Here is a 72089-nt window from a genome sequence, read left to right on the forward strand (position 1 = left end):
TATATATATGATCCAATTACAGATTTGGGAAATGACACTAAGACATTAAATTGTATTTCATCCATGGTAAAGTAATATTGTTATTTTAATTCAAATCTTAATTTCCATAATATTTTGTCATTAAATTGTATGTAACTATTAAGGCAGTGAAGAGCACTCCCATCACCACTGTGCAGTTTTTAAATGAACAGTGCATAAAAGTCTGAAAGAATACTTAGATTTGTGGATACAGCAATCTCTCCTTTACCAACAGTTCTAGTCTAACCAATTAATCTTTCTTCTACTTAATCAGTAAGCTGCATCAGCATATTCCTTGCAATTGTGAAGTTTTAGTGTTTGTAAGTTTAAATTTGTAAGAACAACCACCATTCATTTATTTCAAGTCTTTGGGCCAGCCATACTCTATACTAACTAATTTATGGCATAAGATAAAGATGATGAAAAGAATGTTCATACCAGAAAATTTCCCATGTAGCACTGGATGACATTCAAAAAGTCAAAAGGCAATATCCTATAGGAATATGTGAATTTAATATTTTGATTCACTGAAAAATCAAGTTGTATGTTATACATATTTTTTTCTGGCATGCCTTAATAAAGCTAGACTAACAGGTTCTTACTTTTTAAGTTTTTCTATAGAATATATAGATAGTTGATATTTTACATTTTATTCTACATTTCAATATATGAAGGATCACAGACCATATGATCTGTCATTAAATTATAGAGACATACTTCAGAAGGCCCAAAATCTTATAGAAGAGAGGCCATAACACAAAAAGTTTTATTCTTCTCCATATGAGAGTTTGCTTTTGAGCAGAGTTACTAAGAAGAAGGATATCCTGAGAGCTTTCAGTTCAAATGACACATACATTTCCATTGGAAAGTGTTGATCAGTAATGATTGAGAGCTCTGGAGAGGCTGTTATGACAGTATGAACTGATGAATAAAGAAGAAATGTGGGTATTTTCACTGTAGGGTTATTCCCTGTGTATCTTGCTAAAAGAATGAAAGTTGAATAAGTTTTATGTGAGAAAATAATAATGATACAAAATGATTTAGGAAACAATGAATTCCATCTTTTGTCTGAATCAACATCATTTTGATTCAACATTAAAATCATTAAATTGAATACATTTTAAAAACATGATAATGTTCTTGCCCTTATTTGGAGAAGAAAAAAGTTGATGCATTTTAAGTCACAACAATCATATGATGAAAACTGTTCCAGCTCCTCTTGAGTAAAAGTTGTGTTTGGATTGTCAAAGACAAGAGGCAGTGCCACAGTGACGGGCCCTGAAGGCTGGTGATAGAGTTGTTTCTTAAAGGACAAGCCATGCCCATAATTACTTCATTCTCCTTATATTTCAGTCGGTCCTGTACATGGCAAACAGTGCCACACAATTCATCACAGTTCAGCTGACAGATACGAAAAGAAAACCTGGATGACTGCTGTGTAAATTGGTTGATAATACCTAATCTTCAGTGGTTATCACATGTTTTTATCATTTATTTAAATTAATGATATTAATCAGTAGTTTGGGACTATTTTATACATTATATCCTAGAAAAATACTACAAAAAATTAAATTAGTCTAGAACTTGGTATTTTGTGTGAAAGGGGATCTACTCTATTCTGAGTGGGGTAGATTCTGTTTCCAATAGTTCATATTGTGTGAACTGTATTCAAGCAGTTTATAAGTTTTCTAACCACTTTATAAAATTGTTAAAGAGTTCAAAAGCCCCATTATATTAGATGGTTGTGGGGACGTATGCACTTAAGAGTAAACTGCAACACTGAGCACACCTCACAGCAGGGGTGACTCTAAGAACAAGACAAGTACTATATCATGTAAACTGAAAGTCCATCACAAATCAGGGAGGGGCTAAAGTACTATATCATAGAAACCAAAAGTCCATCATAGATGGAGGAGGGGCCCAAGAAGGTCCACCTCTAGTCTTGGATAGGAGCTTCTAACAACTGATTTAGTTTTCATCAGGAATATGGCCTGTAACTGCTTTGAAGGGATCCATGTTGATGAGCCTGCACTCTTGGAATTATAGGGAACATGAAATAGACTCTGAGTTTTACAGAAGGGGCAGCATATGAAGTTAGAAGTAAAATTATTGCGCAAATAGGGCATGAATTAGAGGAAGGAAAGGGTGGTGGGTTTGGTCAAAACACACATTATATGAAATTCTCAAACAATATAAAAGAAAGAATAAAATATTAAAAAAACGTATTTTTTTCATTATGGATTTACTATTTCCTTGAAAAATAAAAAAAATAATTTCTTTTGAAATATTAACACATAAAATTAAATTTGAGGGTTAAATGAATGGTAGCTCAGTTGGCAAAATACCTATGTGTTAGTATCAAGGACCAAGTTCACATCCTTAGTACACTTGACTCAAGAAGTTACTATCTGTAATTCCTGCTTGTGAAAGGGAGTAGAAGAGAAGCACCTCATTGATTTGCTCAATAGACAATCTTGTTGAATGGGGAATTCCATGTTCGTTAAGGGAGCCTTTCTCAAACAAAACAAAACAAAATTGGAAGAAACGATGTAGACACACAGCATTCATATGCACACATATACACATACACACATACAAACTGCTACAAAAACATAAAACCACATGTGAATACACACAAGCATACATGCATATATGACATATACCAATTTTAATTTGATTAATATATTGATACATTTATTTAATGTAGAAACACTGGTAAAAATGAAAACTGCTTTAAAACATAGGTCATTTACTTCCCAGATGTATGGTATCATCCTGCCTTCTGCATGAGAGTAAGCCAAGCCATCCACTGTGATAAACATACTTTAATGTGATCATTTCATGTTTTCAAAAAAAAATCTTTGCATTCTTTCAAATGAACTGGCTTATGTTTTTAAAATATTAACCAATAAGTAACACATAGGTTTTTTTTTTTTTTATAGCTTACTTGGCTCATTGTTTTTATAGCTGATGAGATCATATCATAGCATAGATTGCAACAAAGCACTCTCTGTTTATTATTCCATTGCAGACAGCAATGGAAATCTCATATGTGAGAAAAAAAATCACATCCACAAAGCAGGAAGCTAGAGTGACTGTTTTAAGTAAATTTGTTGCAACTCTGTAGGTTTGGTCCCAGGTTTTGGCACCAAAATGTGAGTTTTGCAACTCTGGGGAAAGGTGTCCTGACTACCTGGGAAGTCAGGCAACACCTTGAGCTGCTTAGGACAGCTGTGGCAACTGGAGCTGCTAAGAGGCAGCCCAACCCTGGAGGGCAAGGTATCCTGGATACCTTGAGTTGCTCAGGACAGCTCTGCCCTGGAGGTGTCCCAGACACCTGGCGCTGCTTAGGGATAGCTCTGATGGCTGGAGCTGCAAAGAAGCAGCCCAACCCTGGGAAATTTCCTGACTGCTTAGGAGAGTAAGAAAGGGTATCCTGACAGTTCCTGAAAGTCAGGCCTGGAGCTGCCAGGACAGTTAGGGAGAGTCAGGCTACACTTAGTGTGATGGGTGATGGTCTCCCCACAGGTTATAGCAATCTTGCTCCTCTCCTGGAGAGCCACTACAGCTGAGCTTTGCTCAGCCCCTACTTAAGGGGGCTTCCTAGCAGAGCTCTGCTTCTCTGGCCTAAGAAATTGCAGAAATATAGCCATCTCCTCCAGCTCAGGAGGAAAGTGTTACTCTTTCAGCTCCTCCTTGCTCTGTCCACTGAGCAAGGATCTTCTCCATGCCAGTGAATGAAGATCTTCATACCTAAAACTCTTTTGAGAAAGAGATTTATTTGGGAAGGAGTCCAGGAGAGTAGCTGCCTCTACCAGGGTAGAGGGAACAGTTCACAACTGACCAGGCAGGGTGGTTTATATAGAATGTCTTGAGGGTAGAGTCAACCAGTGATTGGTTAGTTTTTTGTTTTGTTTTATTTTGTTTGTTTGTTTGTTTGTTTATTTGTTTTTTCTTCTGCCCAGGGATTGGCCAGTTTTGTGAGCTAGAGACAGAGATGGCCCTGATTTCAGGGACAAACTGTGTTTCTTTCACTGGCCTTTCTTGGCTTTTTGACACCGCCTCTAAGGCCAGGGCACATTTCTTCCACTGACTCTGATTCTAGGGACAAAGAGTGTGAGTTTGGCACTAGTTTCAGAGTCAGGGCATATTTCCTTGGTTCTGGGTTTGGTGATAAAGTGTGCATTTCTCTGGCTCAGGTCCCAAACCCAGGCTGTGTTTCTTTCCCTGGTCCTGGGCCCCAGGGTCAGGATTATACTGTCCTGCTCTGTGATTGGTTGGTTTCATAAGTCACTTGGTCAGGGGCAGAGATGGCTCTGATCTTACTGATCCCAGGGCCAGGGTGCTGCTCTGTGATTGGTTAGTTTTCCAAGTCAGTTGGCCAGGGGCAAAGATGGCTCTGATTTGAGCCAAACTATGTTTCTTTCACTGACCTTATCTGAGCCATCTTTCCCTAGTTCTGGGCTTCAGGGTCAGGGTAGGTTTCTTTAGCCAGCCCCCTTTCCATACAGCTGTGTCTCTAATGATCTGCAGAAGATATGTCTCTCTATTAGCTGTTTTATTTCCATGATAAAAATAACATGACCAAACACTACATGTGGATGAAAAATCTCATTTGTCTCAAGGTTTCAGAGGGGTATCAATGTGATGAATCAAGCTTGAATGTAGGTGGCTTGAGAATGAACTTGGTTGATCATATTTCCTTACAGAGGAAGCAGAAAGAATAGAAAGTGGGATGAGGTTATGAACTCTCAAAATCTGCACTCAGTGGTATACTTCCTCCAATGAGACAGTTCCTCCTAATAATCTGTTCAAATAGTGTCACCAACTAGGGACCAAGTGTTCAAATCACTGACCCTGTGGGGAGCATTTCCATTCAAACCACAATAGCCCCCAATAACATTTCAACCTTCCTCTAGGCTCTACCTCTTAAAAGGTTGAACACCACTTCTCCATCTCCAAACACTTATCACATGGCCCTGAGTGACAAATAACACAAAGTCATTGCAATAAAAAATATTCCTTAGAGAACTGAAAATGCATGAATCAGGAATATTAATTACTGATTCATGAATTTCCAAATACATACACAATTAAGTCAATAAATAACAAAAACATGAATACATGACAAATGAGCCTGTTTAAAATGCAAATATTGGAGATGATATTTAGATTTAATTATATTTTTTCATAGTAACAAACTAATTGAAATTCAATCTTATTCCATATCTATAACATATTATGACATGACACAGGCCAGGAACTGCAATATAACACAAAATAAACTGGAAAGTTTATACAATGGTACAGATATTTTACTATAAACAAATACAACATGATAATCTTGATTTTTCATAAATTTAGAACTAGATAATTGAGGTAAAACAATATAACATTTTTTAAATGAATTCCAAGTGTGAAATACTTTAGTAATCTAAATTAACTTTTGTGAGTGTTGTACCTATGCTGATAAGGCACATATTTTTATTATAAAGGAAAAGAACATTATTCCAATAAATATTTAATATAAACTAGCATATAGGTAGTTATTTTTTTCCTGCATTCCAGACAAAGAAAAAAAAAGAAAATGAACAAATGTACCTCTGCCTCAGGGTTTAAAAACAAGTTAAGAATATTCACAATCCTATACGCTATACTAGAATAATCCATACTTGTTTGCATAATGGCTTTTAAATAAGCACATATGTCCAGTGTCTTACATAGCGATGAACATCAAATTGAAAAAAAAAAAAGCAGAACAAAAAAACAAAAAAAAGCAAAACAAAAAGACATGATTGCTTGCCAAAGCCCTTGTTAATAATTTCTCTTCATTCCGTTGGGACTCGTCTGCTATACTTTTCCTGTTGGTGATATTTGAAACCATGTGCAAGAGACTACATTAAAATGAAATATTTATTAATCCCTTTAGTTGCGATTACAGCATATGAATATAAAATAATGTTTATATTTATTTAAATAAAAATATGTTTATTATATTTATAACAATAACTTTCATGATTTGCTTTATTGGCATTATTCCTTAGGAGCAAATGAATTACCTGATCTTACTTGTGCATTTTAAGATCTAGCATTCTATCATGTCTCTCTGCTTAGTAAGATGTTCATTTTCAGTATTTCCTAATTATGCCTGCTGAATTTTAACTAAAATAAATTCCTGCAGCTTAGTAACTCATGACCATTAAATTATCTGAAGCTAAATTATGGAGCTACCTGGATGATATAGTTATATATTAAATGGTGGAATTCCTTTCATTATACAACTCCAGAATTGATTGTTAAAGCCTGACAAGGATAATAAACACCCCTAATTACCAAGAAGCTCCGTCTCCACAAGCTACTATTCTCTTCTTAAAGGAATTTATGTGCTTTTCCAGGCAGATAGATTTGCTCTGCCTCTTAGCCTGACATAAATTATTTTTATATCAATCTTTCAGAAAAGAGAGTGTCCTCTGAGTGATAGCTACGGGGAGTACAGTACCTCTGGGAGAAGGAAATTAATTTGTCTCATTATTTTCTATATCTCACTACTCCCTAAGCCTCAGCACAGCTCAGAAACTTATAGTGAAAGTCTAAGCCCCAACAGTTAAGATTTGTGAGCAGATATCATTAAAGAGCAAAGCTCCTTAAAATAAGGCTAGCTGTTGGGAATTGAAAGTAAAGAAAAAGAATAAAGAAATCCAACTAGGAGAGATATTTAATCCAGCTTCATTATTTTTACTGTGACACAATTATATCATCGTGTTAGTTGGCTAGAAACTGCAAAATATTAGACACCTCATTAGGGAACTAGGATGTATTATTGCTTCACAGACAGGAGGGAGTATGTTTTTCAAAGAAAGAAGAAAAAGAATCCTACATCTCACACTAATATATAAACAAATTCTGTATTATAAATTGAATTGAATTACATGCTTTCTGTAATGCATGCATGGATTTCTTAATGATGTTAGATGTTGGATGATTTAATTTTACCGTCATAACTATCAAAAATAATGCCTAAATATTATATGTCTTATAACTTTTCAAATCTGGAAAAGGGCCTTTGTAATATTAATGCTAAATTATCATTATTTTTACTTTAGTTATATAAATTACTTAAACATATAATGACTAAATCAGAATTTAAATATAAATGTTGACTAGATGAAGAATTTACTGAAAATTATGTATAATGTGAACTGCTAAAATAATATGTTATACTACTATAAATCTAGTTAATATAGGAAGAAATTCTATAAGGAAAAACAAAAAGGAAAACATATTTTATAAATAATAATTTTAATATACAGGTATGTATAGAGTTATAGAAAACCTAGTAATTGTTGTAGGAAAATGCAGTAAGTCTTTAGGATTAATAAATGACGGGATTTTCTGATGCATATTCCATGAGTAAATATGTGAAGATTATGAAAAATTTAACTCATATTAAAACTTTTCAAAGAAGCACAGGTAGCCTAATAATACTAAAGAGGGATGACATATGAGTTCAAACCATGAATTGATTTTTATAATTTTAAATATGGAAATACCTATAAAGAGTGTCCAGAAAGGAACAAAAAGATGTAAACACTGGAGCTAGTGAACAAACTGTATCCTTCAAACAATGAATATAAGCTCCTTCCAGGTATTTATTGATAGCAGAATGTCCTTGTCACATTGCAGAATCGAAACACACTGTGTGTCAGTCCCTTCAGTAGCATAATTGTGCTTGCAAAAGTTTTGTTGTTACATGTTTAGAGGATAATTTCTATGATGTCCTATTATGCACATATTTTCCCTCTTCTAGTCTTAATTCTTTTTTGGCCTTTCTTTGTACATTTTATGTACATAATTGTAGATGAATTTCTAAATGGTCTTCTTAAATAAAAAACACAGAGCCAAATGTAGAGGTGAAAGCCTTAGAGAGATCAGGGAAACAGGGAAAGCCACAGCTAACCTTACCTCACCAACTCTGCAGCTTCCAAATGCGAGCTACTTCCTGTCTTACCCACACCTTTATTGCCTCACTATTCTGCCCTCTCATTGGCTTTCTTGGTCCAGCTACCTCAATCCCTTGTCACTGTCTGTATAGACCTCCAGGTCTCTATGGTTGGTACTGGGATTGAATGTGTGTCATCACTCTTGGCTCTGTTCCCTAGTATGCCTGATAAGTGAAGCACAAAACTTAAAAGAGTCTTATTAATAAAAACAAACCTGGAGCCAGGTACTGGGTCAATGCTGGAAGATCAGAGAAGCAGAACAAGCCACAGCTTCCTTACCTTGCCAATTCCTCAGCTGATTCTGTTTCCTCAAACTGGAAGTCTCTGTGTCCTCATCCTAATGGATCTCAGCTGAACTGTGCTGCTCAAAAGCCTGAAAGCTTAACCAGCCTAGTTCCTGGTCCTCACATCTTATATACCTTTCTGCTTTCTGCCATCACTTCCTGGGATTAAAGGCGTGAGTCACCATGCCTAAATGTTTCCAGTGTGGCTTTAAACTCACAGAGATCTGGATGGCTCTCTGCTTCCCAAGTGATAGGATTAAAGGTGTGTGTGCCACCATTTTCTGACCTCTATATTTAGTGGCTGTTCTGTTCTCTGACCCCAGATAAGTTTATTAGGGTGCACAATATTTTGGGGAACACAATATCACCACAAGTAAGTGATCAGATTAAGAGCATGTGCTGCCTGACTTTTTGTTTACTTAAAATTGCTGCCCTTTTCCCCCTGATGTCTAGGCAAGCTTTACTAAAGCACAAGTAAAATATCACCACACATAATCATTCTAAATTTATTAACTAGACAAACAAATACAATGGGAAATGATAAATTCAAACAAATATTTACTATTTAATCTAAATATTATGACTCTAAATAATTCTTTTTGACAAAGAAGTGAGAAGCATATCAAATTTTCCTAAATTTCTTTTTTTAATTACCAACCCTTCCTGAAGAATTTTTCATGAATATATTTGACCAAGCATCTACTCACAGCAGATAAGATACCAGTGGCAACCCAAGGGAATGGTTCTACCTAAGTCAAATCTTATTAGCAACAGTTGATTGGAATTACTCACAGCAGCACTGAAAAGGAATTAGAGTAACATGGGGACTCATCACTAACAGCCCACCTTAGCACCAGGGATGATTCAATGTACTACTACTAGCTGGTACTACAAAGTTTCATCCTCCTCCAGCAGTACTGCTTACATAACATCAGGGAAGCCTCCTGAGTCTTGAGAATTCTTTAGTCTTCCTGAGTCTTCTGAGTCTTTCTTCTCCTTGCAGCAGGAATACTCAATACAGACAAACACAAACACAACACACCCTCTTTTTATCAAACACTCTTTCTCTCTTTACTCCTCCTTTTAAAATGTTTCCTGAGCCTGTGGGAAGTTATATAAATGCCTGATTATTTCATCTACTCTAGCTGAGCCCATTATGCCACAAAAACAAGCATTTATTTCCACCAGTTAGACCAATAATAAAAATCCTTGCAGTGACAACCTCTTGCTACAGAAAGTTAGCTTCTTGCTCCAACTTAGTATGATGACACAAGAAACCTACGAGCATAAACAGACAATTTTAAAAGACAGTTTGATGAGCCCAACAACTCCTCTTAGCAGAATAGCATTAAAAGTTACTTCCCCCTCACTGATGCCTATGACCTCTTCAACTAAAGGGTTTTGCCATAGGTTACAGTGCTGAAATATGACCTCTCCTTTGGAGCAGGCCTTGTGATCAGAGAGTAGTTAGGTAGTGAGATCTCAAGAGAAGGTTTTGCTAAAGTGATTGTTTATGTTAAGAGAGCCAGACCAAAAGGACTTAGAGTAAACAAAAATCTCTCTCTCTCTCTCTCTCTCTCTCTCTCTCTCTCTCTCTCTCTCTCTCTCTCTCTCCTTCTCTATCCATATCTGTTATACATATTTTAAAATTCAGTTAAATCATTTGTTTCAAAATTGATAAGAACAATGTAAAAACCATTGGTTCTTGCGATAATCTGAATTTTAATGGGAGAAATTTCTTCCAAATACGGGAAGTATTTACCAAATCAAAATGGCAAAGGAGAAACAGACATTGAAGGAAATAACAATTTTGGCTGGCTGGAAAACAAGTTGTACAACAGGATATGGTCAGAGTTTACATCTACCAAATCTTATGCTTGTGTTGACATTATAGCCCTGGGAATATGAGAAAATTCTTATTGAATGCACCCCAAATAATTCCCATAAAAGACCATAATATTATTGAGAATAGACAAGCTGCTGAGTAATGTAATTGTGATAGTATTTGAGTCAATGTTTTGCCTAATACACAGATAAGTCTTTGAAAACTCTATTGTGATGTTGTCTATCTCTTCTTTTGAGTTTATATTGAGAGTTCTTCAAAATCTGCCTCTTATAAAAAGAAAAGGCTCTAACTAATAATCTTTTCATCAGTAGGTAATTTAAACATCAGACCAATATATTGTCTTCTACAAACATCACTAAGTTGAATAAATGACCTTTTCTCCAAATGCTCTAAAGGAGGAAGTCTGTGATACTTAAAGAAATTTTAGATTTGTGAACAATTTTATCAAAATGGGGAAAGGGGGTAAACAATAATATTTTGATCACATTTAGCAAAAACTCTATCTTTTTTGTTTTTGTTTCAAAATTTTCATGCACACAAGCAGCTGGTGTATTACTGAATAGGTCCTTATATATTTCATGAAATTCAATATGCAAGAGCAATATGATATACATATAGTTATTATATTTTTCATTAAGAAGTATGTATGAGAGTCAGAAGATAACTCATTGGTCCTAGTTTTTGCCCTCTTAAATCTTCAAAAATTGAATTCTATGATACATGAAAATTGTTCCTCTGGTAACTGCCATCTATCATTCCTTGTCATGATTATGGAGCTGCCACCATCCACTGAGATATTTCATAAGAGTGTGGTTCATTGTTCTTGAAGCACCTTATGTAAAAAAAGGTGTAAAAACTGTGAAAAACACCCACACAGTCTAAAAAAGTTTCCTATTATTCTGTGTTTGGTAATGATACTTGTCCATCTAAATTCATCAACTGTGAATAAACAGTAAATAACCATCTTTAGAGTAGCTACCCACCTTACTATTCTGACCTTCATCAACACTTGCTTTTGTTTCTTTGTTTATTTCTAAACAGCTTTCTTTCAAGATAGTATACTTCCAATTCAATTTAATATAAGTGGGTATTTGCAAATACATACATAGCAGATAATTCTATTAGTATTGCTTTTATTCTAATACTACTTTTGATTTGTGAAAAAAAATTACTGCACAATATTAAATATAAAAGAGAATGTTAGGCCCCAGGTTCCAAACAGCCAGCTCATGCACTAAGGACAGGTCCAGGTCCCACTGCCTGGGGACCTCCCAAACAGTTCAAGTTAATCAACTGTCTCACTTATCCAGAGGGCCTGATCCAGTTGGGGGCTCCTCAACTATTGGTTCATAATTCATGTATTTCCACTAGTTTGGCTATATCCCCAGGGAAGTCCTTGCCCTGGAGGAGATGGGAATGGGGGGCAGGGCTGGAGGGAGGGCAGTGGGGGGAGGGGGGGCTGGAGGAGGGAGGACAGGGGAATCCATGGCTGATATGTAATATTAAATTAAATTATAAAATTAAAAAAAGAAAATGTTAGAAGACAAAAATCAACTGCATATTTCCCAGTCCATTTTAGAGAAGAACGAATCAAAACGATACCTAACTTGAATTAAAAAGTGAAACCCATGTCATATGTAGTTGAAATATTATGATTCAGTAAAGACTGACAGGGGGTTGATGTAATTACAAATCTATTTTTTACCAATTGGAGTGCAAGTCTCATATGGGGAGAACCTTCGGCTCCAGGCTTCCTTGAAGTTATGAAAATGGTTAGAACAGAATAATAAACATTAGATGATTCTTCTTTATAGTTCAGTACATTTCTTCCAGAAGGAAGAGAGCCTTTAGTTAATATTCAGTTTAATTTTTTTAAGCTACATCAATGGCAAATTTATTCTTATGAAATTACTAAATTTAGTCTATAAGAGAATATCAGTCCACAAAATAAGAAACAAACTTAATATTCAATAACACAACTAGTTATTTATATTGTTCCTTCAGATATAATTTTAAAGAAATTGAGAAAGTGTAAAAAATCAACTAAGATAACATTATCAAAGAATTTGTATTTTTTTTAGAATAGAGAAATAGAGATGAGTACTTCATTTTCAAACAGTTTGAGTTACAAATTCAAAAATGTATTTTTTAAAAATTGTATTATTGTACAGATTTTTGCACAAATACTGACTTGCTTTGTATTTTTCCTTCTGTGTGAAGGTAAATTGACTAAGCAGTTTGAATTTGAGGGTTTGTAAATTAAAACAATAAGGTAGGCAGTGTTATGGATTATTCTCTTGAGAATATTGCAGAAGCTTCATGAACACTTCTCATGATATCTAAGATTTTTCACTTAATCATCATGTTTTATAATTCATCAATAGATGTTCAGGCACATAAGAAAGTACATCTTCTTATGAGGTTTTAAAGAGAATTATGTGCTGAGTTGGTATAAATTATGCCACATGTGGAGAGATATTCATACAGTTCTGTGGAGAATTATTCTGGTTATGCTTGGTGAAAAAGTAATGCAGAAAAAAATCATACAATGTCCTCCTCTAGGGTATAACTAAGGAAACAATTAGAGTGATGTTTCCTCATATTTATGAGCTAGTGTGTAACTGTTACTGCTTAATCTTAAGGCAAATGAACAAAGAAGCAAAATCTTTTTTTAAAACCAGGAACATTTTACCTAGCAAAATATGTGATTTGTATTTATAAACCTTGGACTTCAAAATATTCTAAAGGCAAAGTACCTACAAATTATGGTCACAATGGCATAATGTAATGATATTTATCTCTTTGCCTTAAATGAAGACAACTGATTGCAAATATCATTAATGCTTGGCAAAAGTGCACACTGTACCAAACTTGCATAGATATCAATATTTTTATCATAAAATATGACAATCAACATAATTTACCTAATACTGTTAGCAGGAAAACAAGAAATAAAATAAGTTAACAGCTAGCACTAATTTGTTCACTGAATATATTCATTGAAAACAACTACAGTATAAAAAATCCGTTCAGTAATCAATTGTCAAGAACATAAAGAAGAAATTGATCAAGTGACTAAAATTAGTCTCAGCCTCTTTTATGTTAAGGAAAATGCCAAAATAGCATTGGAGTTAAGTTGACGATTGACAATGAGGAGAAAGGTTTTGGGGGAAGTAGTGGGAATACTCCTACAGAAGAAACTGGTAAGTTATATGTTCTGTGAGTCACTCTTGAGGTTTGATTGGCAGTACCAATAATTTGATGTGGATAGATGACAATTATGGCCCCAGTTTGGGAAATTACATGCTTCAAGACAGTTAACTAGCTATAAAGGTCTACTCTATTAAAAGTCTTCCTGTGTTTTTAAATCTTTGATATGAAGTGAGATGTTTTTAAAGAATATTTTAATATTACCTATGCACATACTTCATAATATCAGTTCTAGTAAAAATATATACTTTTAAAATGAAGGTTAAGGTCTTTTTTGTTATCAGTAAATTTTAGGTTTTTGTCTTTAAACTTTAGTGGAAAGGAAGATGTTTGTGAGATACTATCTGTAATAAATCACATCTCTAAATTAAGCTAAAGGATAAAGCAATGGGAAGCATACTTTCCAATACTATGTATAACACTTATTGTTCTATAAAAATAAAAATAAAAAGTGACTAATTAATTAATTGTAGAAATTTATTACTAAATTCCAGGCAGCATAATACACTCTATTTGTTGTGCTCATTATTAATTTTTGTTTTAGAATACAAATCCAACTACTTCCTCACATCAGGGATTTGGACATCTTTTTTTTTTTTTTTTTTTTTTTGCTTCTTCTCACTATTTATTTTTTTTTTTTAATTTTTATTTTGCAATACAATTCAGGGACATCTTAAACTACATCTTTCTCATGATTTCTAGTTTCATGAGCAATAAAACTACCTCACACAATTTAAAAGTAATCTCTCATATAATATCAACCTATTTAAAGAACATATTATGAAGGATATTGATGAACTGAAATAAGGAAATGACATGGGGATTTAAATTTGATAATTTCCTAAAGTTATAAGCTAATGGGTATAGCAAAATTCAGACGGAGTTAAGATGTGAGGCAGCTTACTTGTCATCATGTGTAGTACATTTTAAGACAGTGATACACAGGAATTTTGTTTAGAAAAAAAAAACAGAACTCAGTGTTATGATTTTGATACCAGGATTTTAACACTAACAATTCCAAACTGTATTGGAGTAGAAGAGGAAGAGTGTGCTGTTACTGGCCATTTTTGATATAATATCTAAATGTCTTCAGAAACATGTTTTGAAGACATAAAAATGGGTGTAGTATTCAGGAGAGAAGAATACTTTTTAAATAACAGCTATGCTTATTAGCAATAAATAGTGAAAACATCAACAAAAGAAGTAGAGTGAAGAGCAGTGCAGTCTGCAACAAATTGCCTTTGGAGTTCAGACTCTGCCGCTTTCAGGCACTATCACTTAATGCAAAGTGAGACACTTCATCTTTGTATGTCTCTATTCTATCATCTTCAGATGGAGGTAAGTGGTATTTGTCACATAAGATTGAACCCTGACACATAAATAAGCTTAAAAGGAAGATTATACAGATGACAGAATTTTCAGTTGTATTAATGCTTTCCAAATCAGGAAAAAAGATAGAAAATGTATTGATTAAATGGTACAGCAGGTTAAATGGTTAAAAAACAGAAATAAAAAATACATCTGCAAGGAAAAGTCCTCAAAGTTATGATATAATAAACTTCTGATTCCATGTGTTAGCAAAGATATATTCCTAAAATTATTTTGGTAGAAGTTTGAGGTTTGGGGAAAAAAAAAAAACCTACAAATTAAGCTAAATCAAGATAATCTAGTTCAAATAACATAATAAGATTTTAGTCTACATTATTTTATACTTCATGTTATAAAAATTGGAGTGTTGTATCAGTGAGATGGAAGGATAAACCAAGTTTATTTACTACTAATAAACAAGCTTTTGAATATGCACACCCTGTTACGACTGTGGTGCATTATACTCATTACGGTGATTAGGTTCACTTTTCAAATGGTATCTGTAATGTTAAGAAGTCACAGATAAAAATTATATTTTCTTAAGGTCATAGTAATAAATAAACACCAGAAACCAGTAAAGGACAAAACTCTGATGTGGTCTACATTTTGAAATTTATGTTAAAATGAAACAATTACTGTGATAAGTGGAAATATGGGCAATAGAAGAAACAAAGAAATTAACAAGGAAAAGGACTAAGGACACAGATGAGAAAGTGAAATCAAACAATCAAGGAAAAACAGAAAAAGACAGAATGTCTGCAGTATCAAGTATCCATGGGGAAAGATTAGGATTTGATCTAACTTTGTCCCGAGTTCCAGAATCCAGAAGAGACAGGAAGATATCTTAATGAGCACAACATGATGAATGGAAATTGCAACCACTGTGTGAAAGTAACAATAGATTCAGGAAAAAGGATGAAGACTGTAAGAATGAATATGAACAGTTTAGCAACATTGTGAGATTTAACTGAGGGCAAAACTGCATGTCATAAAGGGTGACAGAGTTCAAATGGCCGTCACCCATCATGAGCAAGGGATATTGGGATGGACTGAATTAATGTTTTCAAAATGCTGAGGTTCATACAGTGTAGGAAAGGCTACAATACAAAATTTTGTGCTTTAAAGTTACTCTAGCTCTCTAAGTTATCAAATACTTTAAATCTCCAAAACCGTTTTAACAATCCTTTGACCAATAAGAAATATAAAGCATAGGTAGATTTTAATTTTAAGTCAGTTATTTTTGATTAAATCATTTGTGCAAGATAATGGTAGTAGGCATGGGCATAACTTTTTAAAATTTTTCTTAAAATACTTTATTTTCATATTATAATATAGTTACACATTTTCCTTTTCCCGTTCCTCTATCCATACCCTCTCATGGAACCCTCTTCTTTTTTCAAATTCATAATCTCCCTTTTCTTTAATTGTGGCTATCTACAGCTAATTAAATATATATTATTAAATATATATATTCACACCTACATTACATATGTGTGTGTGTGTGTGTGTGTGTGTGTATGAGAAGTTTGCATAAATACAGCATGTTCAGGCAACATATTATTACTTATATGTATGTTTCATATGTTTCAGGGCTGACCATTTTGCTGTAGGATGGAATGTATGTCAAATGTGTTGCTGATTGGTCAATAAATAAATCACTGATTGGCCAGTGGCCAGGCAGGAAGTATAGGCAGGACTAACAGAGAGGAGAATTGAGAGAACAAAAAGCTGGGTGAGGGAGACACTGCCAGCCACCACCATGACAAGCCGCATGTGAAGATGCCGGTAAGCCACGAGCCATGTGGCAAGGTATAGATTAATAGAAATGGAATAATTTAAGCTGTAAGAACAGTTAGCAAGAAGCCTGCCACGGCCATACAGTTTGTAAGCAATATAAGTCTCTGTGTTTACTTGGTTGGGTCTGAGTGGCTGTGGGACTGGCGGGTGAGAGAGATTTGTCCTGACTGTGGGCAAGGCAGGAAAACTCTAGCTACACCATTTGGTATTAGATAACCAGTTCCTGTTCCTTTTCCATGGGGAAGATTATGTCTCCCACCCTCAGCTTTTGTGTCTATATTTCTTTGTTCAGGGTTGATACCTGATGAGCTTTCCCCTTTGTATTAGCATGACTACTTGTGTCATACTCTTTTAAGATCATATTTAGGTAGATAGATACCTACATTAGAATTTTTTGGGTGTAGCTTCTGATATTTCTAGGAGGAGACCCCATCTTTTTATAGTGTTTGATACAGTTTGCTGTACTTTAATATGTCCCTCGTAATGGAGTTTTATCTATAGTACCAACATTCCAATCAAGGAAAACATTTTTAAAGAAATCAAGTATCTATTTGTTGTGAAAGACTGACCTGAAATAGAAGATTACTTTCATGGAAATTTCCTTATCATTTTTAAGAAACTTATTTTCACAAAAATAAAAACTTGAAACAGAAGGACTGGGAAATGGCCCAGTCAGTAAAGTGATTCCCTCACAAGCATGAGGATATGAGTTTGGGTTCTGAGCACCCACAAACAAAGCCAGGCACAGTGGTTCATGCCTGTTATCTTAATAATTGGTGAAACAGAGACAGAAGTAACCTTCAGGCTTTTTGGCTTCAAGGTGCAGTGTGAGAACTGAACTCTTTTCTCTAAAAATAAATTTGAGAGACACTCAGGGAGGCACATGAGAATGATCTTTAGCCTCCATGTACACGCATTTTATATATATATATATATATATATATATATATATATATATAGGCACATGCAAATAGGCACACAACCTTGCTTGTGCACCTGTACATCATGCACCTACACCTACATCTACACACACACACACACACACACACACACACACACATACACACACACACACATACACACGAATGAATGTACATATATAAATAAATTTAAGCAGAAAAAAGTTATAACATGAGCTATAGTGATAAAATATTGCTACCAAAAGCCAACATGATTTACAAAATCAAGTTTAAGTATAATTTCAAATGGTCAAAGCCTCATATTTTTTCATGAAAATGCCTTGCCTTTGTTCTATTGTGTGAGGTGTAATTAAAAATACCTGGTTACAATTAAGCTGAAATTAGCTATTGTAATAACTGGAGTTGTGTCATACTTAATTTAATAAACATGGTTCATAACCTTCTCTTCATATTAGGTACACAACACCATTATGTGCTACCATGCAGAATACATTATTTCAAAATATTCAATTACTTATTTTTTTATTGTGTACCTGTTGCTTAACAGAAAAAATGAATTTTAATATCAGAATATATATGTCAGAGAGACATCCCATAAAAGCACCACGAGAACTTAGAGAAATGGAAAGAAACTTTGAAAACTTTCCTCAAGTTTACAGTTAGATTTCACTCTGTATTGTATAAATAGCAGCCTTCTCCTTGCTCTACAAAGCTGTCACATCTCATAAACTTGGCTGAGTGAACTGAGTGGATGGGAAATCTCCAAGGGAACACCACTGACTGCTGTAAGCGGGATCAGTGATTCAGGGAAGTTCACTCATAAATACTTTTCCAAAGTTCCAGCTTGGTGTTGGGAGATTTTAGGATACGAAAAATGCTATTAAGTTAGTTCCTGTCTCTATTTTAGTACTCACAGCTGTTCTGAGCTATTTCTCAGCATACTCATAAAAAATAATAGTTTTCTGGCCAAAGTCCAGTCCAAAGAAAAATCGTGACCACTCTAAATCCTCCCTGCATTCAAACATGGATAGAAAGTTTTTTAGTCTCCTTCTACTAATACTTGCCAGTAAGTCAACTACTTCTCTGACACTGGAGCAGACATGCAGGAGTGTTTAACCACGCAGAAATAGTGCACTCACAAAATCCCTGAAGGATTTGGACTAAATACAACATCTGATTCTGAGTGAAAATGGAAAAGGGGAAAAGAAAAGATTATAGAATGTATGTCGGTGCTTCTCTTCTATACCTGTGCAGGTGCAAAGCTCTAGGAAGCCAAGAGGAGCAGCAGCATTTAGATGGTGGGTGTTAATTCAAGAAAATACGTGGTAATGAGAGCATTTGCAGTCTGAGTTCACAAACTCCACTGAGATCAGGGTAGGCAGCTCACTCAGAACTGGAAATAATGCCAGGTGTAAGCAAATATCTGTTTGTGGAACCAAACAGCTTACCCAATTTAACATAGTTAGCTGTAGTCATATTCGTGACATTTTTTTAAACATTTTCAGACCTAACAGAACATGCCTGCAGCTGATTCTGGCTCATAAGCCACCCATTTAGAACTTGCATCCATTTTCTCTTTTTTCATTTCTTCACTAGGCTCTATTTTTTATGCCACTATTCTTCTTTATGAGTTCTTTAAAAGATCACAATGTTTCATGTTTTAAACTCCATGTGTCTCATTTGAGGTTCATTCTTGTCTTCACAAAGAGCCTGGGCAGTTTTATGCAACCTAGTGACATTCTGTGCTATTTTGTTACCTGCTCGGCTTCAAAGCTACAGTGACAAAGTATTACAGTCTCTCAGTGGAAATTCATTTTGCATGTAGCAAGCTTAACCATAGGTTTTTGACACTGGCTCCAGCCTCTTTGTTCAAGGAGAGCAGTTCATATTAGCACTGTTAAATTTGCTAGTTACTCATAATATCCTCTTATATGTAAGGAAATGTACCCAAATGAACTCTGAGATTCCTCTTAACATCTACCTAAAGAACACACAGTCACCCTTTCACTAGTTAGCGTGGACATTTTTTATACAATAGAAAAGCTTCTACACCTGAATTCCTCAAGGGCTCATTGCTAGTCTTCAGAAGTAAAGTAATACAAATTTTTGGATTGAAGAGCTTCAGGAAGAGATAATATGTGTATTATCTGGACCACTGAAAGATATTTGCAGACCTTTAGACTAGAGACTTATTTCTTTGTATATAAATGGAAAAAGCTCACAGAATATATGTTTTCTATTATTAAAATCACAACAAAGAATTATCTATACACACACACACACCCACACACACACATACACACACACACACCTGAGAATTATTTCCATATTCTGAGTAAGGGAACAAGACAAAATTGAAATTTTTAAATTTTGAAGAATGATGATATCATAAAAGGTACAATTTAAATTTCAGTTTGTAGGTGATTCCAGTTTTATACATCTAATATATAGCAGGTCTAAAAATTGAATATCAAAGTGGTGAAATTATAAACTATGTAAATTCATCTATTCATGTCAAGTAATAGATTCTCATTATTTAAATAGTTAACTAATGAGGAGGCAGATATAATTCAGTAGGTAAAGTTCTTTCCTTGAAAGCATGAACAGTTTAGTTCAATTATCAGAACCCATTAAAAATGTATGAGGTTGTGGTGCATGCTTTAATCTAATCACTGGGGACCTATCTGCTATACTTTTGGATTCCATATCAATGATTACAAATCTCTCTCTCTCTCTCTCTCTCTCTCTCTCTCTCTCTGTGTGTGTGTGTGTGTGTGTGTGTGTGTGTGTCTGACCCTCTTCTCTCTCTGTCTCTGTCTCTCTGTTTCTCTGTCTCTATCTCTGTGTTTCTCTCTTTCTCTATCTCTGTCTTTCTCTGTCTCTGTCTCTGTCTCTGTCTCTGTCTCTCTCTCTCTCTCTCTCTCTTTCTCACACACACAAACACACACATACACACACACACACACAAACACCCTCTCAATGGAGAGAGATGAGAGAGACACATACAGTGATGGAGAGAGACAGTGAAAGAAAGAGAAGCCATGTGAGACAGAGTCAGAGGATTATAATATATTTAATACATTCATAAATTTTCAGTAGAAATATACACCTAATTCATGTTTTGAGTTTTAAGTTTTCTTGAGTAGACAAAAACATGAAAATGAAAAGTAAAACACTATCTTAATAAATATCATTTTTGAAAAATGTATCTATGATAAAAATGAATGAACATCCCATGTCTGCATGTCTATAGTAATGTAAGATGTTTGGGAGAAATATCCATTTAATTGATTTGGATTACCAACACTATTTGTTTCATATGAATATAAGCCTTACAGAAGGTTTCACTTACTTTTTGCTTATTTTTAACTTTAAGAATACTTCCACACTTATCACTGTTCGTTTCTGAGGCCCGAATTTACTTGTGAGTTAATTTTTTAAACTTTTGTGTAATAAGTAGTATGTATTAATCTTCAGAATTTTAAGTTTCATGTAAGGGGAGCCGACTCTTGTTGACAAAGGATAAAAAGCCACTGTGGGAAGACAGTGCTGAGAATATTGCTTAGAAGAATGGAGAACCAGCTTTAGTGATCAAAGTCAGATCAGCCCCAAACAAGACTGTGAGTGGTACAGAGAAAATGACTTCGTGCTGTCCCTCAGCACCAGCTGTTACAGCATCAGCAGTGACCTTTGACCTTGTCTTGCCGCAACACCAGCACACCTGTCATGCAGGCGAATCAGATGTCACAATGCAGCTGCTGTCACCTGCTGTGGAGTGATTTTGCAGGGCTCCAGATTTTATGCTAATCCTTTCTTTATTAAGTTGGTAAAAAGAAAAGTTGGAAATCCTTACTTTTATGTTTTAAAGGGAACTGCGAACACAGAGTGCCAAGAATTTCATCTTAGAATTGTTTCCGTCGTTCCCCACCCAGTACAATTTAATGCAGGCTATTTTGCTTCTTTTTAACCTTAAGACTATTTCCACATTCATCACTGTTTGGTTTCTGAGGCCCAAGTCCTTCGCAAGTATATGATCTAGTTTTCAAATGTATAAGATTCTATAGCTATCTATCATTGTGTTGTTGCCTTTTAGATGAAATCACTTTGCTTGATGGGACTATACTTCATAACTTTTTACTTGAAATATTACATTTTTCAGAATAAATATTTTTATTGTAATTATTAGAGCAGGAAAAGCTGTTGTGAGAAGGGAAACTGGGACACAATCTACTAATCTACTAGATAAAATGGTAGCTCTTGAAATATACACGTGTAGACAGTTCTAAAATTATTAAAAATACTGCAAAGCAAATAAACAAAGCCAACAACAATATGGTGCATAAAAAAAGAATTCTGTTTTCTTATGATGGTTTGAATGAGATGGCCCCCATAGACTCATATATTTAAAGGCTTGGTCCCTAGACAGTGGAAGTGTTTGGAAAAGATTAGGAATTTAAGGTGCATGATATTGTTGGAGGAATTATGCCAGGGGAGGTAGGCTTTGAGGTTTCAAATATCCAAGTAAACCTCAGTTACCTTTTTCTCTTTCTTGATTCTTGATTGTTGATGAAATGTAAACTGTCAGCTACGATTATAAAGCCATTTCTGCCTGCCAAAGGCTTCCGGCCTTGATGGTCATGGACTGACCCCCAGAAACTATAAAAACCCACTAAATGCTCTCTTCTGTAAATTTTCTTGATCACAGTGCTTTGCCACAGCAGTTGTAAAGTAACCAAGACACATGCCAGTGTTGAATATATGTTGAAACCCTCACCTCTTACATGACTACATAAAAATGGAACCAATGGGCAGATATGTAAGGTTTAAATAGAAATTGTGAGTGATGGAAATTAAGTATTTTGTAAAAAATGAAAAAAAAACGTGCTGTGAGATCATGATTGTTCATTTCATAATTCAAATAATTAGTTATAGGCAAGCTACCCTTAAGAACTCCTCATTCTCTATCAAAGAAGCAAAGTAAAATATTCCTCCACCATCAAGAAACTAGCCCGTTTCCTCTGGGGGCATCTCACATATTTTGAACCTAATTTAAATGATGTACTCAAAGTTTACTTACTTTGAATCATTCATTCATGACAATAGAAATTTCTGTCATAATATCCTAATAAGAATCCAGTGTTAAAATCTCCACAAATACTATTTGTATATGTATAGCTATTTTAAAAGGAACTTCAGTTATGGATGTGTTGACTTCTATTCAAAATGCATCCTTATTATGTGCTTTATGAAAGTGAACATTTGCCTGTTCTTATTATTTTGTGCTATGTAAAGCTTAGTTGGTCAGGAACTCCAACAAGATATTTGTAGGAAGAAACTTTCCTTCACTTGGCAGACTTCCATATCACCTGTGTGCTTTTCCCCAGCCCATGCCTCATGGAGTGAGCATGGCATCTGTAGTATCTAGATTCAGTTGTGTCCATTGTTCCAGAATCCCCCTTTGGGTAATTAAGAATGAGAATTATGTCAGCCTTTCTCAGTACTCTAGAAATAGATTTTTATGTTTTTTTTCTTCAGATTATCACTACAGCACCAGAGAGATTAGCTTCTCTGCCATCTATTTGGCTACAGTTTTGATCTCCCTTTTATTATCTAAATACCAGGTATCAGCAATGAGATCCTCTACAGAGTAATTATTTCAATTCTATTAAGGATGATATTCTTTATATCTGCAGCGTTACATTCTTTGGCTCTTCATTAGCCTAAACTTTCCAATTTCTCATTAACCCAGCATTTTATTACACTCAATACTACTGAGTGTAACCATTTTCTTTTCTAAACTAAATAAATAATTTTCTTTCCTAAAACTGATTTTTTTTCCTTGTTAAACTTAGTAGGTGTCTCACCCCTGTCAGTCATCGTGAGAGAATATGACAAAATACCCTAGCTTGGAGCAGTCAAATGATAGAACTTTCTCACTCTCCTGAGGGCTAGACCAGTCTAGAGATGAAATGGAACTGAGGGTTGAGTTCACTAAGCTAGCATGATTCTTTCTGCCCTCAGTATCCTCACACAGTGTAGACGTGAGTCCAGTGACATTTCCTCCCCTTCCAGAGGTGAGACTTCCACACTTATGACTCTTTAAATCTTTGTCATCTCCTCAGTGGCCCCATCTTGTGAACTATAATATAGAAGATTATATTATGACCATCATGGCTGGAAGCCTTTGGCAGGCAGGCAGGCAGAGGGCTTCAGATTTTGAATAATTGGGCCTAGGAAGACAATTTCTTTTAGCACCAATTGCCTTTACCCCTTATTTCCCTTGAGTAGTATTTGAGGTAAATTTTTTTAGAAGTTTTTACATTTGCATATTTCAGGAACTATAATTTTATCTGGTCAATCAATGGATTATGTCATACCTTTAAGTATTTTAGAGAAATTCAATGTTCCTAGGTGTTTTCCCATAGGAATATTTTTCAAACTAATTTTAAAATAAAATTTCCCAAAATTAATCTTGATGGCTTTTACCTACTATTAAGCCACACACCAAGTTGAATGTTCCTTTAACTACATCACAGAGCTGTAGCCTCAGACTACCAAAGTAGTTTCAATCTCCTGCTGGAGTGTGTAGTTTTATTTAGGAATCCCCAGGAGAAGATCATTAGGAGTTAACATGACTCATTCTTTGGGAGAATTTATTTCAGTTCAAGCAATCAGCCTGCCCTTTTCAGTTCCCATTTATGGGTCTAGACTTAAATCTGGGACTCTGATCTTGGCAAAAACCTTTCTGTTGTCTCCTGTGCTTTGTGCAAATAGCTCATTAAAGTCTCCACTCCAGAACATCAGGGAGAAGCAAGTATTCTCAAAGGGTCAAGTAGTGGTACTGCTTTCTAATTCTTCCAGATTAACACTTTTTTTTGAAGGCTTCAACCTTGAGGAATTCCTTTCATTTCCTATCCACCCATGCATACATTAAAATGTACCTTTTAAAATGTTTTATTCCTTATTTAAGATGTGTTGTTCCAGCCTTAATTCAAACAGACTTAATTAGTGCCTTATTCACATTTTATTTATTCTGGACTTTGAAATTTACTTGGGTACTCTTTCTTTTTTTACACCTTAGCCTCAAAATTCTTAATGTTTTATCTTTCTTTTAAAGTCAAGCATAAGTTGTGGAAACCTAATTTAATTTATACCTCATGTTTGGTTTAAAAAAATAGTTACTTGAACCAATATACATATATTCAGCTGCTGGATAAAAAACCACTTAGGCATTTAATTATACATTGTTCATATTTGTAGCCTCGGGGGATCAATGACATGCTGTAAGTACTTATTGAACAAAACAGAATTTATAACTATATTTTCTTATTTTTTTCCCTCAAGGCTTAATTCATAATAATAATAATAATTAAAAAAAAAAAGACGTCCTTCACGATTGCTCCTTGATTAAGTGAATTTGCAAAGTGGATAAAATTACGCAGATAACCACATCATCCCCCAGTTTGTGTGCTAGGGTGGTGACTTCACAAACCACAACGGCACAGGAGGCAAGTCCATCTATGGGAAGAAGTTCGATGATGAAAACTTCATTCTCAAACACACAAGAGCAGGCCTTCTCTCCATGGCCAATTCTGGCCCAAACACCACTGGCTCCCAGTTCTTCCTGACCTGTGATAAGACAGATTGGCTGGATGACAAGCATATGGTGTTTGGGGAGATCACAGAAGGCCTGAATGTCCAGATTGAGACTCGGGGCAGCAAGGATGGGAAGCCAAAGCAGAAGGCAACCATCGTGGACTGTGGAGAGTACATGTGATGCTTGGCTGGGCTCCCACCTCTGGAAGACAAGGACGATGGAGACGCCTGGCCTCCAGGGCCCTGGTACTGACTGGGTCCTGTGAAGCAGTTGTGTGTGGTCCAAGCCCTTCTTTGGGATCAGCTTCCTTAGCTGCAGCTTCTCTGCAGTGCCTAGGCTCTTTCTTTGGATGTGGCTGGGTCTTAAAGCAGTGTGCTGCCAGTTTGTCCTTGGCTGGCTTTAGCCACTGGGTGGTTTCTTTGCTAACAAACAAACAAACAAACAAACAAACAAAAAACTGGTTGGTTTTTTTTTTTTTTTTTTGTACTGTTGAAAAAAAATTAAGCAGATAGACTGAAGAAATTCTACATTATTTTATGGTCTTTTGTTGTGGCATCTTCTGATACCTATTTTCAAAACCAAAGTTCTGTAAAGTATATTATTATTACCAGAAACTGAATGAAAGAAAATTAAACTGATTAAACTGTTGCATGATATATATATATATATATATATATATATATATATATATATATATATATATATATATCCAACTCAGCATAGTCATTTTAACTTAGGCAAACAGATGATATACTTTGAAAACTAATCAGTTATTTTGACTAGAAGGATGACATATCCATAGGTATATATACTTTTCTTATATTTCAGTTTTGATTACATCGTTTGTGTTAGGGTCGGAGAAATACTGAAGAAGACCCCCAACTTGAATAGCATTTCTTCCACAGACACTATCAGCATGCCAGGTCAACCATTTGTACAAAATAGTGATTCAGAGATGAATGCAGCCTCCTTTTGAGTATAGCTGGGGGAGTTCTAGGAACAGTTAGATTATCTCAAACATAAATGGTTAAGCAGGCGCATTTATATTAATACATTTTTGATAAGCTGAGGTTTTAGTTTTTGTTTTGTTTGTTTTTGTTTTTATCTTTGGACATACTTCGGTAAGATTTTGCACGCGGGGGGGGGGCAATTGGGAGAGGGCTGCAGGGACTGTCCTCATGTGGTCAATGCTTTGAGATACGGTGGGGCTGACGCAGGCTTTGTCCCTGCTGTCAGATGTGTTGTTGATTAATAGCCCTTTGTCTAAGAAACTGAAATTTAGACCCAGCTTGTAAAACGGAAGAAGTTTAGACCTCTTGGTTTGATAGTTCTATTATTTTATATTTTGTTCTTTTTTTATGCTGATTAAGTACTCAGCATTTGTCATACAACCTTATTATTTTTATTAGTAAATAGTTACTAATTATCATATGCCATAGTGAATGGGGAAGCTTGTGTTCAGAGGATTATAATATCAACAATAAGAAAACTGCTCTTAAGCAAGAGGCTTTCTCACACATTCTAAATAATGTTTTCTATACCATTTCTATTCTTTAGATTTCCATAGAGCACATCTCCTTGTAGATAACCTTTTACTGACTTTCTGCTTATTGTATTCTTAAAGGAAAACAGCTTATGAGAATTTTATACATGTGCATATAGGCTTAGCAATTAATTGCACTTGTCACTTTTTAAAAGGATGTGATATCAGTTCCTAATATCTACATGGAGGCTTATCACCCCAGTTTCAGTGGATAAAATGTTTTCTTTCAGCAGAACCACAAACCCAAATAAATAAAAATAAATGGATTAAAAATAAAGACTCATCTAAAAATTAAAAGCTTGCACACACACTTGAGAGAGATCATGTGTCTTTTGTCTTTCTGGATACAGCTTACCTTCTGAGAAATATTTCTTCCTGTTCATTCATTTACCTGTAGTTGCTCTTAGTTATAATTTTATCTTGAAATATGTCCCTCCTGCTGAAGATATCACATACTTAGTTATAAACTATAGAGAATTCAAGTTTATATTGACCTTGTAACTTTGTCCTATGGGCTAGCTTCATAGTGTTAGAAAACACACAGTGCTCATGAGCGGGAAAGAAATGTAATCATCACTTTGTTGTTGTTGTTCAGAATTTTTTATTTAATTTTTTTTTTCATTTAACATACCAATCCCAGTTTCCCCTTTCCCATTCTTTCCCTTCTCCTCCCCCCATCCCACCCCCCACCCACTCTTCAGAGGGAGTAAGGCCTCCCTTGGGTAGTCAACAAACTCTGGCATACCAAGTTGAGGCAGGACCTAGCCTCTCTCCCCTGTATCAAGGCTGAGCATGACATCTCACCATAGGGAATGGGCTCCAACAAGCCAGTTCATGTACCTGAGTTAAGTCCTGGTCCCACTGCTAGGGGCCCCACAAACAGATCAAGCCACACAACTGTAACCCACATTCAGAGGGCCTAGTTCTATCCGATGCAGGTTCCCCAGCTGTCAATCCAGAGTCCCTGAGCTCCCACTAGCTTGCATCAGCTATCTCTGTGGTTTTCCCCATCATAATCTTGACCCCTCCCCTTGCTCATATGATCCCTCTTCCCTCTCTTCAACTGAACTAGTGGAGCTCATCCCAGTGCTTGGCTGTGGATGACTGCATCTGCTTCCATCAGTTACTGCCTGTAGGTTCTATGATGACAATTAGGGTAATCATCATTTTATATTATCTGTGACCCTTGTTGTCAAAAACTGTTCTGAGAACATATGCCTACTAATACAATAGGGACACAAATGTTATGAGAGTATTAGATTTAAAGTGCGCTCCACAAGAAGAAACTTGTAGCTTGCACAATTAAGTGGGGCAATACTCCATGGCTGGTTGGTTCAGCCATAGGAACTAGAAAAAAACTCATACTATTTATCATTCTGCTAAATGGTCATGATATTAAACTGCCCCTGAAGTTTTTATACCAATTTTTAACTTTCCCTAGAAATGTCTGCTTTTGAAATGGTGTCAATTAACATATAGACCTGCATCTTTTAGAGTGCACCAAATAAAAGATTTTGGAGCATCCCCTAAATGGGACATCTATAGTCAACTCCCTTTTGCCAAGGCTCCATGATTAATATAAAATGGTGGTGTGGTGTGAGCCAGCACTATTGGATAACTGCAGCAAAATATTGTTTTTGGAAGCAATAGGTATGTTTAACTATGAAATCACAGCTGTGACTATATGCAAACAACATGCACAAGATCATGCCAGACAAAATCCCAGGATGGATTAGAGAGTACCTCAGAAAGTTCCGTACTTCACTGAGGAGCTATTGGCAACTGATGACTCCTGTATTTAAAGAGTCAGTGTTTTTCAGGGAAGTAACCCTTTTCCCATGGAAGCCATTGAGTATAAGAAAGAGAATTGAAGATGGAGAAAAAAGAAAAGGAATAGAAAACTATGCCAAACCACAGGTCAAAAAAACCATGTAAATGCCGTTTTACTTTATTAGTGCTGAATATGTTTGAAAAGAAAAACACAAACAGGGACATGGAGAAATAGAAAAGTAAGGTCATCTAAAGTTGGAAGACAATAATTACTGAATAGACCTTGTGGAAAATGTGAATCAAACCCGTAACCCTAGAATGACTGGTTCTAAAGCTTCCCTAAAATTATCTAATCAAAAACATAGTATATGACACAATACATCATCATATTCATCAACAGACAGTGATTTGATTGGAGAAGCATTAAGATGAAGATATGTGAGCTGTATAATAATCCACTTTGAAGGCAGAGTGGGACATTGAAGACAATGTTAAGGATGAAGAAATTATCTCAAGGAAGAAGTCCACCTCTACAAGCTCAGGCTCAAGTTTATTTTTTTTTTTTAATGACTATCATTCTTGAGTGTGTAGTTGTTTTCATTTTATGAATGGCAACACTGTCATATATCATATATGTGCCCAGTTATCAATCTATCAGGAAAAGAAGCAGGAATAGATATTGTAAGAGCCCCAGGTTTTGTCTGAAAATAAAACTTTTGAGTCATCTTGTAGGAGAGAGGAAGCATAATCTTTTATGACTCTGTTCTCCTACTACTTCATTGCCAGAGATGGGCAACTCCAAAATTCAAGATTCTCAGCAAATCAATCTAATATTTCAATTCCTTTTTTTTTTTTTTTTTTGAGACAGGGTTTGTCTGTGTAGCTTTGCATTTTTCCTGGATCTCGCTCTGTATAACAGGCTGGCCTCGAACTAACAAAGATCCACCTGCCTCTGCCTCCCAAGTGCTGGGATTAAAGGCGTGTGTCACTACCGCCCAGCTAATATTTCAATTCTTGTTTCTTTTATTTTTTTTCTTCCTTTTTTAAAAGCAAGCTTGATTTTTATTAGGGCACACCCAAGAGCTGGCCAGTGACTGCCTCCTAGGTTGGGTTAAACAGAGCAGTTCTGAACCTAACATTCAGATCCCTTTTAAGGAGAAAATCATGAGTAGTTGCAAAGCAGGTATGCAGAAGAAAGACAAGGGGGAAATAAGAAAATGCAGAAAATTTTCAAAAGCATCATGTGGTCACCATGTAATTAGGGAAGTTGATTAGGGACTGTTCAGAGAGGGTCAGGAAGAGTAAGGGTATTCTCAATCAATTCAAGGTCATGGTTTTGGGAAGGTCATTTTTCAGGCAACAGTCTTAAAAACAGCACTCAGCTCTTATTGTAAATGGAAACTTATTTTTACCAATACGGAACAATGACTCCTGACTTCAACATTGAGTTAAGCAGGTTCGTTGTCACTCTCCCTTTGACTTAGATTTTTCTGTCAAATATTTGATGGGGGATGTGTTAAGAATATTGTTGAGCAGCAATGACTCAAGAATTGCTCATCTGAGGCATGATCAAGATAATGACATATTGGAGGGCACAGGGCCTGATTATGATCACTGGTAGAAATAATATTAGAGGGTCAATGAAGGTGGAGAACCATCTAAGCCATATTGGAGAGTCAAAATTTGTTTGCAAGATTTTGGCTATTTCTTTATGTAGCTCGTCAATGAGTGAAATAAGAGATATTAAACAGTATTTTCCCGTAAATTGCTGACAACCAAGATTATATTTCAGTAATAGGTAATCTATAGTAGCTCTATTTCGTAGAACAAATGTTCTCAGTTCTCCCTTTTCTTGATTAGTCTCAACTGATATTTTTGCTGTAATATTAGTACTTTTTGAAATTAGATGGACTATCTTAAAAACCTCTCTAAGTAGTGGAACAGCAAGCCCTGGGACAGATAACAGAAAGGCTTTGTAGCAACAACTATAGTGGAATATAATAATGTAAGGAGTGGTCGAAATTTTCAGGAAGAACTCTCTTGTAATTCTATTAACAGATTGTAAAAATTTGCTGAGGAAAATATGTGTGACTTGTCATATCCCATGTAAACCCTTATAACCTGCTGGGGGTACAGAACAAGTGCTCCTTTTACAGAAAAAGATTCCATCATAAATGGGAATTTTTTACCAAAGGGAAGGGCATGATAAGTGTGCTAAAATAAGAAGGGGAAGAGAAGATTCACTAGTCACTTCAATCAAATTTAAGGTACCTGGAGTAACCCTGTCTTTAACTAAGAATGTGAAATATAATCTCTGGGTCCATCTAGCACTAAAAAGCCAACAAAAAAAACTCCTTCTGTGTCAGAAGAGATCTGACTATTCCCAGGCTCTTATAAAGAAAGTTTTATGGTGTCAGAGTCCAGCTTCAGCGGGACTCAGGCTCTGATGAGGAGGTGCAGAATTAGTACAAGAAGAATGAAGACACACAGGAATGTGTTGATATTCTCTCTCTCTCTCTCTCTCTCTCTCTCTCTCTCTCTCTCTCTCTCTCTCTCTCTCTCTCTCTCTCTCAGAACTTCTTTTATTTATCTTTCCAATAATAAAACCATATATGAAGCAAGGCATGTAAACCATAAATTTTACATAGTCAGTTCCCAAGAACTTCAAGATTACCTCAAAATATTTCTCAGACCTCCTACCCACTTTCTCCTTCCATGTCTGGGGAACAAAGATTAGTCACAGGCCATCAGTTATGCATTCAAAGAGTGCCACTACTCCTAACTGGCCTGACAGGAAACAGGTGGCCCCTGAGGTTAGCAAATGCACAAGTTTCTTCTACTAGTGAAGGTTTTGGCTGGCCATCCCTTGTGGTGATAAGGTGCCAGAAGACATTGAGTCCTGAGAAGCAAATCCATAAGAACAATCTTTGTTCTTCAAGGGAATCGACTTAGTATTGCACTCAAGTTTAACATAATAAGCATTGGATGCTTCCACATGTGGTAGAGGAGTATCAACGGAGTCCAAATTCTGAACAATTTGCTTCTCATGGGACATACCAAGTTCTTACTAGCAAATGATATGAGACTAAACCTGTGTATGCAGACTTAATTGGAGGCACAATGCCGCTAGGCTTCTCTGATCTTAAGCCAGCTACTTTAGGCCCAAATGTAGGCTTTAATCCTTGCTCTGAATAATCAGATGTTCTTGAGTTTCCTGCAGCCAATGCACTAGTAAGTTCTTTTTTGTTGTTTTTGTTTTGGCTTTTTTTTTTTCAAGATAGGGTTTCTCTGTGTAGCTTTGGAGCCTGTTCTGGATCTCGCTCTGTAGACCAGGCTGGCCTCGAACTATCAGAGATGCGCCTGGCTCTGACTCCTGAGTGCTGAGATTAAAGGCGTGCGCCACCGCTGCCTGGACTAGTAAGGTCTTAATACCATCTATGTGTGAAATATTTCCTGGGATCAGTGTCATTCAAAGTACAATCAACAGAACACAATGAACCAGAGAAGGAGTGCAAGAAGCACAATAATTTTTATCCTTCACTGTTATATTCTCCATCCTCATGCCCTCCAAAATACTCCGGGGAGAACTGCTCTCCATACCCCGGGAACACCCCCTCCTTATTTCCCTGTGAGCAGAATACCACAAAAAGTCAACTAGCAACAGCAACAAGGACAAGGAAGGAAAGACCCAGAGGCAGACATCTTCTGTGGAATCACAGAAGACAACGTGGACTCTTTTTTGCAGGATCTCTGTCACACAGCAATGAGTTCAACAGGACTCTGTCAACTGATGAGCTATCTGCTCTATACTTCTGCTCTGATCCGGGCAGATGCATGGCTTCCGCCAGTATGGAATAGAGGTTTTTCATGAAAATTATACAAGGATAATGAGGGATAAAATGGAACGTGCCACCACTAATGTGTTAAAACCTGTGGCTGATGTTCCCATTGGTAATGTCATTTTCTGCCACTCTCTATGTTTTAGTTGCACTAATGTCCCTTCTTATTATAATTCCACTTCAAATCTTATTTCTAAAACTCAGATTTTGTTTCAAATAAGCATTGTTTCAGCTGCAGAAATTCTATCAAGATTGAGAATTTGACCTATTTTTACCATTTATTTTGTTTTAACTTGCATAGAAAGACTCATGTGCCCTTGCCTAGTCTCAAACTAGTCATATAGCCACAGAAATTGATACTATACAGTTCCAGCAGGCTAGGCTTCTATAGCACAGGAATCAAAGCCTGGGTTTCATGCATGCTTTGCAATCACTCAATTTATATGTATCCACACTCCTATAACCTATTATCCATATAATCAAGTTTTAGGTATTACTCTCTGCTTTTCTGCCCTTCTTCTCCAAGAAATTTCTATCAGATTTTTGCTGCCAAGTTTTTAACTTCCTGTATGTTTGAGGAATAAAGAATGCTCTGCTCTCCATTGTCTTTCTCTGGTGAATTGAAATATCAACAAGAGATACCTGATAACTTAGGATATTGGTTATTGTACTTACCTGCCTAGAGTCTTTCAACGGCCAGAACATTTCTTGTTGATAGGATTCCCTTCCCATTTTACCAATCATAAAATATATATGAATTGTTTTGCAGTCTTGTGCCAGAATATAACAATGCTGAATTTTCAGCCATGTTATTTCTCAGTCATCCAATTGTCAAGAAAGCCAACTCAAAACAATACTGTGATGGATGCTTCCTTAAACAACTTCTAATTATAATATAGGCCAACTAGGAAAAAGTATTGGAGACTTTGAAACCAATAAATATCACTGAGGAATTTCAGGAATAATGCCTAAAGGATGCACAGGATAAAGTTTAACATATTGAGAAACAGGATTGCAGTGAACTTGGAATGAAGCCATCAGACTCTACTTCTGGAGTCTAGCAGATCATGTTATAAAGTTTCCTCTGAAAGATGGGAGAGTGAGGCTTTTGTCTAGCCATATCAAGTAACTATTCACATGTAGGATATTGCCAAAAAAGGATTAAATTGGGATAAGAACCCTATTGAAACAGCAGGGACATGCTAAAGAGAGAATTTGATTTACTGTACCAGTGTGCTGGCATCTGGTGAAATGAACATATCATTCCTAAAGAGGTTTCTGGAAGCACACCGTACTATCACTGCATAAAATGAAATCATTTGGGTCTAGGATATGGCTCATTACTTAAGGGTGCCTGCTGTTCTAACAGAAGTCTTGAGTTCATTGTGCAGCATCTATGACTTGAAGCTTCACAACCTACTGTAACTCCAACTCCAGGAAATTCCAGTCTCCTTTGACCTCAGAGGATACCTTCATTCATATGACATAGTCATACATATACTTCCCTACAAATACAAATAAAATAAATCTTTAAATTAAAAATAATGAAAACCCCTTTTACCCTTCTACATGACAAATGTTTGTAGGAAAAAATCTGAATTTAATGAGGCCCAAGACGTAACCAGATGAATTCACAACAGGGAGGATCTAGTATGTTGGAGTAATACAAAGGATAAGTCATTGAAGTAGATCATCTAATTGAAGGCATGGGTTGATAGTACCAAAAGAAAAGTGAATATGGGCAGGAAACAGTACACCATAGAATGGCAAATGTGAATTTACATGAGGAACAAAAGTACTGGAATTCAGCTACTACTACAACACTTTGATGCATTGCAGGAGCCAATAAGAGGAGACTTTAGTGGTATACATTTTAGTTTGACTAAGCATTTAAAAAAATATGGGCAATGAAAAGGCTGAAATGAAGGAGAATGTTCTTCAGGTACCACTCTAGACATAGAAAAGGCAGCTACTTACTTCCTTTTTGCTCCAGGACTGTGCTAATCAAAAATGTGGTTAATATCACTAATAGGAAAATATACTAAAATGAATGTTTTCTCATACTTTTACAAATCTTTCTCTAAAGAAATAAGAAATAAGTACTGAAACTTATATTTTTAAATTAAAGAAGAACATAAGTGTGGTATTGTATTCCCCCAAATATTGTGCATGCTAATAAACTTATCTGGGGTCAGAGACAGAACAGCCACAATATTAAACATAGAAGTTAGGCAGTGGTAGCACACACCTTTAATCCTAGCATTCCAGAGGCAGAAATCCATGTGTTCAATGATACAGCCAAGCATGGTGACTTACTCCTTTAATCCCAGAAAGCAAGCCTTTAATCCCAGGGAGTGAGGCAGAAAGCAGAAAGATATATAAAGCGTGAGGACCAGAAACTAGAAGCATTTGCCTGGTTAAGCATTCAGGCTTCTAGCAGGAGTTCAGCTGAGAGCCATTGGGATGAGGACACAGAAGCTTCCAGTCTGAGGAAACAGGACCAGCTGAGGAATTGGCAAGGTGAGATAGCTGTGGCTTGTTCTGTCTCTCTGATCTTCCAGCATTTCACCCCAATAACTGGCCCCAGGTTTGATTTTATTAATAAGAACATTTAAGATTCATGCTACACATAAGAGCAAGTACAATACCTGAATAAATCCTGTGTCAATATCTAAAACCTTACATTCAGGGAGCCAGACTTTCACAGTGATTTTCCTGATATTGACTCTGGGGTCATGTCCATCCTGCAGCTGCACCACAAAACACCCTGGGACACGTGGCTATGCCATTCGGGTTTTCTAGAGTCTGCAGTGGCATACCTCATTCTCTTTTCTGAGTAGTTCAAATATGCCAACCTTTAACTTTGTTTGTGCATCCAGCACATCTTATTAATGTGACAAGATCAATATACGATGCTGGGATTTATAAGGCTCTCACTGGTGACAGAGAGCTCAAATACAGTGATTACTTATCTTAGTCTTCAGCAAAGTTATGTGTGTTGAATTCAATTATTTGAGTAAACAAGTGATATATCTGACAACACACTTTTGTGTTGTCAGGAAGCAGACAAAAAAGAGACTTCATCATCTAATTTTTAAAACCAGCTTTGACTCGATTATTTTCCTATGGTAAATCACATACTATCTCATTTTCATGAATGAAAAATTAATAAATTGGATAATATTAATAGTAATATAACTCTGAAATCACCCATGGGAAAAATGGCTTTCCTCTGAAACATTCAAATCAGCTTGAAAAAGAAAACACAAACGTGGTGTATTTAGAAAGAAAGTAAGTATTCCCGTTCAAGTTGCATACATTTGGAAAGGAGAAACATGGAAATAGATACTGCAAATGGTAAAACTGGGCAGGCCTGAACTGGATATAAATTCTTCATGGATGGTGAGAAAGTTGAGTTTTGGAACTATGAGGACGAATGGAACATCACTATCAACAACACATTCAAATGTATGCAATTAGAAATAATAAGAAAGCAGGTAAACAGAGAAGTTGAATTTGATCGATTGAAAATATCGAAAACAACATCAATGGGACCAGGTCCTGTGCTCATTGCATGAGTTGGCTGTTTGAAACCTGGGGCCTATGCAGGGTCGCTTGGCTCGGCCTGGGAGGAGGGGACTGGACCTACCTGGACTGAGTCTACCAGGTTGATCTCAGTCTGCGGGGAAGGCTTTGCCCTGGAGGAGATTGGAATGGGGGGCTGGCTGCAGGGGGGAGGTGAGGGGGGCGGGAGGGGGGAGAACAAGGGAATCCATGGCTGATATGTAGAACTGAATTGTATTGCAAAATAAAAATTAAAAAAAAAAAAAGAGAAGGGGAATGTCAGGCATAGAAGACAAAAGAATAAATGGGTCCATCAGTCAAAGACAAAAAGAAAAAAAATGTCACTTGCTCTTTTTTTCTTTCTGTTTTTCTTTTTATCTCTTTCTTAAGTTTCAGATTTTAGCTTTATTGTATGTGCTAATAAAATGGATATAATCCAGATCAAAACCTCCTTTCCAATGTGTCAGCTAAAGAGTGATGATTTGTGATGGAAATTGGGTTGAATATACCTGTCCCAACTGACCAAGGGTCATTTCCAGGATACTACATTTCTGTCTTGTACCCACAGTTCCTGTTTTCTCTGATATGAAGTATTCATATGTAAAACTGAAAACCTCTTCAAAGTGAAGATTCACTTCTTCAAAGAAGTAAAATTAATAATTAGATAGAAACCGTAGATATTCACACAAGCTGGTTAAACCACAAACAGTTCTTTCTCCTTTTATCTTATAGAAATAAAAAAAAAGATGGAAAATCAAATCCATGGCAACAAAAGCATTTAATTTCAGTTAGTAATTAAAAAAAATCCCTAGCTAGTGTAAAATGCTTCTTTGGGGAAGTGGCTTTCCAAACTACGAGAAGGCGTTGTATCACACAAGGGCCACAGAGATTTCTTTGTGAGCTGTAAAATAAACAGATCCTTACAGAGTGGACATGATTTTACTCACTACTGTGCTTATAATGAGATTGAATTAAACCTATTGCATACTAATTGTATTAAACTCAGAACATAAAAGTAATGGAATAGAATTAACTTGGGGATTAGGCAAAGCCATCGAAGTTTTGGAAGAAAGATTCAACATTAATATGTGCTAGAATAGTTAACACTTTCATGAACATTGCTCATCAGATTATGGTCTAACTCCATCTTCTTTGAAGAAAATGAAACAAGAATGGGATGGATTTATTCAAGTATATATGGAGACAAGCAGTACTTAAATCATTTTTATGTAGTTTGGTTTGTGGAGGATTTCACTTCCTTTTGATTTTTCATTTGTTGAACTTTGGGTTGATTGATTTTTGTGTTTTAATTTAAGTACTAAATTATAAGTAAAAATATATATGAGTATGTGCTTTTATATGATAATATTCTTATATTCTTAATATTTTCTCCATCAAAACTAACACAGAATAGTTTTTCTATGACATTAGGATATTCAAATATAGAAATTCATAAAAAGTCTGTATTTTTAGAGAATACATTTTAAAAAATATTCTTAATTCTTGTGTGAAATTACAATTTCCAGTCAAGTGTCATGACATATGTAATCTAGAGATAGAGATATGGGTATTGCTGTAAGTTTGATTTCAGCTTGGTATACATTTAAGTTCTAGGGAGGTGTGGCTTTATCATGAGACACATCTCAAAAAAGACATAAAATAGCTGGATAAAAATCTTAAAAGTATATGAAAAAGTTATGAGACATATCATAAAATATAGTCATGCTTTAAACTCTATACTATATAATATATGGATAATAGTAAACCAACTAGGATATTCTTGGTGTGTAAAGAGATTTGTCTTTATTTTGTTCATATTCCTAGTAACTATTAAGAAGGAAAGCATCACCATGATGGCAATAGTTGTCCTTCTAAAACTCACATGGAACTGCAATTGCCATTATGATGGTGTTGGTGTATGTGGTGATGATAGGACATAGCTGCTTTATCACCATCATAAGATTAATGACTGTATATTGAATATTGATACTGAACATGCAGCTGGTATATATTTCCAACCATAGCTTCATCAGTAACTTGAAGGAGGGTCATATAAAATATAAGAGATCTACTTTAGCTTTGCATTTTAATTAATGACGCCTATTTGATTAGATACTATCCTTGTATTTAAATCATAGTAACCCAGATTCAAAATTATTAAAATTGAGATAAAATTAGCTACTCAAATCAATTATATAATTCAATATTATTAATTTTGTTACTAAATTATTGCATAATTAATCTTAAAATTATTCATTATAATATAATTAGCTATCTGAAAAGTTTATATATTGAAGCAAAGGAATAAGAGTATTTTCACCATCACATTTTCATTATTTAATTCATTATTTCATCACACATTCATTATTTAATCTACTTTTTATGTGTATAAGAATAGAGGGTTAAATTCAATAAATTTAACTTGAACTTTGTGTATGATACATTACCATGTTTTAGAACCTTCCAGTTATATGATAAACTGTGCATTCTTCAGTAGATGCCTTCAATCAAACATTATTTAGAAAGGACATTCTTTTTGCTGAACGTTTTATGTTGGCCTGATGAAAAACCTTATTATAGACATGAAGGCTTGTTTGGAGGTTCTAGCAGGGGAGGAAAATACTCTTATACCTTGACCTAAGATTAACCCTCTTCTAATCTGAGAAGGCCTCTTAAAATAAGCATATGTGAACCCCTGCCAGAGGAGAATGTAGGCTGACTAAGATGTTTACTTCTCCCTCTGGTCTTCCAAAGCCAATCCCCCAGTCTCATCCCGGCTCTGCAGCAGAGTGTGGTGCACTCTCCCTTCAACACATGTTGTCATCACCAGTAGATCACACAGATCTTCTCATCCCAAACTCTCTCCCATACCTGACTCATTGCTGTATCCCAGTCCTCAAATCTAGAAGATATTCTTTAAGAACCTGCAGGACACTCTGACCATGATGAAGGTGGATTAACATCAGATCTTCACCTTGCCCACTGCTCCTCCAAATCCAATCACTCAGTCTCAACCTCAGCTCCGCAGTAGACCACCAGCTTCTGCCACCTCACTGAGTTTCCCCCATCTCCGATGGATTGCATCGATTTTTCCTTCTTAAATTACTTCTCCCAACTCATTGCCTTATTAAAGACCCAAATCCAGCAGACACTCCCTGGAAACCCACAGGCCATTCTGACCAGTGAAACAAGTAAGCTAACAGTAAATCATCACCTGTCTATCCATTCTTGCAAGTTGAATCTTCGCATATTCATCCCACCTCTTGGCAGACCTTCTCTTATGGCCTCTCCTCACTCTCTGTCCCATTTCCAGGGCACTAAGCAGATCCTGGCGAAACCCATGTTTTTCTCCCTCCTGTGAACCAACTTGGAATTCTCCTAGCCCATTCCCATTACTAAGGGTCAGCTCCCTGATGTACTTACCCCTACAACACTTAATTCTCAGAAACATATTTTACCTACAAGCTGCAGTAGCTACACTTTTCAGGATCTTGAAAGAAGTTCAAGAGGCAACACAAGGCCAACACTCTCTCCTAAGAATTAGAAAGGACAATAAAAACCAAGGAGCAAAACATCTACCCAACAAAGATATCAGCACCTAAGCTATAGTCTTTCCAAACCCAGATGTCTAGATGCCAGGATAAAAACACAGTCAATAACAACCAAGACAATATTTCATCAATAGAGTCCAGCAACTCTACTACTGAAGATCTGGAGTACAGTATAGAAGAAACACAAGAAAAAAATCTTCCAATAGCCTTTATTAATATGATAGGAGTCCTTAAAGACAAAATGAATAAATTGCTTGAAGTGAAATGAATAAAGCAGTTCAAGACCTAAAATTGGAAATGTAATCGATAAAGAAAAGTGAAACTAAGGGAAACCAGACAATTTTAAAAAAGGAAATAGGAATCTCAGCCTTAATAGCAAAATGAAAGATATAAAAGAGAGAATCACAAGCCTGAAGACATGGTAGAAAAAAATGGATACTTTAGTCAAAGAAAACGTTAAATCTAAAATTCTACTGTCACAGAGCATCCTAGAAATCTGGTATGCTTTGAAAAGACCAAGTCCATTAATAATAGGAATACAGGAAGAAGGAAGCCAGGTTAATGGCACAGAAAATATTTTCACACAAAATCATAGAAGAAAATTTCCCTGATGAAAAGGAGATACCTATCAATGTAGAAGAATCAAATCACAGAAGTCCAAATTAGTTAAATGGTTAAAAAATGACTCTATAATAATGGCAACACTGAAAATACATATCAAATAAATAATATTAAAAGCTACAAGGGAAAAAGACCAACTGAAATATAAAGTCATATATACTTGTCCACACAATGCAAACAGAAGGAGCATTTCCTAATTTATGCTAGGAGGCCACAGTTGTCCTGATACACAAACCATGTAAAGACCTAATAAACTAAGAATTATAAACCAATCTCCCATGTGAACATATGCAAAAATACTCAATAAAATACTTGCAACTCAATACAAGAACACATAAAATGATCATAGAACATGATCGTGTAGGCTTCTTCTCAGAGATGCATTGATGGTCCAATATACAAAAGTCAGAAAATTTAATCCACCATATAAACTGAAAAACAAATTAAAAAACATGATCATCTCATTAGATGCAGAAAAGACCTTTGGTAAAACCCAATACCTCTTCATGATAAAAATCCTGGAGAAATTAGGGATACAAGTACATATCTTCACATAATGAAGAATGTCTACTACAAATCCACTGCCAATATCAAATTAAATAGAAAGAAACTCAAAGCAATTTCACCAGAAACAGGAAGAAGACAACTCTTACTACTCTCCATACATATTCATTATAGTACTTGAAGTCTTAGCTAGAGCAATCAGACAACTGAGAGAGATCAAGGGTACACAAATTGGAAAGGACAAAGTAAAAGTATCTTTAATTGCAGATGATATGATAGTACACATAAGTGATTCAAAACTTCAGCTGGGAAATTCCTACAGATGATAAAATTTTCAGCAAAGTAGCTAGATACATAATTCAGTCACAAAAATCATTATCACTCCTATATAATCACTAAAGGAAGGAGATTAAAAAATTGGACAAACAATACTCTTCAAATAGCTTCAAGAAGGGATGGACTGGGAAAGCACTGAAAGAGATACCATGATAGAGGAAGATATCATGGGGATAGAGAGAAACCTGGTGCTAGGGAAGTTGCCAGGAGATAAACACCAGGGAAGCCATAAAACCTTTGATCTACAATGCTGTCCTATGTGGTGGTATTGTGTTCCCCAAAATATTTTACACCCTAATAAACTTATCTGGGGTCAGAGACAGAACAGCCACTAGATACAAGGGTAGAAAATGGTGGCACTTACACCTTTAATCCTAGCATTCCAGAGGTAGAAATCCCTCTGGATCTCTGTGAGTTCAAGGCCACATTGGAAACAGCCAGGCATGGTGATACACACCTTAAATCCCAGGGAGTGATGGCAAAAACAGAAAGATATATAAGGCATGAAGACCAGAAACTAGAAGCATTTGGCTGGTTAAGCTTTCAGGTTTTCATGCAGCAGTTCAACTGAGACCCATTATGGATGAGGACTGACTTTCAGTCTGAGGAAACAGGATCAGCTGAGGAACTGGCAAGAGGAGGTGGTTGTGGCTTGTTCTGCTTCTCTGACCTTCCAGGGTTCAACCCAACACCTGCCTTCAGGTTTGATTTTATTAATAAGAACTTTTTAAAATTCCTGCTACAGTCCTACCTTCAAGATACTCTAAGGCAAAGATGGAGCAAAGCTTGTAAGAGTAACCAACAAATAACTGATTTGGCTTACATCCCACTCCACTGGATGTACGCTATACCCAACATTGCTTGGGTTACCAAGTGCCAAAGACTAGATTGCCAAGAGATATGGTTAAAACAAGATACTGTTGTTAAATACAAAACAAAAACAAAGTATCAATAAGAAGACTCCTAATAGCATTCTTGTATGCTCATAATAGTACCTTGGTCAGCCATCACCAGAGAAGTTTCCTGCTGCAGTTTTTGGGGACAAATACAGAGATCGACCAGACACATGCAGAGAATGAGAAACATGGGGACACTAAGCCCTAAATGGGATATGTGTATCAAATCTTTCTTCTCAGGGATTAGAAAATGAGGCTGAAATGGTGAAAGAGCTAGAGGAGATAGAGGATGATAAGAAAACTATTCCTTTAGAGCAAAATGATCAAAACCCAAAGGAATTCACAGATGGGGGTGGCCTGCACCAGGCCTGCACAAATCTACACCAAGTCCTCTATGTATATAGCCAGTCTTCCAGTTTAGTGTTTTTTGAGTGCATAACTGATTCTATGATTCCTGCGCATTCTCTTATGCATTTTCCCTGTTTCTCTTTGTCCAACTCTGATGTGTTAATTTTTTGTTCTATTTTATAGTGTTTTATTTTATATACTTTATTATTATCCCTTAGAAGTCTGTTTGTGTTTTAATGAAAACAGAAAAGGAATTGATTCAAATGGGGGAGAGATGGGGAAGACCTGAGAGGAATAGAGCAAGAGGAAGCCATAATAAGGATATATTATGTGAGAAAAATGTAATTTCAATAAGAGGGAAAAATAAACAAGCAAACAAACAACAACAAAAAAGAAATAAGCAATCCAGTCATCCTTGTTCCACATCTAGTATCCTCATATGAGTGAGTACATACCATGTTTGTCTTTCTGAGTCTGGGTTACCTAACTCAGGATGATTTTTTCTAGATCCATCCATTTGTCTGCAAACCTGATGATGTCATTGTTTTTCTCTGCTGAGTAGTATTCCATTGTGTATATGTATCACATTTTGTTTATCCATTCTTCAGTTGAAGGGCATATAGGTTGTTTCCATGTTCTGGCTATTATAAACAATGCTGATATGAACATAGCTGAACAAGTGCTCTTGTGGTATGATTGAGCATTCCTTGGGTATATGCCCAAGAGTGGTATAGCTGGATCTTGGGGGTGAGGGGCGAGGGAAAGAGAGCTTGGGGGAGAAGGAGATCCCGGCTGGATCAACAACAAAGAGGGAGAATAAAGAATAGGAGACCATGGTAGATGAAGACCACATGAGAATAGGAAGAAGCAAAGTGCTAGAGAGACCCACAGAAATCCACAAAGATACCCCCACAACAGACTCTTGGCAATGGTCCAGATACAGCCCAAACTGACCTACCCTGGTGATGGGATGGCCAAACACCCTAATTGTCATGCTAGAAACCCCATCCAATGACTGAGGGATCTGGATGCAGAGATCCATGGCTAGGCCCCGGGTGGAGCTCTGGGAGTCCAATTAGCGAGAAAGAGGAGGGTTTATATGAGCGAGAATTGTTGAGACTAAGTTGGATTAAAGCACAGGGATAAATAGCTAAACGAATGGAAACACATGAACTATGAACCAATGGCTGAGGGGTCCCCAACTGGATCAGGCCCTCTGAATGGGTGAGACAGCTGATTGGCTTGATCTGTTTGGGAGGCATCCAGGTAGTGGGACCAGGTCCTGTGCTCATTGCATGAGTTGGCTGTTTGAAACCTGGGGCCTATGCAGGGTCACTTGGCTCAGCCTGGGAGGAGAGGATTGGACCTGCCTGGACTGAGTCTACCAGGTTGATCTCAGTCCTTAGGGGAGGCTTTGCCCTGGAGGAGATGGGGGGGGTTGGCTGGGGGGAAGGTAAGGAGGGCGGGATGGGGGAGAACAAGGGAATCCGTGGCTGGTATGTAGAACTGAATTGTATTGCAAAATAAAAAATAAAATAAAATAAAATAAAAAAGAAATAATCCTTTAATTGTGTGGTTCAATGTTAGAATGTCTACTTAGAAACTGCAAGGCCTTGGGTTTAAGCTTCAGCTGAGAAATAAACAAAACAAAATCTATGTCTGAGAAATAAACAAAACAAAATGTATGTCTTAGGGTTTCCTTGCTATGATAAAACACAAGACACAGGGCCATGGGAGAGCGACAATCAGTTCAAAGGAACAAAACAACGTAAGGAGAAAAGTGTTCATTTTTGTTTACACTTCAGGCAATTGTCTATCGAAGAGAAGTCATATCACGAACCAAAGGCGAGGCAGAAACCTGGAGCAGGAACTAAAGCAAAGCAATAGAGAAACACTGTTTACTGGCCTTATGCTCATGAAACCATCATGATCTCAATGGTCCCCAGTAAAGATCAGCCTGATTCATTATTCAACTTCAAACCACTTAACCGAGGTTGGCACCATCCACAGTGCATTGCTCCCTCCCACATAAATCATTAATAAAGACAGCAGCTCACAGACTTCTCTATAGACAAATCTAAAAATGGCATTTTCTCAATTAAAATTCCCTTTCGTCATACATGTCTAGGTTTGTGTCAAGCTGTCAAAAAAGAAAGAAGGAAGGAAAGAAAGAAAGGAAGGAAGGAAGGAAGGAAAGAAGGAAAGAAAAAAGGAAGGAAGGAAAGAATGAAGGAAGAAAGGAAGGAAAGAGAAAACAATTGATGCCTGTCAACTTGACACACAAAAACATCATATGTCTTCTCCTTTCTTCTTCATCTCTAAGATCCCAGATTAATGTCAGTTTCACAAAATAAAACATTTCCTCTTTTAAAAGACCCACAGTGTTTAAAATTCAAACACTTTAAAATTTCATTATTTATAAAATGCTCATTGCTTTTCAAAGTTCAAAGCTGCCTTAAAATATATAACAAATTTCTCTAAAATTTCAAAACGTCTCTAAAATTTCAGTCTATTAATTGAAGTCTCCTAGAAAAACATCTTCCATATACTTTTTATTTCAAAAGGGAGGGGGTATGGCAGAGTTACAATCAGTTCAAAGGAAAAGCCAAACCATGTAAAATTTCAGTGCTTGAAGTCGAGAACCTACACATGATCCTCTGGACTCAAACAGATTGACAACTTTATTTCTCTGGGTATGCCACCCACAGCACATATAGAGAGTCTCCTAAGATCAGGCTACTACACATCTGCTGATATAATTGATGGCTGTCCCACAGTACTAGTATCTTGACAACGCTGGTGTCTACACTGTAACTACACTGTATCTCTAGCAATAGCCTCTCCAAGGCCCTCTACTTGAACTTCAACCTTTCCACATGGTGCCAAGTCTCAATCTCCCTGCATGACTCATTGAATCCTGGGGCTTCTACTGCAACAAAGTTTCTATTGTCACTAGTGAATTTCTATGCTTCTCATGGTGGTACCAATCCTCAGCTGCTCTCCATTACCTATTTATAACTTCAAGTATGCCCACAGGGAGATTCTCTCACTTTTCCAAGTTAGGCTACCAGCATAAAGTAATGCCCTGGATCATTCTTAACCATAGTTTCTGCATTACCTCTGGGAAAACACTTCCCAGAAAACTTCTTATTGATGCCAGTGTCTTCTTAATCACAACTGTTTCTTCATCCCCAGCTAACCAGTATCAGTTGTGTTGGTAAAGCAAATATTTCACTTTTGTGGTTCTTAATCCAAAATATTGCATGGATACCAATCCTTCCCTCTGAAACTTTACAATCCAGCCTTAGTCATCTGCACTATTCTCAGCATTATCTTCTAAGTTCTCAAAATAACTCATTAAGCTCTGAAAACTCAGTGGCTTCTATAGCCCAAGGTTCTGATTTCCTTCCACAATTCTCCTGAAGATGTTACCAGTTCTGGTACAGCAATATCCCAAGAGCGTGATGCAAGTTGCTGTCTCAGATAGGATTTCAATTGCTTTGGTAAATCAACACCACGACCAAAAGCAATTTGAGTAGGAATAGATTTGATTCAGGTTAGAATTATAGGTAACATTCCATTAGTGAGGGCTATCAAGGCAGGCACTCAAGCCAAAAACCTGGATCAGGAACAGAAATAGAGGCCATAGGGTGTTCTTGGTGTCTTGTTCAATTTGCCTCCTTATACAAATAACATATAATATATGCCTTCTTAGGATCACCTATTCAGGGGTGGTACTTCCACAGTGAGCTGATCCCACACACATTAATCATTTACTAAGAAAATATCATACAAGGTATGTTAGGAACATATTTTCTTAATTAGAATTTCCATAACCAGCACAAAAATGAGCAACATAATAAAATTAAGAATATTTGGGAAAAGCCAAATTAGCACAGTCTATGGTTCTCTTGGGGATGGAGCAATGACTCAGTGGTTACAACCACTTGATAATATTGATGAGTACTTGAAATCTGTTCTTAGTACACACAGGGTGAACCACAACTGGCTATAATCCATTTCCAGTGCTTCTGACACTCTTTTCTGGCCCCTACATAGCTGCATGTATGGTACACTTACATATAGGCAGAAAAAAGACCCACACAATTTTTTTAAAGTGCTTACTTTCCTCTGAATCCTCTTAAGACAAGACTGTATAGTTCCCTTTTATGCTCAGACTTCTGTCTTCCTGGCTCATATTAGGGGACCCCATGAAGGCCTGCTTACAAATTAAACACTTTTTTTTTTGTTGAACATTCCAAAGCCTTCCAAAACCTAGTAATGTCTTTTATAACAACAGCTCGATCTCTGATGCCAACTATTGGGGACATTTCTCATTTAAACTACAGCATGGGTCCTATATTCTATACCATTGGTCTGTATTTCTGTTTTTGTGCCACTTATGATCAAGACTCAGTTGTAAACTTTAATTCAGTTACGATAATACTTCCACAGTATTCTTTTGTTTGTTTGTTTGTTTGTTCAGGATTGCTTTGTCTAAGATTGATTATTTGTGCTTCCATATAAACTTGAAGTTTGTTTGTTTGTTTGTTGTCTATAAAGAGTATCCCTGGGATATTCATTGGGATTACAGTAGCTAAAGTTTTCCTGGTTCTGTTCAGCTCCTGCGGCCCTACAGCCAGCTGCTTGGACTCAAGTAAACACACAGGGACTTATATTACTTATAAACTGTACGGCCGCAGCAGGCTTCTTGCTATCTGTTCTTATATCTTAAATTAACCCATTTCTACTCATCTGTAAGTTGCCATGTGGCTTGTGGCTTACTGGTACTTTTACATCTTGCTTCCTCTGTGTCTGGCTGGTGACTCCTGACTCAACCTTCCTGTTTCCAGAATTCTCTTCTCTGGTTGTCCCACCTATACTTCCTGCCTGGCTACTGGCCAATCAACATTTTATTTAGCAACCAATCAGGCCAACATATTCACAGCATGCAGAACATATCCACAGCAGATTTCAATTAATCTGTAGATTTCTATGGTAGTGTGACCATTTCCACAATATTGATTCTTGCAAACTTTGATTGTGGGAGGTCTTTCTGTCTTCTTGTGTCTGCCTCAATTTCTCTTACAGTGTCTAAAATTCTCATATTAGAACTTTCCCATTCACTGATTATGAGAGAATTTCCATGTTTCTTATTTGTTTTGTGCTTATGGGACTGGGTTTGTTTCCTTAATATTTTTGTAGTTCATATGTGAGATTATGAATTTTATGTTGATTTTGTCCTTTTTTAATTTTGTTGAAGATGTGCATCAGCTCTGATGGTATTTTGATTGAGTTTTAGGCTGTCATGCATAGATTAATATATATATATTTTTTTTTTTTTTTGGTTTTTTGAGACAGGGTTTCTCTGTGTAGCTTTGCGCCTTTTCCTGGAACTCACTTGGTAGCCCAGGCTGGCCTCGAACTCACAGAGATCCGCCTGGCTCTGTGAGTGCTGGGATTAAAGGCGTGCGCCACCACCGCCCGGCACTAATATTATTTTCAAAAGGGATGTTTTGACTTGTTTTATATTTATATTGTTGTTATTTCTGTCTCTTGTATTACTGATCTGAAAAAGGCATCTCACCTAGTATTGAATGAGAATGCTTACAGTGGGTGTCTTTGTCTTGTCCCCTACATTTAGAGTAATGCTAAGAGTTTTTCATCATTAAATAATTTTATAATTTAAAAGTATATCACATCTGTAATTCTGTGTTCCATTTTAGGAAAAAAGTCAAAATCATGGCATGTTTCTCAACTATATCAGACCAGAACTTATGTATATCAAACTTACAGTAGTTCCGAACTAATCCAAACATGGAAGTACCACATTCTTATACATCTAGGCAAATGCCAATACCTGTGTACATGGTATGGACAGAAACATAACATATTTTCACTTGTAAAACTAGTTGAACTGTTAATCCAGTTTGATTGAACGTATACAATTCTACCTCCTCACTATTACTTTCAACTTCTTACTTATAAGTGTGTAGCCAATCAATGTTCTTAGCCACATTCTTCTTCATATAATCTATATTAATTCCAATAGTCACAATAACCACATTAATATGTTGATGCTCAGGTAACAACCATCTAGGATATTCTTCTCTGACTCAGAAATCAAACAAATTATCTAGAGCACTCTCATGAGAATTCTCCTTCACTACTGAGGTCATTACCTGAAAATTTCTTTCTTCCTCAGATAGTTCTGGCCACAGTAATTCCACATATCATTTCAAGCCACCATCCACAGAAACATTTTTTTTTCCATTTCCTCTAGGTAAGAGTCAAGTTCAACGTGAATATAGATATCAGGCAGAGTTGATAAATCATTCAGTGTCTTCTTTTAAATATTTTCTTCTCACTAAAACTCTCCATGCCTATTCTTTGTGAAATTACCAACCCTTCCCACTTTCTCAGTTCTATCATTTCTTGTTGCCTGTCAAATTTACCTCAGATAATATGCAGTATATTTTCTATATTTATTCTTCTTGTCTACACCATATCATAAGCCTGAGAAAATAGCATCTTTTATCTTGTTTTCTTCTTTACTAAGTACTCAAAATTTTCATCACGTAAAATTAATTCTAGTATTTATCTTTAAATGTCAGAAATATAAAACAACTAAGTGTCCACTCAATCATTTCATTTTATAATTGGTTTTGTAATCTATAATTTAAATTATATAATTGGTTTTATCAATGGCTAGTATAATTTTATCAGCAAATATATTTTGTTTTTGCTTCTTACCAAGGATATCTTTATATGAAATAATTTAGAACTATAAAACATTAGTAATATTGCTTTTTTTTGCATCAACTATCCTGAGTTAATAAATGTGTATTTTAAATTTGTGTTATCAATTTATTATATTTCAAGGGAGTTGTATCTATAATGTAAATACCTGTTATCAGAATGGTTTTGTCTTCAGAAATTTAAAAAGTAATATTTGTAACAGAATTAACTACACTAGCAAAATAATGATCTTCATTACTTTCTTGTGTTATATAAGAATAGTGAAATTAATCACATCAAGCCAGCAAAACCAATTAATAGTGACATTTAAACCCTATGTGGCTTACTTTAAGGTTCATTATAAAATGTTCTATAACAATGTTTTGAAAAGTTAGATTCAAGACCTAACAAAGAATTGTCTGTTGCAATCATGAAATGATATACAGATACACAAGGTAAAATGAGATCAAGATCATGCTGGCATTTAGTTAGTTTTATGCTTTCATGAATAAAACAAATGTTACAAATTTACAGTGTAAAAACTTATTTTTATTTGATAATCTCCAGCTAGGTTTATTTTAATAACTTTACTAATAGGTAAGATTTCTTTATAAGTAAACACTATTTTTTAATTTTATTATATTTATTGTAAATAGTATAATAATTGAAATAATATCACTGAAGTGTTATGAAGCGAGGTAAAGTTTTATATCCAAATTCAATAATTAGTCTTTGTTGGGGTCAAAAAACTATGAATTTTGTGTTTAATGAATACTTTTATTTCTACTTTCAAAATTTAAGAATTTTGCTATATATACTTATTTATTTATACGATTTATATTATTAATATATATAATTAATTTAATAATGGTGATTACAAAATAACCGTTTACATCTTAAAATATTTTTTGTTTTGCTTCAAGATCTGCAGAAATGAATCAGAGGTTAAAAGCATGGGTTGCTCTATCAATCGATTTAGTTTTAATACCCATCATCTACATGTTTTCTTACAACCATCTGTAACCCTAGATCCAGTGTCGTCTTCTGACCTCTGAATGCACCAGACATTCAAGTTGTATGTTGGTGCAACAGCCGTATACATAAAATAAAAGTAAATAAAACACTTTATTTTAGTCTTCTGAATAGTCATATTTTAAAACATTTAATCGAGATATCTTAACTAATACTGCTAGTAATTGTATTTAAGTTTAATCTGGACATACTTAGACACTCCTTTTGCTCAGAAAAATAATATATATCAAAAAAATAAAAGAGGTGTTTTCCACTTAATTTAACAAAATACCAATGATTTGATAAGGGGTAGGACAAAATGGGTTGTCCTCAAATACTATTACTTCTGAAATATACACCCAGTCCTCTTATTAGTTGTATGCTCCAAATTACTTTCATGATTTTAAAACAAATAGTTTTATAATTTCATTTAGCCCTTAGTGATAATACATGAAAAACATAGTAAATTAGTAAGAAAATATGTCTTCTGTTATAATCCTTATGTACAATAGATGAACCTAAAGATGAAAGACAAAAATATCAACTTCTTATATTAATTCATAGAGAAGAATGCCATTCTTAAGTGTGCTTTGCTTTGCTCTGAATTTTTTTTATTGTACACTAATTTTAAGTGCAAATGGCCTGGATTTTTCCAATTTCAAACCCTACCCTCAATCAATCAATAAGACAATACTTCTTAATCATTCCCTAAGAATTCCACATACAGGGAACAAAGTGTTCCAAAATATGAGCCTTCAGGGGGTCATTCTCATTTAAATCAGCACATTTTACTTCCTTACACTCATAGATTTGTGGTCATATCACAAATCAAAATGTACTTGGTCCAACTGCAAAAGTTTCCGTAGTATTTTGTATTATAAACAGTATAAAAATCTGTGAATCAAAGAAATATCTTAACTGTATCCCCTTGTAAGATCAAAACAAAAGGAAATTACATATGTCCAACAAACAATGGCATACAATTATTACTCCAAAATGGAGGTATTGCTGCATAGTGACAAAATTCTGGACCAAAATAAGACTAGGGCAAATTCCAAATTCTGTAACTTCATGCATGTTTGTTGTCTGAAGGTTCTATCTTTCCAACTTTGCTGACTTCAACACACTTTTCACACTTCAATGGGTTCCATTAATTGTCTGCAGGTCACTTTGGTAGGTAACTAATGGATCTAGCACCTCTAACATCTTAAAGCAGCCAACGTAAACAGAGTTCCACTTTCACAGCTTCACGTAATTTCTTCTCAGGGCCTCAGTGAAGACACTTCTCTACTACATGCCTAGCTTCAGAAGTTCCACTTAACTAATGGAAGATTCTTCAATCTCTTACTCCTGTATCCTTCTTCACTCTAAAGTCAGAAGTATATGAGCAACACTGCAAAGTTCTGGTGCCCTTTGGAGAGGGACTCATCCTTGGGTAACATTTGGTTAAGTTTTGATTTGTTGCTGGATTTTAAGACCAAAAAAGTATGTTAGCTCAAAAGTCTTTTCACAAAATTCCAGATTACCAGGGTGTGGTTGTGCCTTGATGGTAATACTAGCTATATTCAATTTAGCATCAGACCTCTCATTAATTTTTGTAGCATAAGCCTTAACTAAAAAACTACATTTCCTGGTGCTTCTTTTTTCTTTAAACTGTAAAATGAGTAATTTATTTTTTTTCTGCTTGCTATTTTTTCATTTTAGGATTGCATAAGTGTTTAGTAATAATCATGTGACCCAGTCACTCTTAGGTGGTCTTGAAATCATTGCCTTTGCCAATGTAATTAGTCCAAAGCTTTGCAATTTTGCTTCTCAGATGCTTAGAACAAGGACAAAAATGGTCATATTCTATGCCAAAAAATCACAAATATCTCTAGCCCATTTGCTAATATTGTTCCAATCTGAAACTTCCTAAGATGAGTCTCCATAGTCCACATGGTTTTCAGCAGTACTGTCTATCAGGATGGCCCATGAAATCCTGCTCATAGTGCTCCTATTTTAATGTCTAGTTTATTTACTTATATGATTATTATCATATCTAGATATCTGAAAAATAGTTACAGTTTCATGCTGTACTTTCTTCTTCTGACTTAGAAGGGGAAAGGCTTATTGAGGTTTTCATTTCTAATATCATTATATTTAATATTTGTCAAGTAATTCTTTTTCACTGCTAAATTCCATTACCATACTTTGGATTGAATGATCCATTTCATTCATCTCACTCTTTTTATTTTTTGCTGCTCTTAATCTGGGGAATATTCATGTCTTCTTTGGGATTTTCAAACTTGGTTAGAATCATTCCTTTGAATTTTTGTCTAGAAGTTCCTAAAAATTGTTTTCACCAGAGATTATTAATGCAAGACTAGTATTTCGGGAGTAGAAATGTTATTTTCTGTAGTTTTTGTTTCTGGGTTGAGAAATGAGTATCTGATGTTAGGTTTCTAGTTGAGTGTGTCCTTATTTTTGGGTCAAGTCACCTCTTCACTCAGTGGAGTCATTTGTAACCTTAAGGAGAAAATTAACTCATAGTAGGCTTGAGATATCAGGCTCTGCCGTGATTTCGATACTGCAGAGTGCAGGCTCTAATCAACATTTCCTTCGTGTGTCAGCTGTGTTGTGTACAGAAGGCATCAAAGCTGGGTGGCTGTAGAAACTTTCTCTTGGCTATGTGATCTGACCCTGGGTCTCCTAGCCCTGTTGACCTCTTGAAAGTTTCCAGCAGGGAAACAATGGGGACCCTGGTATGTTCAAAATAAAGAGTGTATCTAATTCATTTGAATACATTAATAATGCTATATAATGTGTCTTTTGGTCTCAGTACTGTAGTCATATTCTTCGTCATTTGCCAACTCCCACAATAGAAATTGGCTCACAATAGAAGTGGAATATGTTATTTTGAATTAAGACAGTAAATTATAAGTAAACATGACACCAGTGTCAGATATACATTAAAACCTATAGCAATGGAAAAAGGCATTGCATTCAAATAAGAATAAACACTTAATATTAATTAATGGAGTTAAATAAAGAACTGAAAGTAAATTCACACCTAGAAAGTTTTGACAAAATTTGTTAAGAAAACACATTGGATAAAGAACAGGATCATCAATAAATGACATAAGGAAATTAAGTGTTCCCATATAGAAAAACTATACCACATCCTTGTCTTTCCTTATTGACAAAATGCACTCAAATGGATTAAATATTAATATGTAAGTGTACAACTCTGAAACAACTGGGAGAAAACAAAGATAATAGACCATTCTGTAACTAGTGATATTGATTTCTTAAAATAAGATGAATAAATTAAAGACAAGAAAATGTACATACATGATACTGTAGCAAACTAAAAACTAACAAAATCTAAAATAAAGATACCAAGTAAAGAGACCTGAGCTTCCAGCCCAGGAAATCAGAGAAAACTCTAAAAAAAAAAAATATGTCTGATAAAAGGGATTATAACCAGAAGAGATAAGCAACTCAAACAACATAAAAATAAAATAATCTGATTATGGACTACATATCTAAATGAATACTTAAAAGAAAGTATATAATGGCTATATGCTCAATTCTCCTAACCTACAGGGAAATTATAATCAAAACCACAATGAGATAACATCTCACCCCAGTAAGTATAGCTGGAACCAAAAGGACAAAGATAACAAATGTTAGAGAAAAGGTAAACTAATACATTGTTAGGGTAGATGAGTTATTATAGAGTTATTATGAAAATGTTACACATGTTCCCAAAGAAATAAAAATAAAACTAGTTGGTAATATACCAATCCAGTAGAAGGTATATACATAAATATATAAAAATAATAAACCAAAGTATTACTAATAACTTTTGTGATTATTATAGCACAGTTTATAATGGCCAAGACCGGGAAACATTCTAAGACCAAAGATAAAGAAAATAAGATATATATGTGTATATTTGTTATAATTTTGTTTTTGTGTTAAATACCACAAACCTGAGGACATGGCAGTGGAGTTTGTTTTAGTATATTATTTCAGAGGGACTTGGATTCATCAGAGCATTAAACATGACTATAAATGACAGATATTGTGATCAGAGTGCAGAGCTAAGAGACCACAACCTCAACCCTAAACACGAGAAGGAGAGAGGGAACTGGACTTGTGACCAGGCAATGGCTCCTCAAAGCCCAGCCTCAATGGTATACTTCCCCCATCATGGCTCTAACTCCTTATACAAAGAACATATTTTCCTGAATTCTAATCCAAATAATACCAAATGGTATAGCAAGAATCATAGTTGTTCTTAATAATAAAATCCCAGGCCCAGATATCAGGGTAAATGCTGAAAGATCAGAGAAGCAGAGCAGCCAGCCCCTAGTTCTCACCTCTGCTGAATTCTCAGCCTGAATTTCCTTCTCTGGGCTCTGTGGAAGCTGAAGATTAGATAGCTATAGTTTTCCTTGTTAACTAATTCAGAAAAGAAAAGAATGTCACTAAAGAGGTGTAAAATGTGTAAGTTTGGAAGATATCAAAAGGTAGTTTTTGGTTGGTAATACAAGATAGGCTAGAAAGTGAATTAGGTACATTTTGGACTCACCAAAATAATGGAATATTTTCGCTGAATTTGTCAAGTGCAAATGAATTAGACTTTGTTGATGTATTTATTGCCGGTATGTATTACATATAGTTATTGTACTTATTATATATAGCTTTTCTTATATTAGTTATAACTTTTTACTTTAGACAAAATAAAAGGAAATGTGGTGATATTTTATTTGTGCTCTAACAAATAAAGCTTGCCTGGGGATCAGAGGACAAAGCTAGCCACTGTATTAAACATAGAGGTCAGGTAGTGGTAGCACACACCTTTAATCCTAGCATTCAGGAAACAGATTCATCTGGATCTCTATGAATTCAAGACCACACTGGGAACAGAGCCAGGCATGGTGTCACACTCCTTTAATCCCAGAACCAGTTAACCATAGAGGTCTAGAGGTCTGTACAGACAGATAGGACGTGATAGAGCTGGGCAGAAAGAGAAAGTAATGTAGCTGGGCAAAGAGAGAAAATAAGATAGCAGGGCGCAGAAAGGTATACAACCTGAGTACACAGGGCAGAGCTCTCTTGGGCTGAGAATTTCCTAATGGTAAAAACTTGTGGCTGGCTTGTTCTATCCCTCTCATCTTTCAGCTTTCACCCCAATATCTGGCTCTGGGTTTTTTTTAATTAATAAAACATTTAGTAATTCATATTACACATATCTCTTTTCCATTTGAAGAAAATAATATATATGTGATCACATATACAAATTTTAATTGTATATAATTAGAAGAAAAAGACATTGTATGTAATGTTGCTGGTGGATAAACACAACATATAAACTGAGGAAAAATAATAAAGGTGTGCGTACACAGACAAACATGTTTAAGTATACCAAATGCTTCTTTAATTTCATTAGTATATTGACATTTTATAAATAGAAAGGCAATTCCTTTTTTAGTAGAATTATGTCTCATATAGCTAAAGGGGAAAACATCAGAAATGGACAGAGTTTGATGATTAAATTTCACTAATACTGAATTATTTTTTCTCCATAAAAAGTATAAAATGTTCTTTTAAAATCTGTAATAGTATGTTAAATAGAAGGTTGCAGAAAGCTGTCAAGAGATGTTTCTTTGAAACAGAAAAAAATATCATTGATCATTTTTGACTTTGTTAGAAACTCCAAGAGTTTTGTGGACTAGTTCAAATATTCAGAATTTTAATTCTTCATTCAAAGACTATGTGCAGAACAATCTCTCAGATGCTTATGATTCAAGATGATTTTTTTGTTAACCACATAAGTTTCCCCTCTCCTCTAAGTCAAATTTAAGCACACAAATGTGCCCCATGACATTATCCAGTGCAGAATACTTAGAAGAGGGAGAGTTCTGTAACTTTGTTGAATCAGAAAACAGTGTGATCATCTGGCACTAATTGAAATCAAGTCTACACTACAGAGAAAAAAAGAATGAACTTGTCTTTTCTGTGGCAGAGTTGAATATTTACCCTGCTCTTTCATCAGCAAAAACATATACCTCACACCTGCTGTGTTTTCTTTTCCTGTTGAACTTCTACCTAATTAACAACCATTAAGATTCACACCTGCTGAAGCTTTAGCATTTGCCTACTGCACAGAGCTGTGCTTTTTAACCCTTCCATGTGCCACTATTATATGAGTGATCTTGATTTCAGCTAGATACAACTTTCAAAGAGAGCAGTTCCCTGTTTGTTGACATCCAAAGTTACTAGAATTTCCCACAGCTGGGAACTCTGAGGAGGCAGTTGTTTTTTCTGGAATAAGATTTGAAAAGGTGGTAATCCCACCTGCTGCAAGTCTTTCAATTTTGTTTGCTCAAAATTGTTCTTGGAACTGGTATTTGAAATATTCTCTTGCAGTAAGTGCAGCCGAGGTAAGAAAAATGGAGTGTGTGGCCTTTTGTTGTTGTTGTTGTGACTAATGGTCTCATTAGAGGCATTCTCTGGTTGGTAATTGCTGGCATATTGAAATAAATAGATGCACTGGTTTCTTGACTGGGTGTGGAAAGAAATTAGCCACACAAGTTGGAACATAGCCTGGCTACTTTACACAGAACACTTACAATATAGCCAGTCTAATTGAGTGAATTATTTTCCTCCTGGGAAAGTGTGCTTTTTTTTTTTGTAGCTGCCAATGAATACACTTCTGGAAAGACTGATTTTGTTGAGAAATTTCCATGATTGTTTCTTTTACTCAGGAAAGAAAAAATAGGCTGCCATCTACTTTTACGGAGAGCTGTTTTGTCTTCTTAGTTTACTTCATGTTTGAGCATTTCTTGCCGATGGAATGGAGCAAGCTGAGCCCCACTCACTACTACCACTGAATTTGAAGGTATTTGGGCATACCAATCAGGCATGATTTCAGAATACACTATTAGTTAATAGTATGTTTCTTTTGATCAAAGAGGAACAACCAATAGGATCTAATATGAATCTCCAAAGTTTCTTTCCTGAATGGCCAATCATTACAGTTCACTGAGCTGTAGAGTCATTAGTTCGGCTAAATTTCAGCATCTGATATTTTATTATTTGTAAGCTTTTATAATAAAGTTTAAACTATACTAAGAAAATAAAATTGAAAATTCTTCTTAAGTATAATGTTTTATTCTTCTATCATGTAATAGTTTTCAAATAATTGTAGGAAAGTTACTAATTATATGTAGCTTTTATTAAAATCATACAAAAGGGCTATTTGTTTATTTATTCATGGAAATATTCACTATAGTGGCTTGTAGTTTTAAAGTACATTATATTTAATCAGCTATACCTTATATGCATATTTATTAACACAAATTTGTGGTTTAGATTGTATACTTAGGGCTGGAGAGTTAGCAGAGCTATTAAGAAATTTTGCTACTCTTGCAGAGAACGGAGGTTTAATTCACAGAACACAAATTATGGTTAACAACTGTTTGTAACTCTAGTCCCAGGGCATATGATACCAATAATACACATGATGCAAGCATTCATGAACAAAAAATAATAAAATAAATAAATAAAAAAGATAATTAAATATATCAATAATAATTCAGAGCATATATACATATATCATGAGTTTAAATGGGATTACTCTACATTTAAAAGAATCTCCTACATAACAATGAGCACAAAGCTGGAGAGTTCCTAGACCCTGCAGGAGAATATACTAGTACTTTTATTCTTGTTATTGTTAGATGGACATAGTATCACATTGTCTCAAAATACTTAGGACTTGTCTTTGGGTTGTTATTGCTGAGACTAAACACCGTGACGTGTTGTAGCATATTATTTTAACTACTTAAAGATGTGTTACATTGTTTTATGCTGCAGAATATTACTTTAACTGTGTAAAGATGTATTACCTTTCTTTATCCTACATTTAAAGATAGGTGTTACATTTGTTTGTGCTGCATTTGTTTAATTATAAAAAGACATGCTACATTTGTTTCACCTTGCCTGTCCAAAGCACCTGATTGGTCTAATGAAAAGCTAAGTATCCAAAAAGAGGAAGAAAGAAAAGGAGAGAAGAGAACAAAGAAGACACTCAGGGCAGGAATCCAGGCAGCCACCAGCCAGGCAGTGAAACTAAGATATACAAAAGAAAAAATAAATAAATAAAAGCCACGAGGGAAAAGGAAGATCAAACAAACAAACAAACAAAAAATAAAACAGATTAATTTGAGTTAAAAGAGCTAGCCAGAATTGAGCCTGAGCTAGCATGAGATTTATAACTAATAATAAGTCTGTGCGTCATGATTTGGGATCTGGGTGTCGGTGTAAAAGAAAAAATCTGGTAAAATTTTTTTACCAAAACGCAACTGGGAAGCAAAGGCTTTACTTGGTTTACACTGCAACACTGCTGTTCATCAGCAGGGCAGGATCCTGGAGGGAGCAGCTGATGCAGAGACCATGAGGGTGGGTTGTTGTTTACTGGCTTGCTTCTCCTGGCTTGCTAAGCCTGCCCTTGTATAGAATCCAGGACCACCAGCCCAGGAAGGACACTACCCACAATGGACTGGGGCCTCCCCACTTAATCACCAATTGAGAAAATGGCTTCCAGCCAGATCTCATGGAGGCATTTCCTCAACTGAAGATCCCTTCTCTCTGATAAGTATATCTTGTGTTAAGTTGGCACAAACAAACAAACAAACAAAAAACCGAGCCAGTACAGCACTATACCCAACTTATACCAACAAGCACTCTTATTAAGAGTAAATCTTTGCAGTGGAAAACACTTAACTGACAGACTCAAAATTGGTCAAAGTGCAGAAAATAACCATCTGTAGAGAAATCAACCAAATGTGGGACATCTACATCATAGCCCTCTTCTCCATAGATCAGGGAACATTGTAGAAAAAGAAAATATGAGTTATAGTTTAGGGAGGACAGCGATGAAGTATGTCTTCTGTATATAACAGGAGCATTGTACCCAGGAATTCACAATAGTTGTGATTGCTTGAAGATTTGTGATTGCTTAAGTGATTAAGCCTGTCAACATTCCAGGATAAAAGGATGAAGAGTTTATGAAGTCTTACTCTTCCTCGAAAACTATTAACAGCTGATATCTGTTGAAAAATAGTCAATTTTGTTTATGGTTGCATCCCTGGATATGTTGACCAAGTCCCCATGGATAACGCCCAACTCACATATATAGAGATAGTACTAGTTGTACTCAAAGGATGCAGTATTTGGAGTGAGAATGAACCCCAGAGGCTAACAAGTATTAAGAATAAATCCCAAGTTGGTAGAAGTATTTTAGAAAGCTTAAAGGAATGGCCTTGTTGGAGGAGTTTTAACACTGTGGGTGGTCTTTCAGTTTTCAAAAGCTCTTGCTCTTCCCAGTTAGCTCTCTCTCTTTCTCACACTTGCAAAAAAGAGTCTAGGTTCTTGATTACTGGTTCAGTGCCAGGCCTTCCTTCGTGTTACCCTGCTCCCCACTATAAACGAAGGTCACGGACTCTAGCCCTTGGGAACAGTAAGTCACAATAAACTCTTTCTTCTATAAGTCTGCCTTGGTCATGGTATTTTAACACAGCAATAGAAATGTCACTAAGACAAAGAAAGTAATAAGCCGTGAAAGAAGGAAGGGACATGAGCGACAGGGATAGTAGTGGTGAATATTAGGAAAATTTGTTGCATATATGTAAGAAAACCTCTAAGAATACTCAGAGAATTAAATAAGTAAAATAAAATATAATATATAAATAAATATAAGAAATATAAATAAAATAAAAATATAATGTATAAATAAGTATAATAAATAAACAAAAATAAATATTTATTTTATTTTTTTCAGATTATAATTGTTCACAACAACTAATTAAAAAGTGGGTCCTGAATTTGACAGGGAGCAAAGACAGACATATCAGAGTATTTAGAAAGTGGTATAGACAGGGCAGATGGTGTATCTATAATCTAAAAAGTACAACAAAGAAAGTCTCTACATTAAAAAATCAGGAATGGCAGAAACAAAGATTTAATGATTCAACTCTACAGTTTGGAAAAGCAAACACAAACCAAATCCAAACAAAGTTATAGCAAGAAAGACAAAAGAGCAGAGATTAGTGAAATACACACACACACACACACACACACACACACACACACACAAACACATACAATCACACACACACACACAAATAATAATAAAGAATAGAAAAAAGGTTCTTTAAAAAGATAAACAAGAGCTAGGCAATGGTGACACATGTCTTTAATCCCAGCACTTTGGAGGCAGATTCAGGGGATTTTGAGTTCCAGGCCAGCCTGGTCTACAGAGTGAGTTCCAGGACACCCAGGGGGACAAAGAGAAACAAGGTCTTGAAAAAACAAAACAAACCAGGAACAAAAGACAGAGAAGATTTACAGACCCTGAACCCAACTAACCAAAGAAAGTAAGAGAAGACCAAAATTAACTAATTCAGAATTAACAGGAAACATTTATGGTAGCCCACAGAGGCTCACTAGTAAGCCCTTACTCAAGGTCAGAAAGTCTAAACTTCCTTTAATAGAATGATTTGACCAAAGGTGCGGGTACCAGGTATTTTAAAGGGTCTACACTTGTTTGTACATTATACCTCGACCTTGGAAAGGGGAGGTCTTTTGCTCCTCCCCTTGCTAATGGTTAAAAGGCCCATCATGAATAAAGTCTGGGCAACTGGGTATTGACCCACGGCCCTCCTGAAGCTATCCTGTGCCTCTCTATCTTTCTCTCCATCTCCATCTATATTTTTATCTAATTACTTTCTCATTCCTCACTCCTACCCCCAAGAAACCTTTGACAAGTCAGAGCTGGACTCTGACAACATTACAACAGAAAACATAGAAACTAAGAAAATGATTAGGGAACACTTTAAAAATCTGTACTGTATTAAGTTGGAAAATCTAATAGCAATGAATAGAACTTCTAGATTCATCCAAACTGCCAAAATTATAGTAGATTGTTATTAACAATTTTCCTGAAATGCATAGTGAAGGTTCATTCCTTTAAATAACTATATTTATTAATTTTTTATTATAATTATATATTTTTATAATAACTCTATAACATTTATTTTTTTAATTAACTCTAACTTCCTACAATATATTATATTTACAGAATCTATCCACAGAATTAGGTCTAAATGCCTCATTATTGGTGCATTAATTTTGTAAACAAAGTTTCCATTTTAGATATTTTTGAGAAATCTATGCATGAGTACTATATTTATATCATGTATACCCTACCTTCTACACCCTCCAATTTGTCCCATGTTACCCCTTCTCAAACACAAATCCAAGACCTCTTCTTCAATTATTCGTGTTCCAACATTATTATTTATGTCATTGTTAATACAGATACATACCTCTAAGTCCACTGATCACTCTTTCTTTGAATAAATATTTAAAGTTGTACACTTGGTATTGAATAACCTAGTGGTTTGTCTCTGGAAAAGAATGCCCCCCCAAACAGAAATCATAAATAATCTGTGGCTCCCAAGATACAGCCCTGTCAGTTTTCTTCCAGAAAAAGAAAGTCTGCTGTTGTTTCCGTTGTACAGATATTTAGGTGTAGCTAGAGTTTTTTTGGTCCTGCCTGGCCCACAGTCAGGACAATTTTTTTTTTTACTCACCAGTCCTGCAGCTGCTTAGACTGAACCAAGTAAATACACAGAGACTTATATTGTTTTTAAACTGTATGACCGTGGCAGGCTTTTTGTTATGTAGTTCTTTTATCTTAAATTAACCCATTTCTATTAGTCTATAAGTTGCTACATGGCTCATGGCTTACCAGTATCTTTACATCTCGCTTGTCATGGAGGTGGCTGGCAGTGTCTCTCTGACTCAGCCTTCTTGTTCCCCCAATTCTCCTTTCTGCTAGTCCTGCCTATACTTTCTGCCTGACTACTGGCCAATCAGAATTTTATTTATACAGAGCGAAATCCACAGCACTTCCTTTTTTTTTTTTTTCCAAAAAGGAAGGTTTTAACTTTTAAATAGTAAAATTACATATAATGAAACAATTATCAAGCAAGAACTGCAGTTATAATATCTAGTCTATTTATAATATCTAGTTTATTTGTATTTGGCAAAATTAACGAAGATATCTTATCATCCTATATTTGTGAGTGTAAGTTTTTTTTTTTTTTAATTATTTAAACTGTTTGGCCTAATGGCTCATGCTTTTAGCTATAAGTTCTTATATCTCAAATTAACTCATATGAATTAAATTATACCTTGCCACATGGCTCATGGATTACCAGTAACTTACATCTCGCTTGTTGTGGCCACAGCTGGCTGGCCAGTAGCCGTGGAAGCAAGTATAGGCAGGACAAGCAGAAAAGAGAATTCTGGGAAGTGGAAGGCTGAGTCAGAGAGATACTGCCAGCTGTTGCCATGACAAGCAAGATGTAAGGTACCGTTAAGCCACGAGCCATGTGGCAACTTATAGACTAATAGAAATGGGTTAATTTAAGATATAAGAACAACTAACAAGAAGTCTGAGCCATTAGGCCAAACAGTTTAAATAATATAAGCATCTGTGTGTTTATTTTATAAGTGGGCTGTGGGACTACCCGGGTTTGGCAGGACCTGGAGAGAAAACTCCAGCTACATTTAGGTGATTGTATTGTTGAGATTTCCTAGGTACTTCCCCTGACATTTTAAGAGGACATTGTGTCCCAGCAGTCATCCTGCTTCTCTTCAATCTTTCTACCATACTGTGCAATGCTCCCTTAGCTTTAGACATAAGTGTTGTGTTGTATCAGTTCAGGCTGGGAGCTGCGTGTTCAGTTCTCTGCATTTTGACTAGTTGTGGATTTCTGTGATTATTTCTAGCTGCTGCGAAAAGAAGCTCCACTGGTGATGGCAAGAGCTGTACTTATATGTGGATAAAAGGATAAGTCTTTAAAATCTAGTTGAGAACCATACTGGTTTAATATACTGGCAGTAGCAGTTTTGTTATTGGGTCCACAAACGACCTCACTGGCCACAGGGAAGTAGCTATTTTTACAGTAGCAGGCCTGAATTCTCTCCTATAAAGTGGGTCTTTTTTGTTTAGTTTGGTTTGGTTTGGTTTTTCGAGACAGGGTTTCTCTGTGTAGTTTTGGTACCTGTCCTGGATCTCACTCTGTAGACCAGGCTGGCCTGAACTCACAGAGATCCACCTGACTTTGCCTCCTTAGTGCTGGAATTAAAGGCATGCGCCACCACTGCCCAGCTTAAAGTGGGTCTTAAAAGCAATTAGATGGCTTGCAGTACTTCCAAGATGCAAGTGCCAGGATCATATCTGTTTGCACATCTTTCTTTTTGGTACTTGTTATTACTGGCAGGCTTTACAGTTATGTATTGTTATTAAATTGATTTTCTCCCTTGGTAGTTTCTATAGCACTTTGGATATTATGAAAGACAATCCTCAGAAAAAGTCTTCCATGTCAGTTCCAGCTTGAGTCCTCCAAATCCTTTAGCTAAAATATGTGGTATTCATTAATAAGGTCCTACCTTCAAGTTCTAATAAACAACCAAAGACAATGACAAAGGCCCATGTTGTTTGAGATGGTTGGTGTCTCTTGATTGCACCATCCAACAACTCAAATGGAGGTTTTCCATGTCTGATGCTGAATTTTTTATAGGATAGTCTATGATGTTAAGAGAAGCATCATAATTACACTTGACCTAATATTAAAATTTTATGTGTATATACTAATTAAATATAGAACAATGTATTTTTTATTGCTCGTTGGTCAAACTTATTGTTCTTCATATCTCCTTTCTCCCATATCGTTCTGTATAGCCTCCTTCTTCCCTATTCAAGATATCAAAACTTCCCTCCTATATATTATTTGTATCAAATTGTCATTTGGTACATTATAGTAATCATATTTAAAATAAAAAAGAAGCTACCATAGAACTTCACCTCTGGTAGACATCATAGCTTTTTAAGGTGATAGATTTCATTGTTCTTCCTGCATAGATCTTGATTTGTAAAAGAAACTAAGATGACAGGAATTAGACATATGTTACCTAATTAAGGTCAGTTTAGCCAAGTTTGTCAGCAGCACAGAAATAGTGAACAAAGGAGAAAATCTAGTATGATGTACTGCAATTTAAAATTCCTCCTCCACTGACATTTTCAGCAAAGAATTTGAAATGCTATGTACTCATATTTTACCTATCTGATTGTACAAACTCATAATTTATAAAAATCAAAGGAAAAAATAAAAAGAAAATTTTATAAAACCAGATTTAACTAAGCAAATTGAAAGAAGATAGTCTTGTGGAGTTAGACTATCATGGCTTTTAAGGTGACACTATTCTTTCTGAGGCTGTTTTGCAGATATTTCCAGTGACATGAGGTGACCATTAAAAATATCTCATGTGGTAAACTCTTCCTTATTACTCTCTACCAAGTTCAGATACAAGAGAAGTAGCTGAAAAATTTCTATTATTTTCCCATGTGGGCATCTCTGCTCCACCTAACCTCAATGAAAGACAAAAGAAGCACTGTCAATCAGTAGGCACAAAACTTAGAAAGTTAGAGGCAGTTTTTGATGCAACCTTGAGAAGTAGTTTCTATGCAAAATTAACATAATCTCTGTCCAGATACAAAAGTGATAAGTGAAATACTCAAGACTGCCACAGTAGCTTCATAACGAGAAGAATGACAATGATTGAGTTCATCAAAGAATCAAAAAGCAGAGAAAACTATCATCTAATTAACCATTTTGAGAAGGAAATTTATGGTTTTAATGACAAGGAAAATTATTTAAAAAAAGATATGTGTAATATTCTTCATATTCTTCATATGACATTCAAGAAATGGAAGTTTTAATTACTCTAATGTATGTGACATAAAAGTTAAAAGATTATTTTGGCATTCTATCCTAAATTCAAATTTTAAAATATATAATTTAAGAACTATTTGAATCTAAAGCATGGTTGAAAGTAATCATAAAGTATAGTATTTTCATAACTATTTAGTTGTTTTGAAATTATCTCTGATTGTTGTTATTATATTTACATTATTACCCCTCAATACTCCTCCCTCCACCCTTGAATATGCATCCTTGAACTTTTTCATATTTATGCTATAATTTTTCATTGATTCTTCTTTTGCACACACACAAATGTATATATATATATGTCCCCAAACACTTAAGTACAACCTGCTCAGTCTGTAGTCAATATAACATTATCTGTAAGAAGGACTGACTTTAATGATTCTTAATGATCACAGTTGCTGGCACTTTGCCTCATGGTGTTCATTTAATATTATGAGATTTTCAATAAGATTTATTTCACTTTACCTCTTTGTGTATTAGGAACAATTTGCCATGATATTAAGCAGTTTGCTTTTCTACTGTTCCTTTTATCTTTCAAGACATTCCTTTACATAATCCATTTTAAACTTTTTTATTTCTTAAGATAGATATGTTATCCATAAATAGAATGTGATGCATATATATATATATATCATACACATATAACGTATATACTATATATAATACATATACACTATGATATACATATGTAGTAAATGCCCATTTATTTCTGTCTTTGAAATTATCTTTGAAGTTTTTGCATAGAAAATACTCCAAAACCCACAATTCAATAAATGAAAATGAGGCATATAGGTGGAAGTATGAACAAGAAGTTCCTCGTGTCTTGACCGAGCAGGAAGCTGACAGCTGTGTCAGTTTCTAATGCATCATAACTTACTAAAACAGCATCCCCAGAAAATTCCAAAAAGCATAGAGGTATTTCACATCCAAAACATAAATCATTCCAAAATTTAGACTAGAATTTACATTTTACAACTCCTGCCTTCCCCATTCTATGCATTTCCCCCAAATTACGCCTTCTAGTACAAGGCAAAATATCACCTATTATAGTAAATTTCTTCATGCTCACTTTATTTTTAATTATAAGGTATATGCGTCCATGAACGCATGGCTCTTCAGAACCAGAGTCTTTTATTATTCTTGGATCTTAAATAATTTGTAGTTGTGAGGCATCAGAAATAGGTGCAAAGCATCAAATGCAAGCCCTCTTGAGGAGAAAGTGTTCTTAACTACTGAGATATCCTTCTAGCACTATTATAGTAGCCTTACTTGGTGCTTAATTTCATTTCTTTTTCTTGAATCAACTTCTAATTAATTTATAAATTTTTTGAATTTTCAAAATTCTAGGTTCAAAATTTAGCATGGCATATCTTTTAAGTTAGCTAAATATATCTGAAAATTTTTATGTGAAACTAGAACAAGAAATTAAATCATGCAGCAATTTAGGCATGAGACATGGGAATTTGTTTTCATGTGAAGGAAAGAAAATGTTTAGTTACACAAATCCAAAATGTCTATAAATGTATTCAAATACAAATTAATGAGAGGGTTAATTCAACCAAGTAAATTTTCAGATTTTTGTGACTGTATCAGTTCTATGGCCAAATAAGTTTGAATATTGCTCATTCATTCATGGTACTATTCAAATGACACATACCACTCAAAAATATTATTCTATACAAAGCCATAAGCTAATAGATTTGAAGCTCCTAGTTTCAAAAAGTTGTATTGTACTTGATAAGCTTAATAATACTTTCGAGGCTAGAAAATCATCTAAAATTGATATAGAAACTCTAGTACACTATTTGAAAAGCAAAGAAAAAAATTGTGAGAGAATCATTTGAAAAAAAAAACGTTAAAATTGTATGTCAACATTAATAATGTTTAACAGTTATTGAATGATTATAATTCAGACAATCTATGGGTTCTGAATTATTAACTTACTGAATCATTCACCAGTTATGCCTCAATGATTAGACACTATTATCCCAAAGTTGCCTAAATGGATACAAGAGCTAATAACAGTTGCAATCATTTAATCCAAATAGTTTGTGAGAACAAGTATATAAAGAAGCCAGTGTGAGGATATAATTCTTCATGAGATACTGTCACATTGCTCCTTAAAATCAAGCAGGTCTTAACATTATAATAATGTAGCCATGTAAGAAAGTAGAATACAGTGGAGCTAATTAAATACCTCTACATTTTGCAATATAATTATGGGAAAAAAGAAAGGAAAACAGCCTGTGATTAATAGAATAGTTAGAAACAGGATACAAGCTGCATTTCTAAAATTGTGATGGCTAAAAATATAGGATTGTAGAAAAGATATTATTTGAATTTAAGAGCACATCAATAATAATCTGTTGTATTTTGGACCAGAAACATCATTTGACGTAGGACGATTATATTATGTTTTGAGGCTAAATGTAATCTCACACAGAGGGAAAGGGGTACAGAATGATAGTAAGGGAAAACTACAAATAGTACCCGTTCTAAGTAATCTTTAAAATAATAAACAGAAAATTGCTCTAAAACTAAATCTTGAGAGTAAAGGAAAACTGCAAATAGTATCATTCTAAATAATCTTTAAAATAATAAACTGAAAATTGCTTTAAAATTAAATCTTGAGAAAAAATTAATGATTTTAAGTTGAGCTACCCAACCTTTATGGCATTCAATTCTTTTTGTTCTTTAGAATAGCACTATTATAGAGTTCAAGATAACCTTAAAAATTGAAGGTAAGTCGGGTTCTAATAGATCTGTTTTAACTTCAAGAGAATTAAGTCAATTTTTCAAAGAAAGAAGAGAGGATAAAATTTCCTCTAAAAGATGGTACATTTCTGTGCCTATTAATTTTAGTCAGTTCTTTTTCAGTGGAGATAGTTGAAATACTGTGATAAAACTGACAGTATCTGAATTAGGCTCGCATAGAAAATGGCTGTGACTATTGCTTAAGTATTAACGTATTAGAAAACATCACTGAGAAAATTATTTGTGGATTATGTGGAATTGTTTTGCCGTCAGAGAGGTGATTTTATTAAATTCCCTATATGTATTTAGGATTCCAAAAGAATAAGACAAAAGGAAAAGTAATTTGAACTTATGGTAAAAGAACTAAGACTAATTATGTAAATTTTAACTTCTAGGAATCCTAGTTACATGCAACATACTTATACATGTTTATAGGTGATGATAGAAGCATCTCATTCACTCCTAGCTATGGGCAAGGTTTTATGTAAGCCCTGTGCTTAGAGTTAGTCAGTTTGTCATTTTCAGTTTTCCCCTTCTTACCCATAATTCATATAGCAACAAGAGACTTTCCTAATTATACTTCTTTTCTTTTCTGCCTTCCTCTCTCTTATAGTTTTATTTATCCTCTTTTAACTGTCTTATGTATCTTTTCCAGAGGAGATAAAGACAAATGTCTATTTCTCCAAGAAAAACAAACAAACAAACAAACAAACAAACAACTGATAATGGGCAGGAAGTTAACTTGAGGAAGGACTAACCAAGAAGTCACGCATAAGAAATAATTAGTGGGACTCCACAGGACCCTGAAATAGGATACAAAGGTCATGGATGTAACTGCCTGCTGTTCACAATATAAAGACAATGAGAGTGATCACCATATCTCAGAGCCTCCTAAAGAAAAGAGAAAGAAAAATTGGTTGTGGTGAGGGATTCCTAATAGGTCAGACCAAAACAGATTTAGACATTTCTTTTTAACTCAAACATAGTAAAAATACATGCAGAAAGAACAATTATCAGGTAAGAATTACATTTACAATGTCTAGTCTGCTAGTATTTAGCAAATTTAAGGAAAGCATTCTATTATCTATATTATTTTGGTGAGTCCAAAGTTTTGTACCTAACTCATTTTCTATTATCACTTGTATTAGAGTTGCTTTTTAGTAGATTCAATAATCTACCATTTTGCCGGACAGTGGTGGCACACACCTTTAATCCCAGCACTCGGGAAGCAGAGCCAGGCAGATCTCTTTGAGTTTGAGGCCAGCCTGGACTACCAAGTGAGTTCCAGGAAAGGCACAAAGCTACACAGAGAAACCCTGTCTCGAAAAACCAGAAAAAAAAATCTACCATTTTATCCTATCATTCCTATACCCACCTTTCTTTCTGGTTATCCCCATCTCCATTTTTTAACACTAGATAGAAGAGAATGAAGGATAGAGGAAATAATAAGGAGAAAAGTAAGAAATCCATTAATTTAATCTCCTTTGTTTAGCTTTCTGCCTGACCATGATCATAACAATTGCAACTAATCCCCCTCAACAGTGACAAACATACATAACCCACCTAACAACCAATAACCACCCACCCTAAATCTTGGGAATGTGGGTGTTCTGTTCTTAAAATTACTTCCTGTAGTCTTGGGGTGATTGCAACTCTAGGGGACCCTGAGAAAATGGGGATAATTGTCAAGTCTTATGAAAGCTAGCTGTATCAATTGTTGGCCAGTCATGTGTTGGTCAGCTTAATTGAGTTACCACAGTCCAGGTGGAATTGATGTTTTAGGGCCCAATCATCTTTTTGGAGGCCTCAAAGGCTGGTCATGGTTCACTGCAGAAAACTTCAACATTTAAAATTATCATATTCTGCAGGTATCTGAAATGACAGAGGACCACAATCTATTAAGTACACCTGGGGTAAACTAACTAAGTTCCTAATTACCTGTTTCAGACTCAAAATCAAAAACACATACATGAAGCTAGGATGAAGTTTAGTACTTTCTATGACTACTAATATACCAACAGAAAGAATATATATATATATATATATATATATATATATATATATATATATATTCTTATATATATATATATAATAGATGTTGAGATATTTATATCTAAAAAAGTTTTAAAGACTCAAAATAAAATCAAAGGATTATGAAATCAGTGGTAATATAATAGCCCCTTAATTTTGGGTTTCTTCTATCCCATACCAGTGACTCTTTGGTTATGAGACAGATATCGTAGATTTTCCTTTAATGAGTATGTTTGGGTTTAGTGAAGGAGAGAGCCATGTTCCAACTCCATATCCATCTTTGATTTTTAATGGACTTGAGATCACAAATAGACTATTTTCCTTTTGTATTTTTAGAGAGCAACTGTTGTTGGTTGTTTTTAATTTTTTTCTATTTGGAAAACACACCACCCTGCTCCCAAATAAATCACACATCAAGGCTTATTCTTAATTATAAATGTCTTGCCTTAGCTTGGCTTGTTTCTTGCCAGCTTTTCTTACCTTAAATTAGTTCATCTACCTTTTCCCGCTAGGCTTTTACCTTTCTCTATTTCTGTATACCTTTCATTATTTCCTTTTTTAAATAAATTTTTTAATTAAGAGATTTTTCTATTCATTTTACATACCAACCACAGATTACCCTGTCCTCCCTCCTCCTACCCCCTATTCCCACCTCCTCCAAGGCAAGGTCTCCCCTGGGGAGTCAGCAGAACCTAGTAGATTCAGTTGAGGCAGGTCCAAGCCCCTCCTTCCTGCACCAAGGCTACACAAAGTGTCTCACCATAGGCCCTAGGTTCCAAAAAGCTGGTTCATATACTAGGGACACTGCATCAATATAGAACGTAGTGGCTCCAGAAATTGTTTCTTTATTATAGAGGGAGAATCCAGCTAGTTCTTTTTATAAATTGAAGTCTCTTGCTTTTGAGATATTCATTGAAAATCTCTGCCAGAAATTCCTGTGATCTCTTTGCCAATGTTCAATTTTTGTCCATAATCAGGCCATTTCAGCATTAATTAAAGGTACCAGAATTTATTTTTGGTCTTTTCCTGCTAATTGATAAAGTCTCAATTTTCCTTTCATAATCAGTTCAGGAACATTTTCTCCACAGGCCTTTAATATTTTACTTAGTTGTTTTTTTTTTTTTTTTTGGTAAAAATATCGATTCTAAGATATCTTCTTTCTGTATAAGAATTCGTGTAAGAGAATGAGTAGAAGGTAGAATGACATGGATATAATCATGATCTGGACCCAAGCAATCCAAAAGTGCATCCTGTAACTTCTTTTCTACCAGAGACATTTCTCTCTCAGTCTTATCTGATAATTTTCCTGGATTATATATGTCCTATTCATCCTTGAAGGTTTGAAATAAATTATTTAGTTCTTGTATAGCTAATCCAATTGTGTGCCACAGCCAGTTAATATGTCCCAGAAATTTTTTGAAAAACATCAAGAGTTTGTAATTGAATCTTCCAATTTTATTTATTTATTTTTTTGGTTGAATTTTATGTATATCTATTTTATATCCTAAAAAATCAATAGAATCTCCTCTTTGGTTATTTCAGGAGCAATTTGTAATCCCCAACATGACAATATTCTCTTTACTTCATCAAACATTTTTTCTAAGATATTTGTGTTGGAATCAGTCAGTAAAATATCAATCACATAATGGTAAATTATAAATTAAGGAAACTGTTTATTAATTATTTCTAATGGGTGTTGTACAAAATATTGACACAAGGAGGGCTTGTGTATCATTCCTTATGGAAAAAATTTCCAATGGTACTTTTAACAGGTTGGGAGTTACTAAAAGAAGCAATGTGAAGGCAAATTTTTCCCCTATCTTGTTCTTATAAAGGTTTAGTAAAAAAGCAGTCTTTTAAATCAATCACTATAATAGACAATCCTTTAGGTAATAAAGAATACAAGGAAATTCTAAGATGTAAAGTGTCAATTGGCTGAATCACCTTATTATATCTCTGAAACATTATCATTTCTCCATTTTCTAGAGTTTTTTTAATAACAAATAAAGAAAATTCCAAGTACTGATCAATTCTTCAATATATTGAGCATTTAGCTGCTCCACTACCAGCTGTTCCAGAGCCTGTAAATTTTCTGATGTCAAAGGCCATTGTTACGTCCAGAAGGTTTGTTTGTTAACCAATATAAAAGTAAGGCTGTTGGCACCTTTGAAAGAGCAGTAGATGTTGTGCCTTGCTGATGAACAACTTGAATGGTTGCTGACTATTCGTTATAATACATTTCAATATTTTTGTCAGAAACATACATTAGTTTATGGTTTATTTCTAAGACTGGAAGAATGTTAATCTGGGTATTACCTTGTTGTAACAAATCACATCCCCATAAATTCATTGCTATGTTAACCACACGACTTTATTTTTCCTCTGTGTCCTTTGGATCCTATTCACTTGACCCCTCTTGCTCTTTGTTTACCTGAGAAAAAGGTTCAATCCATAGAAGCTGACCATTTACCTCCTTAAGAGGCTAATTTGGATGGCAAGATTTTGGTGCAATTTTTATTACATCTGTCCCTGTGTCTACCAAGCCTTCAATTTCAATGTCATTTATTTGTATTTTTAACTTTGGTCTCAGATCATTTACAGCAGTTTGACAAAATACTTGTTTTTTGGTCTGTCTTGAAATTTTTATTTTCTGTACTGAAGCTCTTCTGTTCTTGATCACATGTTGTTTTA

At 35.2% G+C, this 72089-nt stretch overlaps 1 pseudogene; it reads left to right on the forward strand.

Annotated features, from left to right (window-relative positions):
- Positions 1-23444: 23444 nt before the first annotated feature.
- On the forward strand, positions 23445-25220 carry LOC131919827 (peptidyl-prolyl cis-trans isomerase E-like; annotated as a pseudogene).
- Positions 25221-72089: the final 46869 nt, after the last annotated feature.

This window comes from Peromyscus eremicus, chromosome 9, assembly GCF_949786415.1.
Source record: "Peromyscus eremicus chromosome 9, PerEre_H2_v1, whole genome shotgun sequence".
NCBI classification, from domain to species: Eukaryota; Metazoa; Chordata; class Mammalia; order Rodentia; family Cricetidae; genus Peromyscus; species Peromyscus eremicus.